This window comes from Sminthopsis crassicaudata, chromosome 1, assembly GCF_048593235.1.
Source record: "Sminthopsis crassicaudata isolate SCR6 chromosome 1, ASM4859323v1, whole genome shotgun sequence".
Classification (NCBI taxonomy): Eukaryota; Metazoa; Chordata; class Mammalia; order Dasyuromorphia; family Dasyuridae; genus Sminthopsis; species Sminthopsis crassicaudata.
The window spans coordinates 1,550,260-1,622,348 of record NC_133617.1 but is presented as its reverse complement, the minus strand read 5'-3'; the positions used below and the strand labels follow the sequence as shown (position 1 = coordinate 1,622,348).

The following is a 72,089-nucleotide window of genomic DNA, read 5'->3' as shown; positions in this document are numbered from 1 at the left end:
AATCTGGAATTATGCCCCAAAAGTTATCAAACTGTGCATACCCTTTGATCCAGCAGTGCTACTACTGTGCTTATATCCCAAGGAAATGCTAAAGAGGGGAAAGGGACCTGTATGTGCCAAAATGTTTGTGGCAGCCCTTTTTGTAGTGGCTAGAAACTAGAAAATGAATGCATGCCCATCAGTTGGAGAATGGCTGAATAAGTTATGTTATATGAATGTTGTGGAATATTATTGTTTTGTAAGAAATGACCAACAGGATGAGTACAGAGAGGCTTGGAGAGACTTATAGGAACTGATACTGAGTGAAATGAGCAGAACTAGGAGATCATCATACACTTCAACAACCATACTATATGAGGATGTATTCTGATGGAAGTGGATATCTTCAACAAAGAGAAGAGCTAATCCAATTCCAATTGATCAATGATGGACAGAATCAGCTACACCCAGAGAAGGAACACTGGGAAATGAGTGTAAATTGTTAGCATCTTTTGTTTTTCTCCCGGGGTTATTTTTACCTTTGAAATCCAATTCTTCCTTTGCAACAACAACAACAACAACAACAACAACAACAACAACAAAATTTGGTTCTGCACATATATATTGTACCTAGTATATATTATAACATATTTAATATGTATGTGAATGCCTGCCATGTAGGGGAGGGGGGGGAGGGAAGGAGGGAAAAGGGATAATGATGTAAAAAATTACCTATACATATATACTGTCAAAAATGTTATAATTATCAAATTATAAAATTAATCTTTTAAAATTAATTAAAAAAAGAAAAGAAAGGATTATAACATCCATCTGTTAGAAATGAAAGGAATCTCAAAGGTTCTTTAGTCCAGGATTTTGATGACAGATTTCTACTCTTCAACAACTAGAACAAAGACACCTGTAGGCCCATATTCCCCACTTGAGAAAGTTGAAATCACAGGATCTACAGATACACCTTTGCATTTTGGGCGATGGGAGCAAAGAGTTCTGAAGTCCCAGAGACATTTGGAGGAAATCTTTCATGAAATCTTTACTTTATAGATGAGAAATGATTCCCAGGAGATTAGGACTTGTCTGCCTTTACACAATATGGAGCAGAACAATCCTGAGGTTTTACCCAAAAGCTAATTCTCTTCCTACTCCCAACCACTGCCCTTAGAGACATTCACAGGTGGAGTTCTTGCAGTCAGAAAGCCTTTGGAGCAGAGCTTATGGATCCATCCTTCAGCCTCCAGTGTGAGGGACAGGCCCCCAAGTGGATGAGATGGGGCCACTTTACTCAGTAATTCCAGTTCAAGACATCAGTTTAGTCCTGGGAGAGGGGATTCTGTTCCTGGCAGTGAAAACCAGTCAGAGTTGGGGATGAAAAATGAACAGAATCAAATGCAAAATACTTTGGTATATCTGCTTTTTCCTACTTGATCCCAGGCCATCTTTTCAACCTGATTACCTATGACAAGATAAAGCATCAATAGCCAGAACTAGCAGGGACCTCAGAGACCTTGTGATTCTACTTTGGTCCCTTCCTTCTTTAGATCTAGAAAATGGGCCAGGCAAGGTTCAGTCAACTTAGTCAGATCTGATCCTCAATGACTCCATTTTGAGGTTTTCCTAGAGGGGTTTGCCACTTCCCATCCAATGCCTTTGATTGATGAAGTAACTGAAGCAAATAAGGTGAAGGATTTGCCTAGGGTCACAAAGTTTTCCCGTAAGTGCCTGAGGCCAGATTTGAACTTGCCTCCTGTGAGGGATAGAAAATCCTATCCAAAAATGACTACTCAGAGATCACTCACAGAAATTCAGAATTATTTATTAGAATCTCAAGAAGCGGACCCCATCCTGGTCTGTGAGCCAGATTCACAGCAGGAGAGAGCCACTCCTTGAAGATGCTCACCACTTTTATACATTTCCGACAAAGAACCTTCAAAATCCCACCCTCCATAGGTTGTGATTGGTCATATTTGGTTAGTGGAATGTAGCTGGAAATATGATTTATAGCTTCTTTGGCCATGTATAGCTTAATCCCTATCTGGGCAAAGGAATGCAGCCTGGGCCTTCACGTGACTGCGGCCTATAGGCCTGATTTTACATTAGCTAGCAGTCTCTGATCAATATGTGCTTAATCTGTAAGTTCTTCCCCATACCTTACTCAACACAGCTCCCCACTCCTAATATGTAAGTGATTTTTATCACATGCTCTGTGAAGAACTTTCACATTGCTCAGAATCAGTTAACAAGCTTAAAGGTGTTTATCAAGTTCACTATCAGAATTATCGCCAACTTCACCAACAATGCATCAGTGTCCCAGTTTTCCCCCAGCCCCTCCAACATTCATCGTTATTGGTTCCTGTCATCTCAGCCAATCTGACAGGTGTGTAATGATACCTCAGAGTTGTCTTAATTTGCATTTCTCTGATCAATAGTGATTTGGAACACTCTTTCATATGAGTGGAAATAGTTTTAATTTCATCATCTGAAAATTGTCTGTTCATATCCTTTGACCATTTATCAATTGGAGAATGGCTTGATTTCTTACAAATTAAAGTCCATTCTCTGTATATTTTGGAGATGAGGCCTTTATCAGAACCTTTAACTGTAAAAATGTTTTCCCAATTTGTTATTTCCCTTCTAATCTTGTTTGCATTAGTTTTGTTTGTGCAGAAACTTTTTAATTTGGTGTAATCAAAATGTTCTATTTTGTGATCAATAATGGTCTCTAGTTCTCCCTTGGACACAAACTCCTTCCTCCTCCACAAGTCTGAGAGGTAAACCATCCCATGTTCCTCCAATTTATTTATGATTTTGTTCTCTATGCCTAAATCTTGGACCCATTTTGATCTTATCTTAGAATGTGGTATTAAATGTGGGTCCATGCCTAGTTTATGCCATACTAATTTCCAGTTTTACTAGCAGTTTTTGTCAAATAATGAATTCTTATCCCAAAATTTGGGATCTTTGGGTTTATCAAACACTAGATTGCTATTTTTATTCCCTATCTTGCCCTGTGAACCTAACCTATGCCACTGATCAACTACTCTATTTCTTAGCCAATACCAAATGGTTTTGGTGACTGTTGCTTTATAATACAGTTCTAGATCAGGTACAGCTAGACCACCTTCATTTAATTTTCTTTTCATTACTTCCCTTGAAATTCTTGAACTTTTGTTGTTCCATATGAATTTTGTTGTTATTTTTTCTAGGTCATTAAAATAGTTTCTTGGGAGTCTGATTGGTATAGCACTACATAAATAGATTAGTTTGGGGAGTATTGTCATCTTAATTATATTCGCTCGGCCTAAACAGTTATGAAAAGATTATGAAAAGCTTGTGATTTTAGGAGATCACTGAACTTTTAAAAACTGTGCAGGTCATATGTCCTTGTTTTTCTCTGGAAAAAGAATTGGATCTAGAGGAATGGGAATTAGTAGGGAGAGGAATTAAGTGAACACTACAATTCCAAACCAAACTTAATTTCCAAAGATACATTTCATACCTACAATTTAATCCAAGTGGCTTTAGTAATGTTAGATGAAAGAAAAAGAAGATGAGACTATTGTAGGATTTTAAAACTTGCAGGAATTTATTGGATTTCTGGCACATGAACTAATGGACACTGGGCTTATGGACATGTATAAATTCTCAATTTATGATTATTTCATCATGTTATTTGTTACATCACTTCTAGCATGTGTTATAATACTATGACTTCATGTAATTTCTGTAATTATATGTAATAAATACCTCCCATATTGATGGATTTAGGTTTCAAAGTCATGACCACCCTATGTTCTAAATCAAAAGAAAAGGGGAGATGTTAGGTCCTTAGTAGGTGCTAAGTTGGTCCTTAACAATTCTCTAGCTCAGGGTTCACATCTTTAGTTCACACCTTGAAAAGGAGTTTACACCTTTAAAAGGAGCAAGCTCATTGGTTGTAGGAGTTCCCACAGGCCCCTGGGAGTACCCACAATCCCATTCTCTGGGAGGATAAAAGGAGAAGGCAGTCTAGAAGGAAGCAGTCTGGAGTGGGTTAAAGACAAGACTTCCCAGGAGAACTTTAGGGAAGCTCGAGGAGATTCAGAGCCAGGCTTGAGGAAGAAGAGGATTCAAGATTCTACCTCCCCTCTGGCTGGAGGCTCCAGAAGAAGCCTGCTCATGCAGAAAAGGATTTCAAGAAAAGAAATCTCCTCCCAGAGAAGGATTTTAATTGACAGACAAGAGAACACTACAGACCGGCCCTAAGGAGGACTTGGCCAGTCCAGAAGCGCCACTCGCTCCCGCAGCCCCTCTAGGCCCTCAGGGGGCCATGCCCTTGGCCAAGAAGGCCCCAGGCCCCAGTGCCTCCATGTAGGACCGCCCCTCCCGGGGGCCCCACAGGGAAGGAGTCAGAGCTGAGAACCAGCCCCCGATGGGCTGTGCTCCTGACGCCCCGCAGGGCGCGGATCCCGGCCCTTCTCCTGTCTCTGCCCATCCCTCCGCACCGAACCAGCCCTCGGCGGCGGGGCACCAGCAGCCTCCACTGGAGAACTGCAGCGCCGCTTGCTCCAGAACGCTCCAGGTCGTCCTCTGCAACCATTCCCTGTGGCTCACGTTCCATGGGCAGCAGAAAGAAATGCGCCTCAGCAGGCCGGGCCGGGCCATGTTCCCCTTCCTGGCTTACCACATCCGGGGCATGGACCCCCGGGCCCGCTACCGCGTCTTTGTGGACATGGTGCGCGTCGACCAGCATCACTGGCGCTATGAGGAGGCCGGGTGGGCTCCGGGTGGAGCCAAAGAGAGCCACGTGACCGGCGGCCAGGTGTATGCGCACCCAGACTCCCCCAACACGGGCGCCCACTGGATGGGGCGCGAGGTCCCCTTTAAAATGCTCAAGCTCAGCAACGGGGAGCCCGCTGGCCAGAGCCCGCGGCGCGCCCTCCGGCTCCGGTCTCAGCACCGGTACCGGCCCCGGCTCCACGTGGAAGAACTCTCCTGCAGAGACCAGGAAGCGCCGGGCGCCCCCTCCCGGAGCCACGTCTTCAGCTTCCCCGAGACCGAGTTCATTGCCGTGACTGCTTATGGCAATCCGGAGCTCATTCGCCTCAAAATCGAGCACAATCCCTATGCCAGGGCCTTCCGCACAGACGCGCCCTCGGCCGGAGCCTTGAGCGTCAGGCAGCCGCCGGGACCAGCCGCCTCTGCCCCCTCCTCTGAAGAGGCTCCGGACCCCGCCGGCCAACGGCCATTGCCCCAAGAGCGCCAGCACTGGGACCGGGAAATCTGGCCTCCCGGCACCCTGACGGACTCGGAAGCTGCAGCCGGGGGGAAAGGGCCCCCAAGAAGAGGCGTCTGTCTCCTGGGCCTTCAGGCAGCCCCGCCATGTCCTCAGCGAGGCCCCAGCGAGCAGCCCAGGCCCAGCGGCTGCCGGCTCCAGAAGCCAGCGCCAAAGCCTCCCCAGCAGCAGCTGCTGAGCGCCCTGGCGGCCTGCTGGGAACAGAAGAGGCCGCTGTGCAGGGGGGGAACAGCGCGATCCCCGCGGCCTGCTGGGCCATGCAGCATCCCTAGCAACCCCTGGACTGGGTCTTGGACTGCACTCCCAGCAGCCTGCAGACCTCCACTGCTCCACTTGCCGCGTCTTATGGCTTCGGTCTAGAGGGTCTGCTCGACCTCCTGCAGGAGCCCACATTGCCGGCAGAACCCTCCCAGGACACCGGTGGGGACAGCCACCCATCTCTACCAATGCACCCTGTCCCTGGAGCCCATGGAGAGCCAAGTGTTGAAGAGCAAATCTGGGTCTTTCTGAGCCAAACAGAGCTGGAAGAGGCAGCCCTGGCTGAGGGAGCTCCCAAGAGGAGACGTTTATCTCCTGCTCCTTCAGGCAGCCAGGCAATGGGTTCAGGGAGGTCCGATGGAGAAGCCCAGGACCCGCTTCTTACAGCTGCACCATGCAGCCCCTACACCTTCTCAGAAGCAGCTTCTGAGAGCCCTGGTCACCTGCTGGATGTGCAAGAGGCTCCTATCCTGGAAAACAGGAGCGGGATCCCTGTCCTCTGGAGTACCCCCCAGCAGCCCCAGCCATCCTTGCATTCTTTCTTTTACTCCCCTCCCAGCAGCAACAACAGAAGGAGTCTGCCAAACTTGGAAGATGTGGCCATGGGGCCCTCCGCTTCTCCACTTGCCATGCCTCATGAGCCCAGTCCCGAGGAGGCTCCCTTCTCCCTACTGGAGGCATCCCGCTGCCTCTTAGAAAACTCCCAGGGGACCAGTAGTGACTGTCTCCCCTCTGGGCCCTCCCAGCCAATGCATCCTGCCCCTGGAGCCCAAGAAGCCCAAAGTCTGCAACAGGAAATCTGGACGTCTCTCACAGAGACAGTCTCAGAAGATTCGCCCCAGGATCCAAGAACTTTGGAGAAGACACTTTTGTCTCCCAAGAATGACAGTGGCCAGGACCCCTCTTTCCTCATCCCAGACTTTTCCTGGGATTCCCTCTTCTTAGAATGAGCAGCCCCTTGGAGACCTAGAACATTGAGAAGCTCACAGAAGCACACACAGACACATACTGCCATGCAGCCATGCTCAGATGCACACCCACTCACAGACACAAGGAGACACTCACACATGTCAACTGGCAGACAACAAAGAAGCATTCCTTTGGACTCCAGCTGCAGGGGATGAGGGAGAGTGAGGAGGGCTTACCCAGTGCAATGCACAGTAGAGCAGATGGACAAGTTTGGACTCAATCCGCCTTGCCTAATAATGTTCTGCCCAGAGGAGAGGACCATCTAGGGGAAAAAGAATCTCTTTTCTCTTATTGCTCCTGCCTATCAATTTTATGCTTTGGTCTGGTGTATAGGAGGCCCACAATGCCTCTGTGCACAGACAATTTTGCCATATGAACCCTTGCAAAACCTTGTGTTTCAATTTCTTCCCTTTCCCCTCACTCCCTCCACATATGACCAGTTAGGTAATATATATGAAACATATTGTTAAATGGATGTTAAATCCAAGATATGCACACATATGGATTAAATCATCTCACTGCCCAAGAAAAATCAAATCAAAACCAACCAAACTGAGAAAGAAAATAAAATGCCAGCAACCAACCACAAAAAGAATGAAAATGCTATGCTGTGATCCACGATCATTTCTTACAGAATGGCAATATCATATAATAATAAGTTATAAGATATATTATATGATATTATACAATAATTTATATAACATAATATATCATATATCATAGAATTACTTATACAATGATGATATAACATATAATAAAATAGAATAATAGAATATAAAATAAAACAAAATAATGTCATGTAATATAATGTAACATAATATAAGATAACTTATAACATAACAGTATAATATAATATAATCCAATATAATATAACATGTCATAGGATGATAATATATCACATTCATATTTCCTACCTCAGATACCTCAAAATATATTAATCAAAAATAACTGATACATACGGAAATAAAAAAAAATTCTAATGCAGGAAAAAATATTACAGGCAAATTAAGAAAAGTGTAAATTTAGCTTGCACAGATGTATATGCAAATCAATGAAACAATCCAACAACAATAAAGTGTGAATAAGAGGGGGAAAAAACCTAATTTTGTCTACAAGAAACATACTGAAATAGCAAAGACATGAACAAAATAGAATTGAGAGACGAGAAGAAAAATTGACCACAGATCAGATGATTTCCCAAAGTTGGAATTGAAAGTTAGCTATCAGACCGATCAAAAAATAAATATTCACAACATAAGGAGAAATAAACAACTGCACTGTGCATAAAGGGAATAATATACAACAAATAGATATCAATATAAAACATATACACTCAATTTAAAAAGAAAAATAGCTAAATTAAAACATGTAGATAGTAACACAACATTATTGGTCCCTTTCTAAGTTCCAGATAAAATCAATACAAAATCAAGCAAAAGCAAAAAAGATCATTGAAAACATTGCTGGAGAAAGTAGAACTAAAAGACTTTTTGACATCCTAACAGCTTATACTGCCACAAAATATACCAACTCCTCACAACCACGGGCAACTTTTATAAAAATTGGCAATGCATAAGAGCCTAAGGTATGTTGCAAATAAAGGAAATAAATGCAAGAGTAGTAAACATTTCTTTTACTGCCAATAATGCAGTAAAAATAGTAATCATTGTACAGAGCATAAATAAAAGCTGTAGACTGAAATAATGATTTACAATAAAATCCAAAAGAAAGACTGTCTCAAAGAAATAAAGAAATAAAACAATAGCATTTTAAAGTAATATGAAATTTATGGAATGCAACTAAAGCAATCTACAGGAAGCAAAAAAAAAAAAGCACACATTATAACACACACATAAGGAAAGAGTAATAAAGCAGATATGAATTTCCTAAAAATTAGAAAAATACAAACCAAGCTAAAATAAGAATGACATGGGAGATGTTTTAAAATAGACGAGAAATAGATAAACTGAAAAACAAAAAAATTTGGAAAAGATACAAATCTAAGATGTCTCAAAAGATTAACAAAATAAATAAACATTTAGCCAAACTGGTAAAAGAGGACAGGAGAGAGGGGGGTGGAGCCAAGATGGCGGAGAAGATACACGCAACTGTGTAAGCTCCTTTCTTCCCTCACAACCAACTAGACTTACTCAGCCTCAGAAATAGCGCTGGACTGATAGAATCCACAAGGACTGGAAGCACGACTTACCAGCTGAAGAGAATCTGGAGTTTCAACAGGAAAGGTCAGCTCCCAGGGGAGGAAGAAGACAGGCCAGCACAGACAGTGGGGTAGTGGCACGCTGCGCCAGTCACGCTGGGGAGGGCTCTGGGATCAGAGAAGCCACTGAGATAAAAGAATCTGGCATAGGCTGTTAGCTCTTCTCTGCTTATAAAACAGCAGTTCAGAAGAGAAATATAAGCAACTTTAAAATTTAAAACCAGATTGGATCTTCCCGGATCCCGGGGGTGACTCAGCAGATCTCGGCACTGGGGGTGTGGCCGACATAGGCAATCCAGGATTTGATCTGGGGGTAGTTAAGAGATTGAAAAGTGGGCGGGGTGGTAACTCATAGTGCCTAGCTCAGCTGGAGGCTGTGGAACTGAAGTCCCAGAGAGGCTGAACCTTTGAACTAGGGACAGCGGTTATAGGGCAGACACTTCCATTTTGAGCACAGGGGCTTTTCACGTCACCTGCTGCTGACATCCACTCCCCACCGGAACGTATAGGCTGGGCTTTGAGTCGCCTTTACTGTTCAGTCTCAACCTCAGGAAAGCTGCTAAAACACAGCGCCCTCAAAGCACAGCAGTGCTGATCACCTCTGAGGCACTTCCAGGAATGGGGTGGGGAACTCTCTCCAAGAGCTCTCTCTTAGCTCAGGTGCAGGAGCCGCGGCATTCATCTGGTCTGGGAGGAAGCTGGTAAAGAAATAAATAAATAATTTCCTACCCCAGGGACAGACCCCAAAAGAGTTTTTAAGTATGACTAAAAAGCCAAAAAAACCTATAGATTCCTTCTACACAGAGAAAGAGCGTGTATCCAACCCCGAGAAAGTTAACAGCAGAGAGTCGGCATATAACAACCTAAAGGGGAATGATTCCAGCCCCCCATCACATAACTCTCTCCATGAAGAGACTATTAAAAAGTGAAAAGAGTTTGAAGAAAAATGGGGAAAGGAAAGAGAAGCTATGATAGAGAATAACAACGTTCTGAAATTGGAGTTAGAAAAAATAAAGAATTCACAGGAGATGCAGGGAAACAAAATTAGTGAATTAGAAAAGGTAAAAAAATCACAGGAAAGTAGAATTTCTGAATAGGAGAAGATAAAAAAAGTCCCAAGAAAATAGGATTTCTGAATTGGAAAAAGAAAATAATTCTCAAAAAAAAATTAGGGAAATGTAAAAAAATTCTATAGAGCAAAATAACTCATTTAAAAATGAAATTGGGCATTTACAAAAAGAACTAAAAACTGTGAATGAAGACAATAACTGCTTAAAATTCAGGATGGAACAAATAGAAATGAATAATTCATTGAGAACCGAAGAATCAGTCAAACAAAAAAATAAAATGAAAAGCTGGAGAATAACGTCAAATACTTACTGGGAAAATCTATACACCTGGAAAATAGATCTAGGAGAGATAATCTGCAGATCATTGGACTTCCTGAAAACTATGACCAAAAAATGAGCCTAGATTCTATTTTACAGGAAATTATCAAAGAGAACTGTCCAGAGATAATAGAAACAGAGGGGAAAGTAGATGTTGAAAGAATTCATCGAACTCCTTCTGAAATAGACCCTAAAAAAAGAACGCCACACAATATTGTGGCTAAGCTGCAGAATTACCACACAAAGGAGAAAATCCTACAAGCAGCTAGAAAAAAACAATTTAAATACCAAGGTGCCACAATAAGGGTCACTCAAGATCTGGCTGCCTCCACATTAAAGATAGAAGGGCCTGGAACCACATATTCCATAAGGCAAAAGATCAAGGACTGCAACCAAGAATGAACTACCCACCTAAGTTTAGCATCTTTTTCCATGGAAGAAGATGGTCATTCAATGAAATAGAGGAATTCCATATGTTTCTAAGAAAAAAACCAGACTTAAACAAAAAATTTGATCTACATCCACAAGACTGAAGAGAAACAGAAAAAGGTACACAGAACCCTTGGGAACTATATCTCTGTTTTGGGTATATAGAATGTACGAATGGATAATTTGATTTTACTGATATAAAAGAAAAAAAAAGGAGGAGGTGTAGTAAAGGGAAGGGGGTAGTATCAGAAAAAGGGGAGGGAGTGATAAAAAGAGGGAAACTACATCCCAGGAAGAGGCATAGAAAATACACCATATCTGAGGGAATTTAGAGAGGGGGAGAATCATTGTGTAAATCTTACTCTCATCAGAGGAGGCTCAAAGAGTAAATAATTGTCATATTTGTTTTTCAGAGAATTCTCTATCACCTCATTAAAAGGGGGGAGAGGAAAAGGGAAAAGGAAAAGGAGAATAAGGGAAGGGACGTGGAGGGAGGGGGGAGGAATACTAAAAAAAAAGGAGGGCTGCACGTCACAAGGGGAGTCTATAAATTAAATATTGGGGAAGGTGTTCAGGGGGGTCAAGGGAAAAAGGATAATCTGGGGATAATATGATGGCAGGAAATACAGAATTAGTAATTTTAACTGTAAATGTGAATGGGATGAACGCTCCCATCAAACAGAGACGGATAGCAGACTGGATCAAAAATCAGAACCCTACAATATGTTGTTTACAGGAAAAAGACTTAAAGCAGGGAGATACATATAGAGTAAAGGTAAAAGGTTGGAGCAAAATCTATTATGCTTCAGGTAAAGCCAAAAAAGCAGGGGTAGCTATTCTTATCTCAGATCAAGCAAAAGCAGAAGTTGATCTAATTAAAAGAGATAAGGAAGGAAGCTATATCCTGCTGAAAGGAAGCATAAATAATGAAGCCATATCAATACTAAACATATATGCACCAAGTGGTATAGCATCTAACATTCTAAAGGAAAAGTTAAGAGAATTGCAAGAAGAAATAGACAATAAAACTATAATAGTGGGAGATCTCAACCTTGCACTCTCAGATTTAGACAAATAAAACCACAAAACAAATACAAAAAGAAAAAGTAAATAGAACGTTAGAAAAACTAGGTATGATAGACCTTTGGAGAAAACTGAATGGTAATAGAAAGGAATATACTTTCTTGTCAGCAGTTCATGGATCCTATACAAAAATTGACCATATATTAGGACATAAAGATCTCAAAATTAAATGTAGGAAGGCAGAAATAATAAATGCCTTCTTCTCAGACCACAATGCAATAAAAGCTACATTCAGTAAGAAGTTAGGGGTAAATAGACCAAAAAGTAATTGGAAACTGAATAATCTCATCTTAAAGAATGATTGGGGGAAAGAGCAAATTATAGAAACAATTAATAATTTCACCCAAGATAATGACAATGATGAGACATCATACCAAAATCTTTGGGATGCAGCTAAAGCAGTAATAAGGGGAAATTTTATATCTTTAGAGGCTTAATTGAAGAAAATAGAGAAAGAGAAGATTAACGAATTGGGCTTGCAACTTAAAAGGCTAGAAAAAGACCAAATTATAAACCCCCAACCAAAAATTAAACTTGAAATACAAAAATTAAAAGGAGAAATCAATAATATTGAAAGTAAAACAACTATTGAATTAATAAATAAAACCAAGAGTTGGTTTTATGAAAAAGCCAATAAAATAGATAAACCTTTGGTAAATCTGATCAGAAAAAAGAAAGAGGAAAATCAAATTGTTAGTCTTACAAATGAAAAGGGGGATCTTTCCACCAATGAAGAGGAAATTAGAGAAATAATAAGGAGTTACTTTGCCCAATTTTATGCCAATAAATTTGATAACTTAAGTGAAATGGATGACTTCCTCCAAAAATATAGGCTCCCTAGATTAACAGAGGAGGAAATAAATTGCTTAAATAGTCCCATTTCAGAAAAAGAAATAGAACAAGCTATTCATCAACTCCCCAGGAAAAAATCCCCTGGACCAGATGGATTCACATGTGAATTCTACCAAACATTTAAAGAACAATTAGCCTCAATGCTATATAAACTATTTGAAAAAATAGGGATTGAAGGAGTCCTACCAAACTCCTTTTATGACACAGACATGGTACTGATACCTAAACCAGGTCAATCGAAAACTGAGAAAGAAAATTATAGACCAATCTCCTTAATGAATATTGATGCTAAAATCTTAAATAAGATATTAGCAAAAAGACTTCAGAAAATCATCCCCAGGATAAGACATTATGATCAAGTAGGATTCATACCAGGAATGCAGGGCTGGTTTAATATTAGGAAAACTATTAGTATAATTGACCATATTAATAATCAAATTAATAAAAACCATATGATCATCTCAATAGATGCAGAAAAAGCATTTGACAAAATCCAACATCCATTCCTACTAAAAACTCTTGAGAGTATAGGAATAAATGGACTACTCCTTAGAATAATCAGGAGCATATATTTAAGATTGTCAGTAAGCATAATATGCAATAGAAATAAACTGCAACCTTTCCCAGTAAGATCAGGAGTGAAACAAGGTTGCCCACTATCACCATTACTATTCAATATAGTACAAGAAATGCTAGCCTAGGCAATAAGAGCCGAGAAAGAGATTCAAGGAATTAGAGTCGGAAATGAAGAAATCAAACTATCACTCTTTGCAGATGACATGATGGTATTCTTAGAAAACCCCAAAGACTCTGCTAAAACAATATTAGAAATAATTCAGAATTTTAGCAAAGTGGCAGGATACAAAATAAATCCACATAAATCCTCAGTATTCTTATATATCACCAACAAAATGCAACAGCAAGAGATACAAAGAGAAATTCCATTCCAAACAAATGTTGAGGGTATAAAGTATTTGGGAATCCATCTACCAAAGAATAGTCAGGAATTATATGAGAAAAATTACAAAACACTTGCCACAAAAATAAAGTCAGATTTAAATAATTGGAAAGAAATTCAGTGCTCTTGGATAGGCCTAGCGAATATAATAAAGATGACAATACTCCCCAAACTAATCTATTTATTTAGTGCTATACCAATCAGAAAAAATAACAACAAAATTCATAAGGAAGAATAAAAGGTCGAGAATTGCAAGGGAACTAATGAAAAAAAAGTCAGAGGAAGGTGGTCTAAGTGTACCTGATCTAAAGCTATATTATATAGCAGCAGTCACCAAAACCATTTGGTACTGGCTAAGAAAAAGACCGGTCGATCAGTGGAACAGATTAGATACAAAGGACAAAAAAGGATACATCTATAGCAATCTAGTCTTTGACAAACCCAAAGATACCAACATTAGGGACAAAAATTCATTATTTGGAAAAAACTGTTGGGAAAACTGGAAATTAGTATGGCAGAAATTACATATGGATCCACAGTTAACACCATATACCAAGATAAAATCAAAATGGGTCCATGATTTAGGCATAAAGAATGAGATCATAAATAGATTAGAGGAACAGAGAATAGTCTACCTCTCAGACCTGTGGAGGAGGAAGGAATTTATGTTCAGAGGAGAACTAGAGATCATTATTGATCACAAAATAGAAGATTTTGATTACATCAAAGGAAAAAGTTTCTGTACAAACAATACTAATGCAAACAAGATTAGAAGGGAAGTAACAAATTGGGAAAATATTTTTAAAAACAAAGGTTCTGACAAAGGTCTCATTTCCAAAATATGTAGAGAACTGAACCTGATTTATAGGAAACCAAACCATTCTCCAATTGATAAATGGTCAAGGGATATGAACAGACAATTCTCAGATGATGAAATTGAAACTATTTCCACTCATATGAAAGAGTGTTCCAAATCACTACTGATCAGAGAAATGCAAATTAAGACAACTCTGAGATACCACTACACACCTGTCAGATTGGCTAAGATGACAGGAACAAATAATGATGAATGTTGGAGGGGATGTGGGAAAACTGGGACACTGATACATTGTTGGTGGAGTTCTGAAAGAATCCAGCCATTCTGGAGAGCAATTTGGAACTATGCCCCAAAAGTTATCAAAATGTGCATACCTTTTGACCCAGCATTGCTGTTATGGGGCTTATATCCCAAAGAAATACTAAGGAGTGGAAAGGGACCTGTATGTGCCAAGATGTTTGTAGCAGCCCTTTTCATAGTGGCTAGAAACTGGAAGTTGAATGGATGTCCATCAATTGGAGAATGGTTGGGTAAATTGTGGTATATGAAGGTTATGGAATATTATTGTTCTTTAAGAAATGACCAGCAGGAGGAATACAGAGAGGCTTGGAGAGACTTAAATCAACTGTTGCTGAGTGAAATGAGCAGAACCAGAAGATTGCTGTACACTTCAACAACAATAATGTGTGAGGATGTATTCTGCTGGAAGTGGAAATCTTCAACATAAAGAAGATCCAACTCACTTCCAGTTGATCAATGATGGACAGAAATAACTACACCCAGAGAAGGAACACTGGGAAATGAATGTAAATTGTTAGCACTACTGTGTATCTACCCAGGTTACTTATACCTTCGGAAGCTAATAATTAATGTGCAACTAGAAAATGGTATTTACACACATATATTGTATCTAGGTTATATTGTAACACATGTAAAATGTATGGGATTACCTGTCATCGGGGGGAGGGAGTGGAGGGAGGGAGGGGATAATTTGGAAAAATGAATAAAAAAAAAAAGAAGAAAAAAGAGAGCATATATAGGGAGGAGCTGACAAGCTCATTAGAGGAAAATCCTGCTCTTGGAGTTCAGGGAGATTCACAAGACAGAGACTTCACAAGCCCACTCTCTGGGAGGAGGAGTCAAAATTCATTCCAACTTCCACCTTTTGTGTTGACTTTAGACATTTGGAAAGAGCTCTTGGAACCAAGGAGAAAGACAGGCTTCTACTAAAGCTAACTGGGTGCCAGGAACAGTGAAAAGACTTTGAAGAGACAATAAAGGATTTGGACTTTAACTCCTGGCTGAACTTGAGGTGATTATTGAAACTGAACTGAAACAAAGGCTGTTCCCAGAAGCCCCTCAAGAAATCTGCTCCTAGAGAACACAACATTTTAGAGAACATTACATGGCACTTTGGGAGCATTTCGACTAAAGACATTTTAGTTTGCCCGTAGATAATATATATTTACAATCTGCTATCTCCCCATCAGTGATAGAATACAATTTGAACTATTGGACCCATAAATGGAAGCAGCTGATTTAACACTTTCAGTAATTAGACGTCTATAGCTTGATATTCTCTCCTATTTTGTCCTGAATTGCTAGGATCGGGGTTTTCAATAACTGTCAAAGCTAACTGAATTTCTAAAAGGATGTCTTCTCCCCTTTTTTTGGCTCTTTTAACTGCCTCTGGAACTAGTCTGTTTGATTCCTTTCTATAAGAATTTAGTTTTCCTTCAGATCTGTATTGAGGAGAAGCCTCTAAATAGGGATCTGTCAGTTCTATGAATTGTTCATTCTTGTTAACATTTAAGCATTCTATAGCTTGGGCCATGTCTTCTTCCTCCACAGTACCAGCAGACAGATCTACTTTAAGCATTCTAATAATTAAAAGAACTCCTTCTAGAGGCAGAAAAGAGATTTTTCAAAATATTTCCAAATAGAAAATATAGTAACTCGAAAAACTCCTGGCCTTGTTTCTCTAAAATATTCACTCACTGATTTTTCCCTCTGTCTTCCATTTCTCCATATGGCTTGTTCCTTCTTGTGACAATAAAGGACAGCATTTTTCTACAAAGTCAGAAAATTCCTGTAACTGTCTTTTATTAATTACCAATTCTCTTTCCTTCACTGGCTTCTTTAAGAATTTCAGATAACATTCTCAGTCCCTGGCACCTGATTGCTTTTGCCCCATTCTGATCAATATGTGCACTACATTGACCTCAAATTTACAAAACTCAAATTTACTGATAAGAAAATCTTGTTTTAGCCTGGAAGTAAACTAATTTCACCTTTTACCTTAATCCTGGAGCTCACCATGAGGTCCCTCTCTTCTGCAATGGCATTCAGGTCCCTGTCTAGTTGAGTCCCAGTTTAGATGTCCACTCCCCCAAATAGGATGAATGTGGAAACAAAAGTACAAGAGCCAGCCATGTACCATCTAAGCATTCCATTTATTGATCTGAAAGCCAGGGTCTGTATTTTCTCTAAGCTAATATTGCATAAACACTAGAGTCTGCAGGTTACTTAGTGAATGTTTCAAGATTACAGATACACATCCTGCTCTTCCTTGTAGCTTGACAGGAATATTAAACAGTGTTTAGGAGTAAGTCTGCTTATTGTAACAATCATAAATTGTAGCACTTGGTGGTAACATTCTACTTATTGTAACAGAGTCAAAAACTGTGTACTTCATGATGACCTTGCTCCTACTATATTATTCAAGGTGATTATCCCCAGAAATTCTGTTCTAATTATTGTTCTATGACAAATGACCAGCAGGGTGATTTCAGAGAGACCTGGAGTGTCTTACATGAACTGATGCAGAGTGAATAGAGCAGAACCAGGAGATCATTGTACATGCCAACAACAAGCTTATATAATGATCAGTTCTGCTGCACGTAGCAGTATTCAACAATGAGATGCTTCAGACCAGAACCAGTGGTTTAGCGCTAAAGAGATCCATCTACAACCAGAGAGAGGTCTGTGGGAACTAAGTGCACTCCACAAGAGAATATTTTCATTTTTTGTTGTTTGCTTACATTTTATTTTGCTTATAAGTTTTTTTTCTGGTGTCGTTTGATTTTTTGCACAGCAAGATTATTGTATAGATATGTGTGAACATGTAAAATTTAATCTATATTTTACCATGTTTAACATATCCTGGACTACTTGGCATCTGGGGAAGGGGTGAGGAAAGGGGGGATATTAGAACACAAGATTTTTTTATTATTTAATTTTTATTTTATTTTATAATAATAACTTTTTTTGACAGTACATATACAACATTATCCCTTGCATTTACTTCTGTTCAGATTTTTTCCCTTCCTCCCCGAACCCCCTCCCCCAGATGGCAGGCAGTCTTATACATGTTAAATATATTACAGTATATTCTAGATACAATATATGTGTGTAGAAACGAATTTCTTGTTGCACAGGAAGAATTGGATTCAGAAGGTAAAAATAACAGTTTACCCTTATTCCCAGTGTTCCTTTTCTGGATGTAGCTGATTCTGTCCATCATTAATCAATTGGAATTGGATTAGCTCTTCTCTATGTTGAAGATATCCACTTCCATCAGAATACATCCTCATACAATATCATTGTTGAAGTGTATAATGATCTTCTGGTTCTGCTCGTTTCACTTAGCATCAGTTGATGTAAGTATCTCCAAGCCTCTCTGTATTTCTCCTGTTGGTCATTTCTTACAGAACAATAATATAACATAACATTCATATACCATAATTTACCCAACCATTCTCCAATTGATGGACATCCATTCATCTTCCAGCTTCTAGCCACTATGAAAAGGGCTGCCACAAACATTTTGGCACATACAGGTCCCTTTCCCTTCTTTAGTATTTCCTTGGGATATAAGCCCAGTAGTAGTATGGCTGGGTCAAAGGGTATGCACATTTTGATAACTTTTGGGGCATAATTCCAGATTGCTCTCCAGAATGGTTGGATTCTTTCACAACTCCAGCAACAATGCATTAGTGTCCCAGTTTTCCCACAGCCCCTCCAACATTCATTGTTCCTGTCATCTTAGCCAATCTGACAGGTGTGTAATGATATCTCAGAGTTGTCTTAATTTGCATTTCTCTGATCAATAGTGATTTGGAACACTCTTTCATATGAGGGGAAATAGTTTTAATTTCATCATCTGAAAATTATCTGTTCATATCCTTTGACCATTTATCAATTGGAGAATGGCTTGATTTCTTATAAATTAAAGTCAATTCTCTGTATATTTTGGAGATGAAGCCTTTATCAGAACCTTTAACTGTAAAAATGTTTTCCCAATTTGTTACTTCCCTTCTAATCTTGTTTGTATTAGTTTTGTTTGTGCAGAAACTTTTTAATTTAGTGTAATCAAAATTTTCTATTTTGTGATCAATAATGGTCTCTAGTTCTCCCTTGGACACAAACTCCTTCCTCCTCCACAAGTCTGAGAGGTAAACCATCCCATGTTCCTCCAACTTATTTAGGATTTTGTAGAACACAAGATTTTGCAAGAGTCAGTGTTGAAGAATCGGCGATGCACTTTTTTGTTTGTTTTTTTGTTTTTTTAAATAAAGTTTAATAAAAAAAAAGAAAAATGGAAAAGAAAAGAAAGAAAGAAAAAGAAACACCATTCTATGCTCCCAATATCATCTTGCAAACAGAGCTCAGAAGGCCAAATAAAGAATAAATTCACTTCAGGTTTCACAGCAAATGCTCCAAATTTCTTTAAAACAATGACAAATACATTTTAGAGTGCTGTTACTTAGAAAAAGATGAACTAGAACATTTTTCTAACCTAAGACAACTTCCCATCAAGAAAGGTCTATTGTGAAGTAGGACCTCAGGAGTGTTTTAGATCAAGCCAGCAAAGTCCCAGCCTTAGCTTGATGTCCCAAACAAGGAGTAATGACTCTGAATCTGCTGCTGTCTTGGTAAAAAATATAAGGTATAATTGGTCAAATGGAAGCTAAGGCCTGAATGAGAAATCCAGGTAAAATCAATCTAAATATTCATAATGAAAAATTAGAAAACAATGTGATACATCTCATCGGAATAATAATTGTCCAGGAGAGACTTCCTAGACACCTTGTGCTAATATATTATGGAGAAAAAGTATTGGTATTCTAGAGGATAAAAGAGAAGTGGAATGAATACACTGATGACCAGCTGTAGAATTTAAAAATGAAATGTACAGAAACAGGGTAGTCAAATTACAGAACTTTTCAGTAAACGGGAAAATATTGCAAATATCTAGAAAGAAACAATTCAAGTATAGTGAAAAGATAGTTAATACACAAGATTATTTTCACTTTTTCTTTAAAGTATCAGAGTATTTAGAATATAAAATTCTATTCAGGAAAGGAGCTAGGAATGTAACCAGGAATCACCTGCCCGGTAAAACTGTTGATAAACCTTCAGGAAAAAGGGAGGAACTCAGTAAAATAGAGGAATTCCAAGTATTTATGGTGAAAAGACCAGAGCTGAACAGAAAATTTCACTTCCAAATAAAGAACTCAGGAGATGCACAAGTCATTAATCAGGAAATGGAAATAATAAAGCATTTAACTTGATTTATCTGCTTACATTTGTACATGGGAGGATGATGCTTACAATTCATGAGAAATTTCCCATTATTAGGGAAGTTAGAAGGAGTTTATATAAATAGAGTGCATAAGTGTGAATTGAATAGGAATATGAAATAATACTTTATGAAAGAAATTACATTAAATTAAAAAGTGGTTGGAATGTATTGGGAGAAAGGGAAAGGGAAAAGTAGAATGGCATAAATTATCTTCTATTAAAAAGGCAACATAAAGCATTTAGTAGACAGAAGGGAGGTGAGGAGGGAGAGTGAGTGAATATTACATTCATTTGAATTGGCTCTAAGAGGAAATAACATACTCATTCAACCTAAATATAGAAATCAATATTGTTTTGCAAGATAGTAAGAGGATAAAGGAATATGAGCAGGGACGAGGGTGAGAAAGGAGGGAATATTGTGAAATGTATGATGAAAAGTAAAAGCCTTTTATGAGGGATCAATTGAAAAATAAATAAAATAGAATAAAAGGGGAAAATGCCTGTAGTAATAGTCATTGTGAAAACAATTTTGAAGCAACTTCCTTTGTTGCAGCCAGCTCTTTTCAAATGTATAGATAAAGGAATGAAATATATTAAAATATGAGGTAGTTCTCAACTGATAATGATTAAAATATATGATATATGTTGAAGAGCCCACAAAATTATGCAAATTCTTCCATCAAAAACTAACACTACATGGCTTGAAACCTAAAAGGGATTAAGAAAAAAAGGAAAAGGAAATATATGTACAAAAATATTGATATCACCCGTATTCTTGGGGAAATAATTTTAAAGTGAGGGAATTCTCATCAAATACAGAATGGCTGAAAAAATTTTGGTATGGAATTATAATGGAATACTTTGATGATTCTGTAAATATGATGATCAGAAAAATCTGGAAACATGTTCACTATGTGTGTACATAGTGAAGAGGTTTAGAATTGGGGGTACCTAAATTAAATTAGGGTTTAATGGAGGTCTAGTGACAGGTTCTGGGTACAGAGAGTCCAATGGAGCTCCCCTGCAACCCTTTTGGATTCCACGCAAGGATACGGAGTTAAATGAGGTCTAAAGGTGGTGCAAGAGTCCCCTGTATAGGAATTTACAGACCCAAAAACCTAGATTGATAAAAGAGATTTATTTTGGTATTTGGAAGTAAAGTTAAAGTCTCATTAGTAAAAGATAAAGGTAGAGTTAAAAGGGCACCAGAAACAGAGTTATAGTGGGCAGAGAATCTTTGGTGCCAGGCATGGTGCTGGCATGTTTAGACCCTGTGCAAAGAGAGAGCTCCAGTCTGCATCTTTTATGATAGGGTCATTGGCTACAAGGTGAAGGGAGCTTGTGGGTAAAGTCCCAGGCTGTTTCCTGGCTGGATTTCAGCCAGGGTTATAATTATAATTGAATTCAATGGATTTAAGGACTGAGCCATCCCCACCTAGATAACACAGAAGAAACTGTTTGTGCTGGGAGTGCAGTCCCCTCACTGATGCAGAATCAAAGGAAGTTTTCCCCTTTAAGGATTTTTTGGAGTTTTGGGGTTTCCTCTTCAATATGAAAACTGAAAGGTAATTTTTACAAAGACCAGCAATAGAGTGTAGAGGTCACCTGCAAATAACTTTATTGTTTCAATAACACAATGATCCAAAACAACTCTGAAGGTCTTTATGATGAAGCTGTTGGTGTTACACAGTGTGTAAAAATTATTTTTAAGGGGCCTTTTCTTAAGCCGAGGAAAAACGCATGTATATTTGTCAACAAGATATTTATATAAATATTTTGTGTAACTACACGTGTGGCCTCTTAATGGTTCTGAAGTTAAAAAAGAAGGGAGAGAATGTGGAAGTCAAACATTTAAAAAAACATTAAAAATAGTGTTTTACATGGAATGGGGGCAAATAAAGATATCAAATTTTAGAAAAAAGAAAACTTCTTGCTCCTGGAACTCCTTTGATTCTTGTTCTGTTTTATGGTATTTTCCCAATATATCAGGAGAATCACAAGACATTTGGGAATAAAAATGCAGCCCAGTAACCCAGAGCTAGAGGCCAAGATGGAAAAGATCTCCACAATCATCATGGCTTTCCCTTTGGAGCTCTGATATGAGGGGAGGAAAGAGATCCAGACACTGCAAAACACCAGCATGCTGAAAGTGATGAACTTGGCTTCATTGAAGGCATCAGGCAGGTTCCTGGCCAGGAAGGCTATGGTGAAGCTGCCCAGGGCCAGAAACCCCATGTAGCCCAGGACACAGTAAAATGCAAAGGCGGAGCCCTCGTTACATGTGAGGATGATGTACCTGGATTCAGAGTGTGTGTCTGCTTCTGGAAAGGGGGGAGAGGTCCCCAACCAGATGGCACAGAAAAGGCCTTGAATTCCAGAGCAGATGAGAACAACACAGTAGGGCACTCTAGGATGAAGGAATATCCTCATCCTGCTCCCTGGCCCTGTAAGCCTGAAAGCCAGAACCACTAAGATGGTTTTGGCCAAAATGGAGGAAACAGCCACTGTGAACACAACTGCAAATACTGTTTGCCGGAAAAGACAGGAAGCAGTGGTGGGACGGCCCACAAAGAGCAAGGAGCAGAGGAAGCAGAAGGAAAGGGAGATGAGGAGCAGGTAGCTGAGGTTCCGATTATTTGCTTGGACTATGGGAGTATCTTGGAATTTCACAAAGACCCACAGAACCAGGGCTGTGAGCAATGAGAGTGAAAGAGCTACAGCTGTCACTGCATTCCCCCAAGGTTCATTCACATCCAGGAAGGTCACAGTCTTGGGGAGGCAGTGATCTCTCTGCTCATTGGGATATTCATCCTCTGGGCACTTCTGACACTGCTCAGCATCTGCAGGAGGCAAACAAAGACTTAAAATTTAGATTAAATCATTTCTCTACATTCCCACCACAGGAAATAGTCAGGAGAGCTGCAGCAAGTCCTTCTGCTTCCATAGGACTCAAAATCCCATTCTCTCTTTACTGTATGACACAGTCACTGGTAAGTTCCTTGGTATACTTGTCAGATCAAAACTATTCTTTTCCTTGATCCCTGGTTGGCTTTTGTTCAAGTTCTCTTTATTTCTTTTACATAAGTGATGTTACTTTTTTTCTTAACACAATCACTAAGGACAGTAAGGTTAGACAGTGAAACCCTTCAGTATCAAATATCCTGGTTGCTTCTGTGTTGTGTTGGGCAACAACTCAAGTTGAAGAGCTGTTTGTATCTATACTTCCTCATTCTTTTCAGCTCCCAGGTTACACCTTTCCACAGTTAATATTGTTGAATTTATATGAACTTTTTAAACATTTTCTTGGTAGACACAGACAGTGTGTGTATTCTTGTCTCCTCTGTTGGAATAGAATCTCCCTGAATGAAGGATTCACCTCCTTTTTATCACTCTGTCCCATTATTTATGACCAAGTTCTTCTCCTATTAAATGACTATTGATTGACTGATTGATTAATAAGCTATTAAATAACTGGCAAGTTTCTGATAGAAAACTTTTTTTTCTTATTTTGGAATTGTTCCTTTTATTAATCCCAAGGGAAATGAAGCCTTTTCAGGATATATTAAACAATGAAAAGGTAACCCTTTAATACTTTCATTCCATCAATTAATTAAAAGGAAAATTGTCTTTGGATACTCCATTGGATTTTTTCACTAGTATTTGGAATATTGGATTGACCTTATTTTCACCCTCGCTTTCAGATCCATGAGACCTGAAATTAGCAGCTAGAATGCTTCAGTGACACACTAGATCCATACTTCAGCATTCTCTCATTTTCCTAAAATATATTTTTCTCCTCATTGTTTCTCCCTCTTTTTTGTGATGTTCACTTTTTTTATTGCCCTGTCACATACACAGTGAAGAGCCAAAGAGACATGCTAGTACTGCCTCAAATTACCAAGAAGTAGGGTTCCTTTCAGTAACTCACCCCTATGACTGGAGATTTCTCCTTCTGAGCATGGGGAGCAGCTGAAGCAACAAGGAGGCTTCCCCTCCAAAGGCAACTTCCTGAATCCAGCAGGACAACTGGCAGTACATACCGCAGAGGGAACCTAAGATAGTGACAGGAGACTGGAATAAACATTTTTAACTGATAGCTATTTATGTATGCAAAGAAAAACGCAGCTGTTTTTGCCATTCTGGTTTTGTGAACCACCTCCTCAGGTACATAATTAGAAGTGTATATGAAGATGACATGGTCCAACTTACTTTTTTTCATTTGTCACCTCCTCTTCTGCAACGCTCAGTGACAAACCTTCTCTTTCTGAACCATTCACAAAAATGTATTTCACACCCTGATCATTTAAAAACAGTCCATATATTGGCCAATTACATAGAAGATGCCTTCCCCAGTCTCAGTCATAGATGTGGGACAGATCTCAACAAGATCCTGAAGTTTCTTCTTGGGCATGGCCATTATACTGCAAGTGCTGTTCCCAAAATAATGTGAATGTTAATTGCCTAAATGTATTTCTAATATGGACATGGTTAAACAAGGATAGCCATTAACACCATTATTATTCAATATTGTACTGGAAATGTTTTCTTCAATAATAAGTGATGAAAGAGAAGGTGAAACAATTGGTGAAGGAGTGATGTACACTTTTGGCAGAACAAGTGCCCGATTGTATTTTGGAGTGACAGAAGCCAGAAACATTTGGAATGTAATTTTTCAGCTTAAGACATCTTGCAATGGCTTCAGGACAGGCCTTTGTGGACAGCACAGGGTGCATCATGGCCCAGCAGAGGTGGGCTATATCTAGGACAACCTGGAGAAATCCAGCATTGGGAATTTAATATGAGGCTCTTAGCCAAAGTACAACAACAGTGCTTACTGTATCCTCATCCAGAAAGCCAGTGCATCAGCAGTTCTGATGTGAGACATCGAGGGCAAACATAGAAGAGACACTGAGACTCAGTGAACCTCCCCACCATTGGCCCACACAGTCAGTGAGAGACCCCTCTTCTTCTGCAAAAGAAGCTTGAGACACTCTCTTGTGTGTCTAAGGATCAGAGCTCAAATATTACAAGTGAGAAGAGCAGGATAAAAAACGATCTGACCATGAAGATGTATCAGTCAGGAAATATCATAATAGAAGGCTGGAAGAGTAAAATGCCTTTGAATAAAATCTCAGGGGGGAATGTGAACTCTTGTGAAGCTCAAAACCCTCTCCTGAAAAAACTCAAAAAAAAATCTTAAAAAAGAAATGAGAGCTAAAATGTGTAGGAATATAAATTATGAAGGAAAATTATGACAATTTGAAAATAAAAATCTAAGTGTAGAAAAGGAGATATGGAAATATCTATAAGAAACAACTCTTTAAAAAACAAATTTGGAAAAAATGGGAAAGATACAGATATTAATTATTTTTAAAATCTATTTGGTTGGGGGTAGTTATAAGATAGTGGCAAGAACACATGCATCTTCCTAAGCTGTCCTTTACCCTCAATCAATTTCAACAAAATTCAGTCTCACAATTAGTGCTTGACTGTCAGAATCCACGGATATTGAGAATACAACACATAGCCAACTGAAAATATCCTCGAAATTCGCCAGAAAAAGGTCTGTTTTGCTGGTGGATAGGGATAAACTGGGGTTAGGCCAGACACAGACCTAAGACAGACAGTGAGACCACAGGAAACAGCTCACGCTGAGCAGACTGGAGGGGGTGGGGTCTGCTGGTGGAAAATCTGGGGGGAGCACTTTAGCACAGTGTCAGCTACTCTACTCTTGCAGCACACAGTAGATCAGCAGAGAAGCTATAAACACAGGGGTAAAGGCTATAACCCCAAAAGGATAAAGTATTTCAGGACCTGGCCAAATACAACCAACAGCCAGAGTGTCTCAGTGTAATCCATGTGCAGTCCACTGCTGCTCCCAATCACTGCTCCCAGTGTAGATACTGCCTTCCCTCTGCTACTGATTTCAGCACAATGGCTAATCTCTAGGCAGCTTCTGGATGCTGTCCCCACTGCTGCTTCACTGATACTTCCTATTGTCTATAGAGGCAGCTTGGAAATACCAACCTGTCTCTCATAAGCAGACCATAGCTTTTTTTTTTTTTTAAGTGAGTAAAAAGGCAATGCATGCTCTAATTGTTGGGAGCTTCTATAGGAAAGAGAGCAGACTTCAGACCCTGAGGAGGCTAAAATCAGATTGGCTCTAGATCTAAAGGTGGATCTGATCTGGTCCCTACCACATAGGTAAATGCAATCTGACAGGAAAAAACTAAAATGCAAGGAAACAATAACAGAAAGAGAGGAAATGATATGTTGTGGTGCATATTAATTTCCCAGTGTTCTTTCTCTGGATATAGCTGCTTCTGTTCATTGGAAGAGATTTGAATCTTCTCATTGTTGAAGAGATTAATGTCTATCAGAATTCATCAAAATGTAGTATTGTTGTTGGTTCTGCTCATTTCACTTATCATCAGTTCCTGTAAGTCTCTCCAGGCTTCTCTGAAATCATCCTGCTAGTCATTTCTTAAAGAAGAATAATATTCCATAGCATGATTTTCTTCATTCACATTTTTATTTCTTTTTGTATTTGTCCAATTGAGTTTTTTAATTTAATGAGTTGTTTTGTTCTATGGAATGTTTTCCCATTTTCCCAAGTTTTTAAAAAAGAAGTATTTTCTTTTTCCAATTCACAAATTATGTTTTCTTTGCAATCGTTTAACTTTTCCAATTCACATATTCTGTTTGCGTGGGAATGTTTATCTTTTCCATTTCACAAATTCTGTTTTTAAGGGAGATGATTTCCTGAACCTCTTGCAAAGCTTTCCTTTACTTTCCCCATTTTTTCCTAGCTCTTTTTAAAGAACCTTATATGTTTACATATATTGTATATGTTAAATACATATACTTTAATATATTTGACATGTATTGGTCTACCTGCCATATAAAGGAGAGGGTAGGGGAAAGGAGGGGAAAAATTGGATTAGAAGGTTTTGCAAGGATCAGTGTTGAAAAATGACCCATGCATATGTGTTGTGTATAAAAAGCTATAATTTAAAAAATGTAAAGAAATGAAAATATGATTGAGAAAATTTAAAAAATAAAATAACTCCTTAAACATAAACTTGGATAAATTTTTTAAAAAGCCATGGAATAAAAGTTCCATGTCCATGACCATGGCCAATTTGTATAATTGGCCAAATACAAAAGGAGGTGAAAGACTGACAGAAAAAAAAAGTAGTTTACTAAAACTTAGAATCTGACAAATGGAACTGAATGACTCAAGTAGACATAAAATCAATGAAATTAAAGTAAAAATTAAGTGAAAATTTTGAAGGAAATATAAAATATTTCATTGGAGAACCTAATGATATAGAAAATAGAACCAGGAGTGACAAAATAGTAATTACAAAGTAGTAAGTACTAGATAAATCCAACCACAAAGTAAACAAGAAAGCAGTTTAGGAGGTGAATAGAATTTTAGAAATTTAGGTAAGACAGATCTCTGAAGACAATTGAATGGGGATAGAGAGGAATAGACCTTTTTTTTCTCAGTGGACCATATAGCACTTCTAGAAAAACTGGCCACTTCTTAGAGCATAAGATCCTCTGAATCAAAAATAGAAAAACAGATGTGCAAATGCTTGCTTTTCAAAATGTGATGCAATAAAAATTACTTCTAATAAATGACTAAGGAAAAATAGACCCAACCTTAATTAGAAAGTAAATAATTGAATTATAAATAATGAGTAAGTCTAACAACAGATGATTGATGGCATGCCAGTAATTATGCATTGAAGCAAAACAGTAAATGGTGAAAATTTATGTCTCTAATTGTTCATGGGTATAACATTGAGGAGATCAATGAACTGGTATTCAAGTAAAAAAGCTAGAAATAGAAGAAGTTAAAATTTCCAATTAAATTGTAAAACTTCTGAAAATTATATTAGAGATGGATACAATAGAAAGGGAGAAGACTTGAAATAATAATAAAATTGATATTTGAATTTTATGAAAAAAACACAACAAAATTGATAAAATTTTGATTAATTTGATTAGAAAAAGGAAAGAAGAAAACCAAGTTATCAGAATCAAACATGAATAGCATGAACTTATCATGAATGAAGTAGAAATTTAATCAAAAATTAGTAACAATTTTCCCCAATTTATGCTAATAAAGATAACATGAATCTAAATGAAATCAATGAATCCTTAGAAAACTATACCTTGTCCCGAAAAACAGAAAAGGAAATAACATAATTAAACAGGTTCATTTTAGAAAAGGGTAATAGGAAAATAAGTTAACTCAATCCCCTCAAAAAAAAATTCCTGGACCAGTGAATTCTCTTCATCATTTAAAAAACAATAAATTCTAATACTATTTAAACTATTTGGAAAAATGATTTAAGAAAGAATCCTACCAAATTTCTTTTCTGATATAGAAATTGTATTGATACGTAAACCAAAAAAGGCCAAAATACAAAGAGAAAATTATAAACCAATTTCCCTAATGAATATTGATACAAAAAAATTAAAAGTATGGGAAAAGAGATTCTAGTAGCTTATCACCAGACATAATGCATTATACCCAAGTGGGATTTATATCTGAAATGCAAGGCTGGCTCTGTATAAGCAAAACTATCAACATAATCTTCTATGTCGAAAACCAAAGTATCATATGTCATACAATTATCTCAATCCATGCAGAGAAATGATTTGGGAAAATGCAACATCTATTTTTTATTAAAAACTCTAGAGAGCAGAGGGATAAATGGAGTTCCTTTAAATATTATAAATACCTTATCATTAAACCTTTCAGCAAATATTATATGTTTATGAGGATAAGCTCAACACATCTACAATAAGATAGGGTTGCCCATTCTCATTACTATTATTCAGCAATGTTAATTTAACCAAATAAAACAGAAGAAAATTTTGAATGAATCTGGTAATTTGTGCAGGAAAACATATCACTCTTTGTAGGTAACATGACGTTATACATATAAAATTTGAGCTACTAGAAACAATTAACAACATTAACAGTTCCACAGAATGTAAAATAAACACAAATATATTATCAGTATTTCTTTATGTTAACACAAAACTTAGCAGTAAGGTATGGAAAGGAAAAAACATTTACAATAATGGTAGACATATAAAATATTTGGGAGTTTATCTGTTAAGACAAGCCATGAAATATAGGAATAGAATTACAAAACACTTTTCATACAAATAAAGTGAGATCTAAACAATCAGAAATATATCAACTGCTCATGTATAGGCCAAGGTAATCTCATCAAATGTTAATTGTAATTAACCTACTTAGTGAGTGTCATTCTAATCCTCCTGCCAAGACCTTGCTTTTTAGAATCAGAAAAATAATTTTAAAAGTTCACCTGAAATAACAAAATTTAAGAATTAATAAAATAATGAAAAATGCAAACAAATAAAGTCTAGAACTTATAGAAATAAAACTATTATTACAGTACCCTTCAAAGGTATTTGCTAGTGCAACAAACATAGTGGATCAGTGGAATAAGTTGGATGCACAATGCAGAATTGTCAACAATTATAGGAATGTAGTGTTTGATAAAATGAAAGACTGAATGTTCTGGGAGAAGAATTCACTCATTGACTAAAAGTGCTGGGAAACCTGAAATATAATACAACAGAAACTAGACACTAATCAATATTTAATGTATTATATTAAAATAAGAAAAAAATGATTCGTGATTTAGGCATAAATAGTGATACTATAAGCAAATTATGGGAATAAAGGCTGGTCTATCCCTTGGATATTTGGAGAAGAGAGGATTTTATGACCAAAGAAGAAATGGAGAACATTAAAAATGCAAAATGGATAATTTTGAGTAAATCAAATGGAAAACATTCTTCAAAAAAAAACTCAAGATAGCCAAGATTTGAACAGAACTAGTAAGATTGGGGATTTTTTTTTTCCTTTTACTGCACTCTCTCTTTTGAAGATCTCATTTCTCAAATAAATAAATACCTATATTAATGTATGTATGTACACACACAATACATACACACACACATATATATATACATATAATATATATATATATATGTTATGTATGTATATGAGTCAATTTTATAAAAATATAAGCCATTCCCTAATTGATAAATGGTCAAAAGAATGAACCAACTATTTTTAGATGAAGAAATTGAAGCCATTTCTCATCATATTAAAATATGTTCTATATCAGTAGTTCTCAAACTATGACCCGGGGGCAGATGGGGCCTTTATTCAGCCCACCAAGTTATGGCAAATGGGCTGAGGGGCGGAGACAGAATGTGAGCTTTTATTTTTACTATAGTCCAGCACTCCAACAGTCTGAGGGACAGTGAGCTGGCCCCCTATTTAAAAAGTATGAAGACTACTGTTCTAAATCAATATTGACTATGAAAATCAAAATAAAGGACACTTTCTCTGAATAAAATAACAGGAAAATATAATAATTAATGTTGGTGGAGATATGGAAAAATTTGGACGCTAATGAAATGCATTATGGTGGAGTTCTGGAATTACTCAACCACTCTCAAGAATTTTCAAAGGACTAAGACAATGTGCACATCTTCTTATCCAGCAGTGTGTCTACTGAGTGTCTATCTCAAAGAGATCTTAAAAGAGGGCAAAGAACACATAGATGAAAAAATGTTGTGAGCAGCTCTTTTTATAGGGACAAGGAACTTGAAATTGAGTGGATTCCCATCAGTTGGGGAAGGGCTGAATAAATTATAGCATAGGAATTTCATGGAATAGTATTGTTCTGTAAGAAAAGACGACCAGGATGATTTGAGAAAATCTTAGAAAAACTTAATTAAAATGAGGCTGAGTGAAATGAACAGAACCCTGACAACATTTTACTGAGTACTAAGATTATATGATAATCAGCTCTGATGGACTTGGTTCATTTCAACAATGAGATGATAAAAGATAATTCTAAGAGACTTTGGTCTTACTTAGTTGTGAGTGAATGTATGTATGAGTTTGTGTGTATGTGTGAGTGTGTTTGGGTGGGTTAGGGGGGTGCATGGGTGTATGTGTGAATTGGGATTAAGTGACTTGGTCAGGGTCAAACATCTAGGCAGTGTTCAGTGTCTCAGATTGGATGGAAACTCAGGTCCCTCTGGCCCCAGAGTCAGTGCTGTATCCACTGTGACTAAACAAGATTTGATGTACATAATAATAGAATAGTGGTGTGCTATTAGACATGATAACCTGGTTTATTTTAGGAAAAGAGGAAAAAAGTTGCATGAAATAATAAAAAAATAAAATGAGCCCAACTAAAAAAGTATTGGGCACAGTAGCAGCAATAGTTTTCTAAAAATACTTTTGAAGACTAAGATATTTTGTGTGCAATAACTTCTAAAACAAAGGACAGATGCAAGTATAAACAATTTACCTCCAAAGAGAGATAGAACATGGTTACTTTTGTTTTGCACACACACACACACACACACACACACACACACACACACACACAAATAGATAGAGACACAGATACATCTTTTAAAAAAAAATTAAGTAATATGTAAAGGAAAGTCATGGTTATATATTGACTCCTCTATGTTCTGCTGTGTACAAATTAAAGGCTTTTTCCTTCTTTGCTATATAAGTTGAAAAAATACAATTAAATATATTTATATCTGCTTTGGAAATGGCAAAAAAATATGAATATGAAATGGTACCCATAAATTGAAGATTTGTTGAACTACATATTATATTTATAGATCTGTGTGAATACATAGATAAAAATTACATATATGTATATATATATGAAACAATTGCTCTGTGTGTTTAACAATATACTTATGTAGATGTGCATAAATATAATAAAGTGTTATAGTGACGTAAGAAATATTAAAGAGGATTGCTACAGAGAAAAGAGGGGACAAATGTATGAACTTATGACAAGTGAAAGAGAACGAGGTCTTACATTCTAGCCATTTTCCCACCCTGCTGCACCTATCAATAATGGAGAGTACATCACATAGGTCAAGGTTTCTTCCTGTTTAGGAGCATAAATTAACAATAATTTCTCTGACCTTTGAACTCCACAGGTCCCACACTATGACATTTGCACAAATTGTAAAATCTTGTCCAGGCTTAGCTTCTGGGATAAAATCCCCCACGTACAGAATATAATCATTATAAAAATCAAAGTATACATAGTTCATAATGGCATACTGGGCCTCTATACGTCTGTTCTCATCCACAAACACCTGCTCACCAACAATGTTCTTAAACTGGGTGTTCTTCAGGTAGGAGTGTAGCTGAAAGAGAAGAGAGATGCTCATTAGTGAGCGGTACCTCCGGGAGAGGTACATGAAAATTTATGGATTCCTGTGGTCTTATTTTCAGGTGTGAACAAACATGAGTTTCTCCTGTGACACAGAAAGGACCCTCTGACACCCACAGGTTGCCTGCATCTCCCAGGTTTGTAGTTTGAGTTTCACACTCAAATCCTCATGATTTCTCACCCCCATTATATAATTTATTTCCAAGGTCTGCTTGCAATATCTCTCTAATATGTTGCCCTCTTGTTCTCTGCTACTGGAACATCCTCATGACTTCACACCTGGATTATTGCAATAGGCTCCTGGTGGGCGCCTCTGACTAAGCCTCTCTTATACTACCCTCCATCCTGCCTTGGAAGGGATTATTGTGAAGCACAGGCCAGACTGTGTCACTCCCATCCTTGATAATCTCCAGTGCTTTTCTCCCATCTCCAGCATAAACTATCAAACCATTTGTGTGACATTCAAAGCCAACCAGGAGCTCAATACAGTAGCCACTGATTACACAACACCTGAGGTTACTGCAGAAGTGGCAGTCATTGCAGCAGTTATTGTACCACAGATGTTAAGAGGGCTGAAGAGCTTGTCAGAAGGGTATCACAGGGGTCTCTTTTAAAGCCCTGGGACAGGACTCGGTTGCTTTGCCAGTACCCAGATCGAGCACACCTGCCTGGCTCACAGTTTGAGGGGGAGAAAGAAAACTAGCACATAAAAACATTTAGGCACAGCACAAGATGGATCTTCACACAGCTCCAGGGCAGGAAAAAGTGCTTGTGGTAATTGAAAGTACAGAATAGAGGCCAAGACAGTAATAAACAGATTTCTTCCAATATCAGACCACCTTGGGAGAATTGAAAATTCTAGCAACCTAGAAGAATCCCTGAAAATAGCTGCACCAAATTCCTGAAGCTTGGAACTTTGGCCCCTTTATCCTGGAAACAGGGCACTACTCTAATGCACAGGAAAGTCAAATAATAATAGGCTGGGAAAACTGGCAAAGAACCAAAAATGGTCCTAATCATAGAAAATTACTGTGATGAACAGGAAGAGGAAAAGTCTATACTAAGAAGAAAATAAAGTGAAAGCTCTTATATCCAAAGTCCATAACAAAAGAAAGAATAGGTCTAAAGCCACAGAAGACTTCTAAATGAATTTGCAAAATGAAGTCAGAGAGGTAGAGAAAAAAGAATGAATAAAAATGAGAGAGATGTAAAAGGAAGCAGAAAAAGACTTAGAAGAGAAAAAAGTCTTAAAAATCAGAATTCAAATTGAACAGGAAATATAGAGGCCATTGAGGAGAATATTTCTTTAAAAATTAGAATTAAGAAGGCAGAAGATAATTATTTTTTGAAAATTGAATACAAAACCAAAAGGAAAAAGAATGAAAAATAGTAAACAGTATCACAATGGGAAATGCTGACCTGGAAAACAGAAAGAAGGCAGATCATTTATGCGAGACTTACATTATGAGAATACACGAGTTCTACAATCAAAAAGAACATGGATTCTATGTTTCGAGAAAGTATCAAGTAAATTTCTCCTGCCTTCCAGAATATGAAGGGAAAAGAGAGTATGAAATAACTACAGATCATGTACTGAAAAAGATCCTCAAAGGACGTCACCAGGATATTATAGCCCAATTCTGGACCTCCAAGGTGAAGGAAAAAAAATAATGCAAGGATGCAGAAAGAAACACTTCTATACATTGGAGCCACATTGAGGATGAAAAAAGAATCCTCTCCTGCTTAATTGAAAGATCAGAGTGCATAGAATAGCCTAATTTGGGGAAAAAATAGGATCTGGCTTGCAAATAAAAATCACCTATCCAGAAAACCTGAGTCCATTCCTTCAGGAAAAAAATTGGGTTCCTAATGAAATAAAGCGCCTTCAAATATTTTTGATAAAAGAAGTCCAGAGCTGAATAGGAAATATGAAACCTAACATTATTTACAACTCTAACACTCTAGGAATGAAATTTCATAGTAACTGTATATGCTTTTTGACAAATATTGGAAACCAACAAAAAAAAAACTTTCAGGAATACACAATAAGAATAGTTTTAGAAATTGAAAAGGCTTCAATGTCTCATGTGTACCCCTTCTTACTAAAATACATACTCAAAAAATCATAGCTAAAAAGGCATCATTCTTTCCGTATTACCTGCCATGGATGAGGCAATACAGAATCTTCTTTTCCCAAGGATGTTTTCTTGGATTTTTTCATCACTATTTCATGGAGAGCCCAAGCCACAGCATATAAAGCATTGTAGATGTTGTAACTCAAGGGGGATGTGGGCCTGTCCATAAGGTAAAAAGGTAAATGTTTCAGGGAGCCATTTGGCAAATATAAATCTTGCTCTGGGATATCTTCTTGATCTGAGCATTTCAAAGGTGATGGCCTATGTGCTTCAATAAAATTGTATCTCCAGGTTAAAGGAGGAATAATCTCCTTTATAAAACTGTCAAACCCAGGTACTGGAGTAGTCAAGTGTGACAAAAAGAGATTAGCATAGAAAATGAAACCATAATGGTACAGGGCTCTTATTGTAGTGTCTGAATGAGATGTGGCAATCCACACCTTCTTGATTGGAGATAATAATCCTGTTGGCCTTCCCATAACTGTTAATGAGTCTGTGTCAGTATGAATGACAATGACTTTGACTTCTGAAATTAGGATCCTGAACTTGAAGGCTTCAGCTGTCTCCCTATTTTTTCGGTCACTGAGAGGGATCTTCTCTGTGAAGGACACACAAACACTTTTCTTTTTCATTTCCTCTCTCATTTCCTTGAGGAATTCCTCACCTCTCATATCATCAAAGACAATCAGACCTATCCAGTTCCATTGAAAATATGCCAATAAGCGGACAATTCCTCGGTGAAGAGAAGAGGATTTGTGGGCCATCTGATAGAGAGAAGGAAATTGGACTTTGTCAGTAAGACTGGAATCAAATGGACCATAAGTAACCTGGATGAGAAAAAAAAATATGGATGAGCCGGTGTATGCTGCTGCTGAAAGAACGAAAGTAAAATACATTACTCAAATGGGCATATTTTTTGTTAGAAGAAAGTTTTAGATTTTATTGTAAAGTTTTTCACAAATGACAATATCTCTCTGAAAGTCTATCTCTCTCTCAGCTCTCAAAAAGACAATGACTTATTGAAGGCATTCAAGCAATGAATCTTCCTTAAGATTCCCAAAAGAACCAGAATATATAAATTATTTCTTCATTTGATCTTTGTCCAACAACAAATTTCTAGAGTAAACCAGCTCTATATGATTGAGGCTGAAGACAAGGTTTTCTTTGGTGAATGAAAGAAAACCACATGATCAGCACTGGGTACTTTTTTGATTTGGAACAAAATAATATTCACCTGTAGATGTCATTACTGGTTTTAATTGTGGTATTTTCAACAAGAAAATCTAACTGGTTTCCAATAGGCCCCGAATATGTATTTCTGGTTTTATGAAATCAGAAAACTGAGATTCCTAAAATAACTTAGTGAGATCTAAATGAGTGGTAAAGGAAAAACACCCCCAGTACAATGTAGCTGAGTAGCTGACATCCTCCCAATCACTAAGGATGTGCAAGAATATGACTTTTCAAGCATAATGACAGCTCATTCTTCTTCATGTATCATTGGTATTAATAGAACAAACACGAAACAAAAAATTGTTTTTGCAACATTGGAGAAATGCAATTCAAAACAAGTTGGATGTAGCAAAGGACACCTATCAGATATGCAAATACTCCAAAAACATAAAAGGAAAGCAGAAAACATGGAAAATTTTTGTACGAAGTATCTCTGGTAAAATTCAGCAGCAAACTGGGCAAGGGAATTGCAATGTGTATTGTAGATTGACTTCATTTGTCAAATATTAAAGTTATCTCTAAGCATATGAAAAAATTCTAAGTCACTATTTTTAGAGGTGTGCACAGTGAAACAACTATGAAGTACCACATCCCACTTGTTAGATTGATTAACATAATGAATAGAGAATCATAAAAAATCCTGTAAGGCATATTGTAAACTGGGGAAATACGACACTGTTGCTGGAATTGTGATTTGATACAATTATTATGGGAAAAAATTTGAAAAGATGATTAAAAGGCTTTGAAACTGTTCATATACCTCCATCCAGCCATACCTTTGATAAATCCATATACCAATATTATTACGAAAGTGACAAAGAACCAATTTGAACTAAATTCATTAAGCAGTTGTTTTTGCTAAGTCTAAAGATTGGAAGTCAAATGCACATATTTCAATTGTAAAGTGGTTACACTAGCTACAGTGTATGATGATGAGGAAGTGTAAATAGGCTGATATAAATCAGAAGCAAAAGAAAATCGCTGGAAAGTTCTAGGTATAAAGATGTAAAGTGTAGTGAGCATAAGCTGGAGAGCATGCTACACTCGAATAGCACTATTGTGAATGATTTAGAAATTCTCATCGATGAATCAAGAAATTTTGAGAGAACTATTGAAGAAATAGAGGTTTCATCAATAGAGAAAGAACTGATATTGTCTGAATCCTGAATGAAGCATAGCATATTTCATTTTCTTTCTTTTGAGTTCTCTTTTTAAAATGACTAAAATGGAAATGGTTTTCATGATTGTACATGTATAACTGATATCTGAATGAATACCAGTTTATGTAGGGGGCACCATAAAGGAAGAAAGAGAAAGAGAATGGGGATCTCAGAACATTAAAAAATTGTTTTTGACATGCTATTATTGGAAGCAATGAAATAAAATATAGTAACAATGTGCTTGTAAACATTTAAGAACAAAAATAAATACAATTGTAAAATAATTGAAAACAGCTAAAACATGTCCTAAACTGCACATAAGTGGCCTAATACTTCTGTAAAGTTCTTATACACATGAAAACTATGGAAAAAAGAGCACGATTTAACACCCCATCAAACATTATACCTAACATTACTCTGCTCTATATATGAGCCCACATTACCTATCATGAGACAAAATTTTAAATGTATTTTTATTCTCTATGACACATCATAAGGCTTGTCCCAAAATTTGATAATCATTACCACAATCTTTGGCAAGAATATTTGTCCTATTGACAAATACAGATATTTGTGGATTGCATAAGAGGGCTGATAAAACCTCAAATCCACTATAACAAATAGTGTTTCAGATCTGAGGGTCACATATTTACACACACATCACAGTGGGAATCTGCCCTTTTGGTGAAGGAGACATTCAACTTATCCTGCCATGTTCTACTACAGTCCTCACAGGGTTCTCTTTTCAGTTTTGACAAGATGAGGTGCTTTCTGAAATGTCACTCCTTGCACCAAATATTTTTGCTCTCCTTCTGTGCCCATTAATAAAGTTAGGATCCTCTCTGAGAAGAGTGTCAGGAATGTTCTCAAACTCTTGTCCATTTGTAAATGTAAATATGAAGTTCTTGAAACAGCTCTGTGCATAAGCTTCCTAGTGCTGCCTAAAACAAGCACAGTATACATCAGGGCTCATGCTCAGTATCCTTTTATAAATAATTCTCATCTCAATAAATTCTGGACTAATTGTGAAGAACTAAGGGATTATGAAGAATGAGGAACATAGAATGAGGTATAAAATACTGAAAGTTCATTCAACTTAAAGTCAAGAATGGTATGATTTAATAAGTTCTCTTCTGTCTGTAAAATGTGTAGTGTGGAGTAAACACATTAACTTCTGCAATCATTACTGAACTTATCTGTATAATGGGCAAATATAACCGGTTTTGCTTTCAGATCCTTTCTTGGGTTGAAGGCTAAATGCCTTCTTGGCTCACAATATGGTTCCTTTTATAGGAGTTCATTTTCCCTGATGATGAGGACAATGGATTTGTTCAGTCACTAGAGAGTTAAACTGATGGAAGAAAATCCAAATTAATTAGTATCCCAGTTGATCATTAGCTGCATGATAACAATCTAACTTTTCTCAGTCACAGTACTCTCCATTGTAAATGGGATTTATAAAAATATCTTCATTATGAATTTGTTGTGAAGAACAAAAGAAATACATTTGTAAAACATTTTTTATTTTTTTAAAGATATACATAAATGCATCTTATTTTACTGCTTCTGCTCCTGTTACTTTTACTACTAATACTACTGCTGTGACTACTAGATTGTACAGAAGAACAAAGAATGTATTAGGTTCAATCTCATTCACCTGGGGTAAACGGTAGAGGTCAAGCAAGGTCCCCATCTGAACAGAGAGAGCTGATGTGGCTCCTCCAATGGCAGCCACAACCTTTCCTCCCTCTCTGCAGTTGTAATTAGGGAGGGGCTGGTGTGTTCCAGACAGCAACCTCAGGTAGTTCTCCAAGGTCCTTGCTTCACTGGAATAGGAGTTGTATATACTGTATCCCAAGGAAATGTTGGGCAACAGATTGGGATTCCTGACAATCTCGCTCAGGGTGAAGCCAGGCATGTAGACTTGCTGGTAATTTTTTTCAATATATCTGGTGAATTAATGGTAAATGTTATAGAACATTAATGCAAAACACACAGAATTCATTTCAGAAAGCGGACTTCGACAACATTTATAACCTCTCTCCATACACTTTGTTCCAGTATACTTTTTTTGGTAATTTCTTAAAGGGTGAGGACTACTGGCTTTACGTCCCAGTGAAACTGTTTGCTTGAGTCATTCACTGATTCCACAAGAAGACATGGATAATTGGTGACTCTAGAAGCCTTAGAGTATAATGGGAGGGAGAAATAAGGTACTGTGAGGCACGGTGAGAAAAGAATAATTAGATTGATTACAGTCACTAATATATATGGAAACTTTACAGTGAGACCATATTTCCCTGAAGAAATTAGGATAGATTTCATGGAGATCATCATTGTCTATGAAAACTGAGGAAATTTTGATATCTGGGTATTGGCAAAGAGGTCCTTTTAAAAGGAGGAAATTACACAACTAAATTCTAATAAGTGTGAGAATAGAATGTGCCACAGATCGAGACAAGCAATATTTTACTCAGATCCTATCTAATATCTCCTATAAAATGATTTCCTGGTTCGGCTTTTCTCTCTCCTCACTTTTTCCTTTTCTCTCAGGATCTGAGAAGAAAAGTCAGTTCCAAGATTTTGATTTAGTAGCAGATCTTCAACCAGGAGCCCAATAGCAAAAAACCTATAAATTTATTATTCTAGCCCATGTTTAAAAATTGACAAAACCTTGTAAAATATTCTTAATAGTGACTATCTCTCAGACACTCTGGAGTTATTTTAATGGATGTAAAAGGTTAGCGTTACATTATGCTCACTTATATTCAATTTCCATCAAATTATCATTGACGCTGACAATATAGAGGCCTTGCCTTCCCCATGGGGTGCAGTTCTCAAGGAAAAAATCAAATAATTCATAAAACATAAAAGGACATTTGTTTTAGAGCAGGATTGTGATTTAATGTTTCACCAGTGGGTGGTGACACTTGCCCTCTAGGTCAAACTTCCCACTTTTCCTTCCTAGATGCTGAACAGCAAATGGAACAAAAAAAAAAGCATATTAAAGCAGTAAAAGAGTAACCAATAATTAATATCGTTTAATAGCCTTGTTTCTTAGCCAAAAATATACACAACTCTAATGAAATGTTTATAATTAATTAATATTGATTTTTAGAGAATTTTCATTTATAAGTACAAAGAAAAGTACACATGAAAAAAGAATCCAGAGGAAATAAATAATGACATAAGACTACAGAAGGTTCAGAAAAGAACTTTTATCTGCCAAGGAACCATTCAGGGAAACTCATGGTCTGTCTTCAATGAGCAGAAGACAAAGTAAAAAGCTGATGAACTTTTCCTCTGATGTGACAGAGGGAAATGATCCATAAATAGATGCAACAGTCTGAATTTTTTGCTACAGTGTAGACTTACAAGTGGTTATATTTGAGTGTTGCATGACTATATACTGAGATCCTGCTATGGAAAGGAGGGATTTACAAACAGAGTTGATGGTGATAATGCATAAAACTAAGAGCTATGCAAGCAGCACGAAGGTCAGGATGTTTGTCAAAATCCCAGAAAGTAAATAAACACCATCTGTCCCGGGTTAAGGAAGAGTTAGCTTGAGAAATTAAAAAAAAACCCTCTCACACCACCTTGAGAAAACAGAATTCTCCAGACATCCCTGAGAGGGAACAGGCATTTCATAAAGCCATTTGCAAGGCTGAGAACTTGCCAGAGCTCCATCCTGCAGAATTTTGTCTTTTCCAAATAAAGTCAAATTTCCCAGCCCTCAGTTTCAGGCTCCATCAGTCCTAATGCACTCAGTACCTTTGAGATTCCCTAAGCTAGGACACACTGACTTTCGGGACAACATTACTTAGTCCAAAAAGAATAGAAAACAATGATAAATTCACTTACCACAGGAAGAAGTAAACCTAAGATCATGTTTCCAAATCGTAAGTGAGGTGGGAAGAGTAGAATTATCCCTAACCCTAAATTTCCTGAAGAAAGGTCCCATGACTTTCTAACAAGGGGTGCACTCCTGTCAGATAGGCAGATCCAGAGAGGAGACACACCTTCCCTTCCTGTGAAAGGGGCAGATTTCCACTTACTCAGGATATGGACACTCAGCAAGGATTCTGTCCTAGGATAGAAAGGCAACAGGGCCCAAGTACTTCTGCTGCTTCAGGCCATTAACCCTTCACTATTTCCATGAAGTCAGGATGGCCTGGAAGGGAGACAAAAGCCTGAGCCTGATAGGGACAGAGAAACCTGGGGATGACCTGTTTGATGGGGAAGGGGAAGGGGAAAGAAGGGGAGAGGGCTTTCCTTTCTTCAACTCTGAAGGTAAGGAAACACAATGAAAGCTGCCAAGAAGATAAAACATGAAGAGACAGGGAGAGGAGAGAGACTCATACTGAACAATGGGGACCTTTCTTGCATCCTCTCAGTGGAAATGAACACAGACAGATAGAGACACTTACTTAAAAGCCCTACAAGCCTTGTCAGGAGGCCTCTGGAACCGCTCTGCTCCTGTTTCATTGCTCACTTCAGGTGACTGTAGGGGGAGAAAGAAGCCAATCTCCACATCTGCTGGGAAGTAATGCATGGGTTGATCATCATAGCACTTTTGCAGAGACCCTGGAAGCTGCAGTAGCATAGACACAGCAAGGGATGAAATGAGGTGGGAAATGCTTCTCACAATATGGGGCCACATCTCCTTGGACATTAATCAAAGTTTTAACTCTGAGGCAATGGAACAACTGCTCATGCTCCAGGCAAGTCAGCTGCTTGAGTCAGGAACTGAGGAGGGACTATCTATCTACAGAAGCCTGGCTCTGATCTGCAGGTCACACTGGAGGAAACAGAGGGACATGAGTCAGGTCCATGTGCAAGACAAGGACAATGGTGCAAGATGAGTGACCATTATATACTTTCTCTCTGTCTACGGGTATATTTATTTTTAGATAATTATTGGGTCCATTCCTCTTATTTTATTTTCCATAGAAAAGTTTCAATCTCAGAAGAATTCCGGGGACCAGCCTGCCTGGGGCATCTCCAGCTGAGTCCCTGCATCCAGGGAAATCATAAGTGCAAAATTATATTTTGACCTCTCTGTCCCTTGCTCCAAGTCAGGCTCCATCCCAGACGTGCCTTTTGTTGGAAAATAGTTTTGTGACCTGATGTTAGCCAATAATCAGTGATGAAGAAACCTTATGAAATATTCTATTATGTCACAAGATTTATTAAATCCTTCAGAGATGACAATTTCCCTAAAAGACTATAAAATTTTAGCCTTCATGCTCATGCTGTTCCCTGTATCAATGTCCACGTGAGCCAGGTCCCATGCCCAGGGTAACATGGATTCATTTAGAAGAATCATTATAGAAAGTCTAGTGCTCATAGTTTTCCTCTCCTAGTGGGTCTCACTCTTTATGTAGGATTATAACATCCTCCATTTGGTATTGGCTAAGAAATGGACCAGTTGATCAGTGGAATAGGTTAGGTTCTCAGGGCAAGATAGTGAATACAAATAGCAATCTAGTGTTTGACAAACCCAAAGATCCCAACTTTTGGCATAAGCATTCATTATTTGACAAAAGCTGCTGGGAAAACTGGAAATTAGTATGACAGAAACTAGGCATGGACCCACACTTAACACCACATAGTAAGATAAGATCAAAATGGGTCCATGATTTAGGCATAAAGACCAAGATCATAAATAAATTAGAGGAACATCGGATAGTTTACCTCTCAGACTTGTGGAGGAGGAAGGAATTTGTGACCAAAGGAGAACTAGAGATCATTACTGATCACAAAATAGAAGATTTTGATTACATCAAATTAAAAAGCTTTTGTACAAACAAAACCAAAGCAAACAAAATTAGAAAGGAAGTAAAAATTGGGAAAACAGTTTTACAATTAAAGGTTCTGATAAAGGCTTCCTCTCAAAATATATAGAGAATTGACTCTAATTTATAAGAAATCAAGCCATTCTCCAATTGATAAATGGTCAAAGGATATGAACAAACAATTTCCAGATGATGAAATTGGAACTATTTCCACTCATATGAAAGTGTTCCAAATCACTATTGATCAGAGAAATGCAAATTAATACAACTCTGAGATATCACTACACACCTGTCAGATTGGCTAAGGAACAAATAATGATGAATGCGGGAGGGGATATGGGAAACCTGGAACATTGATGCATTATTGGTTGAGTTGTGAAAGAATCCAATCATTTTGGAGAGCAATCTGGAATTATACCAAAAAAGTATTCAAACTGTGCATACCCTTTGATCCAGCAGTGCTACTACTGGGCTTATATCCCAAGGAAATGCTAAAGAAGGGAAAGGGACCTGTATGTGCCACAATGTTTGTGGCAGCCCTTTTTGTAGGGGATAGAAACTAGAATATGAATGCATGCCAATCAGTGGAGAATGGCTGAATAAGTTATGTTACATGAATGTTGTGGAATATTATTGTTCTGTAAGAAATGACCAACAGGATGAGTACAGAGACACTTGGAGAGACTTACAGGAACTGATGCTGAGTGAAATGATCAGAACTCGGAGATCATTATACACTTCAACAACCATACTATATGAGGATGTATTCTGATGGAAGTGGATAGCTTCAACAAAGAGAAGAGCTAATCCAATTCCAATTGATCAATGATGGACAGAATCAGCTACACCCAGAGAAGGAACACAGGGAAATGAGTGTAAACTGTTAGCATTTTTTGGTTTTCTCACCAGGTTGTTTTTACCTGCTGAATTCAATTCTTCCTTTGCAGCAACAACAACAACAACAACAACAACAACAACAACAACAACAATAACAACAAAAATGTGAGTTTTTATTTTTACTTTAGTCCACCACTCCAACAATCTGAGTGACAGTGAACTGGCTCCCTATTTAAAAAGTTTGAAGACTAATGCTCTAAATCAATATTGACTATGAAAATCCAAATAAAAGACACTTTCTCTGATTAAATAAAATAACAGAAAAAGATAATGATTAATGTTGGTTAATTAAGTAATTAATTAATTGACCAACATGAATTAATTAATAAAATAAAAAGAAAATAATTAATATAGAAAAAATTTGGACTCTAATGCATTATGGTGGAGTTCTGGAATGACTCAACCATTCTCAAGAATTTTCAAAGGACTAAGAAAATGTGCATATCCTCTTATCCAGCAGTGTCTCTACTGAGTGTCTATCTCAAAGACATCTTAAAAGAGAGCAAAGAACACATAAATGAAAAAGTGTTTTGAGCAGCTCTTTTTATAGGAACAAGGAACTGGAAACTGAGTGGATTCCCATCAGTTGGGGAAGGGCTGAATAAATTATAGCATAGGAATTTCATGGAATAGTATTGTTCTGTAAGAAAGGATGACCAGGATGATTTGAGAAAAACTTAATTAAACTGAGGCTGATTGAAATGAACAGAACCCTGAGAACATTTTACAGAGTACTAAGATTATATGATGATCAGCTCTGATGGACTTGATTCATTTCAACAATGAGATGATAAAAGATAATTCTAAGAGATTTTGGTCTTACTTGGTTGTGAGTGAATGTATGTGTGAGTGTGTGTGTTTGTGAGTGTGTGTGGGTCGGTAAGGGGGGTGCATGGGTGTATGTGTGAATTGGGATTAAGTGACTTGGTCAGGGTCAAACATCTAGGCAGTGTTCAGTGTCTCAGACTGGATGTAAACTCAGGTCCCTCTGGCTCCAGAGTCAATGCTGTATCCCTTGTGACTAAACAAGATTTGATGTACATAATGATAATAGAATAGTGGTGTGCTATTAGACATGATAACCTGGCTGATTTTAGGAAAAGAGGGAAAGAATTGCATGAAATGATAAAAAATAAAATGAGTTCAACTAAGAAAATATTGTGCACAGTAACAGCAATGGTTTTCTAATAATACTTTTGAAGGCTAAGACATTTTGTGTGCTATAACTTCTAAAACAAAGGAGAGATGCAAGTATAAACAATTTACCTCCAAAGAGAGATAGAACATGGTTACATTTGTTTTGCACACACCAAGAACACACACATACACACACACACACACACACACACACACACACACAAATACACAAAGGACCCTCTGACACCCGCAGGTTGCCTGCATCTCCCAGGTTTGTAGTTTGAGTTTCACACTCAAATCCTCATTATTTCTCATCCCTATTATATAGTGTATTTCCAAGGTCTGCTTGCAACATCTCTCTAATATGTTCCCCTCTTGTTCGCTGCTACTGGAGCATCCTCATGACTTCACACCTGGATTATTGCAATAGGCTTCTGGTGGGTGCCTCTGACTAAACCTCTCTTATACTACCCTCCATCCTGCCTTGGAAAGGATTATTGTGAAGCGCAGGCCAGACTGTGTCACTCCCATCCTTGATAATCTCCAGTGGTTTTCTCCCATCTCCAGGATAAACTATATAACCATTTGTGTGACATTCAAAGCCAACCAGGAGCTCAATACAGTAGCCACTGAATACACAACACCTGAGGAGACTGCAGAAGTGGCAGTCATTGCAGCAGTTCTTGTACCACAGATGTTAAGAGGGCTGAAGAGCTTGTCAGAAGGGTATCACAGAGGTCTCTTTTAAAGCCCTGGGACAGGACTCGGTTGCTTTACCAGTACCCAGATTAAGCACACCTGCCTGGCTCAGTTTGAGATTGAGAAAGAAAACTAGCACACAAGAACATTTAGGCACAGCACAAGATGGATCTTCTCACAGCTCCAGGGCAGGAAAAAGTGCTTGTGGTAATTCAAAGTACAGAATAGAGGCCAAGACATTAATAAACAGATTTCTTCCAAGATCAGACCACCTTGGGAGAATTGAAAATTCTAGAAACCTAGAAGAATACCTCAAAATAGCTGCACCAAATTTCTGAAGCTTGGAACTTTGGCCCCTTTACCCTGGAAACCGGACACAATTCTAATACAGAGATAAAGTCAAATAATAAGCTGGGAAAATTGGCAAACAACCAAAAATGGTCCTAATCATAGAAAATTACTGTGATGAACAGGAAGATGAAAAATGTATACTAAGAAGAAAATAAAGTCAAAGCTCCTATATCCAAAGTCCTCAACAAAAGTAAGAATTGGTCTAAAGCCACAGAAGACTTCTAAATGAATTTTCAAAATGAAGTTAGAGAGGTAGAGAAAAAAAGAATGAATAAAAATGAGAGAGAGGTAAAAGGAAGCAGAAAAAGACTTAGAAGAGAAAAAAGTCTTAAAAACCAGAATTCAACAAATTGAACAGGAAATATAGAAGCCATTGAGGAGAATATTTCTTTAAAAATTAGAACTAAGAAGGCAGAAGATAATGATTTTTTGAAAATTGAATACAAAGCCAAAAGGAAAAAGAATGAAAAATAGTAAGCAATATCACAATGGAAAATGCTGACCTGGAAAACAGAAAGAAGGCAGATCATTTATGCAGGACTTACATTATGAGAATACACGAGTTCTACAATCAAGAAGAACATGGATTCTATCTTTCAAGAAAGTATCAAGTAAATTTCTCCTGCGTTCCCGAATATGAAGAGAAAATAGAGCATGAAAGGACTAGAGATCATCTACTGAAAAAGATCCCCTAAGGATGTCACCAGGATATTATAGCCCAATTCTGGACCTCCACGGTGAAGGAAAAAAATCATGCATGGATGCAGAAAGAAAAACATCTATACATTGGAGACACATTGAGGATGAAAAAAGAATCCTCACTTTCTTAATTGAAAGATCAGAATGCAGAGAATAGCATAATTTGGAAATAAAAAAACAGGATTTGGCTTGCAAATAAAAATCACCTACCCAGAAAACCTGAGTCCAGTCCTGCAGGAAAAAAAAATTGGGTTCCTAATTAAATAAAGGGCTTTCAAATATTTCTGATAAAAGAAGTCCAGAGCTGAATAGGAAATATGAAACCTAACGTTATTTACAACTATAACACTCTAGGAAGGAAATTTGATAGTAACTTTATATGCTATTTGACAAATATTGGAAACCAACAATAAAAACTTTGAGGAATACACAATAAGAATAGTTTTAGAAATTGAAAAGGCTTCAATGTCTCATGTGTACCCCTTCTTACTAAAATACATACTCAAAAAATCATAGCTAAAAAGGCACCATTCTTTCCATATTACCTGCCATGGATGAGGCAATACAGAATCTTCATTTCCTAAGGATCTTTTCTCGGATTTTTTTATCAGTATTTCATGGAGAACCCAAGCACAGCATATATAGCATTGTAGATGTTGTAACTCGAGGGGGATGTGGGCATGTCCATAAGGTAAAAAGGTAAATGTTTCACGGAGCCATTTGGTAAATATAAATCTTGCTCTGGGATATCTTCTTGATCTGAGCATTTCAAAGGTGATGGCCTATGTGTTTCAATAAAATTGGATCTCCAGGTTAAAGGAGGAATAATCTCCTTTATAAAACTGTCAAACCCAGGTACTGGAGTAGTCAAGTGTGACAAAAAGAGATTAGCATAGAAAATGAAACCATAATGGTACAGGGCTCTTATTGTAGTGTCTGAATGAGATGTGGCAATCCACACCTTCTTGATTGAAGAGAATAATCCTGTTGGCTTTCCCATAATTGTTAATGAGTCTGTGTCAGTATGAATGACAATGACTTTGACTTCTGAAATTAGGATCCTGGACTTGAAGGCCTCAGAGGTCTCCCTATTTTTTCGGTCACTGAGAGGGATCTTCTCTGTGAAGGACACACAAACACTTTTCTTTTTCATTTCTTCTCTCATGTCCCTGAGGAATTCCTCACCTCTCATATCATCAAAGACAATCAAACCTATCCAGTTCCATTGAAAATATGCCAATAAGCGGACAATTCCTTGCTGAAGAGAAGAGAATTTGTGGGCCATCTGATAGAGGGAAGGAAACTGGACTTTGTCAGTAAGACTGGAATCAAATGGACCATAACTAATCTGGATGAGAAAAAAAAATTGTGGATGAGCAGGTGCATGCTGCTCCTGAAAGAACTAAAGTAAAATACACTTACTCAAATGGGCATATTTTTTGTTAGAAGAAAGTTTTAGATTTTATTGTAAAGTTTATCACAAATGATAATTTCTCTCTGAAAATCTATCTTTCTCTTAGCTCTCAAAAAGACAATGACTTATTGAAGGCATTCAAGCAATGAATCTTCCTTAAGCTTCCCAAAAAAACAGAATATATAAATTATTTCTTCATTTGATCTTTGTCCAACAACAAATTTCTAGAGTAAACCAGCTCTATATGATTGAGGCTGAAGACAAGGTTTTCTTTGGTGAAGGAAAGAAAACCAAATGATCAGAACTGGGTACTCTTTTGATTTGGGACAAAATAATATTCACCTGTAGATGTCATTACTCGTTTTAATTGTGTTACTTTCAACAAGAATATCTAACTAGTTTCCAATAGACTCCGAATATGTATTTCTGGTTTTATGAAATCAGAAAACTGAGATTCCTAAAGTAACTTAGTGAGATCTAAATGAGTGGTACAGGAAAGACACCCCCAGTACAATGTAGCAGATTAGCTGATATCCTCCCAATCACTAAAGATGTCCAAGAATATGACTTTTCAAGCATAATGACAGCTCATTCTTCTTCATGTATCATTGCTATAAATAGAACAAACAGGAAACAAAAAAATGTTTTTTCAACATTGGAGAAATGCAATTCAAAACAAGTTAGATATAGCAAAGGACACCTATCAGATTTACAAATATCCCAAAAATATAAAAGGAAAGCAAAAAATGTGGAAAATTTTTGTACAAAGGATCTCTGGTAAAATTCAGCAGCAAACTGGGCAAGGGAATTGCAATGTGTATGGTAGATTGACTTCATTTCTCAAATATTAAAGTTATCTCTAGCATATGAAAACATTCTAAGTCACTATTTTAGAGGTGTGCACAGTGAAACAACTCTGAAGTACCACATCCCACTTGTTAGATTGATTAACATAATGAATAGATAACCATAAAAAATCCTGTAAAGCATATTGTAAACTGGGGACATAACACACTGTTGTTGGAATTGTGATCTGATCCAATTATTATGAGAAAAAATTTGAAAAGATGATCAAAAGGCTTTAAAACTGTTCATATCCTTCCATCCAATAATACCTTTGATAAATCTATATACCAATATTATTACGAAAGTGACAAAGAACCAATTTGAACTAAATTCGTTAAGCAGTTGTTTTTGCTAAGTCTAAAGATTGGAAGTCAAATGCACATATTTCAATTGCAAAATGGTTACACTAGCTACAGCTAATGGTGTATGAGAAATCCAGGTATAATCAATTGAAATATACATAATGAAAAAATAGAAAAAAATGTGATACATCTCATTGGAAAAAATAATGATCCAGCAGAGACTTCCTAGACATCTTGTGATAAGATATTATCAAGGAAAACTCTTGGTATTCTAGAGGGTAAAAGAGACGTGGAATTAACACACTGATCACCATCTAAAGATTTTAAAAAGGAAATGTCCAGAAATAGGGTAGTCAAATTCCAGAATTTTTCAGTAAATGGGAAAATATTGCAAATATCTAGAAAGAAACAATTTAAATATCATGAGAAGACAGTCAGGATACATGAGATTTTGTCACTTTTTATTTAAAGTGTCAGAATATTTAGAATATGAATTTCTGTACAGCAAAGGAGCTAGGAATGTAACCAGGAAATACCTGCCCAGTTAAACTGTAGCAAAACTTTCAGGAAAAATGTAGGAACTCAGTAAAATAGAGGAATTTATTTTTATGTTGAAAAGACCAGAGATGAACAGAAAAATTCACTTTCAAATAAAGAACTCAGGAGATGCACAAGGAGTTAATCAGGAAATGGAAATCACAAGGGATTTAAGCTGATTTATTTGTTTACATTTGTAAATGGAAGGATGATCCTAGTAATTCAAGAGAAATTTCCCATTGTTAGGGAAGTTAGGAGTTTATATAAACAGAGTGCATAGGTGTGAATTGAATATGTATATAAAAAATACTTAATGAAAGAAATTACATTAAATTAAAAAGTGGGTGGAATGTATTGGGAAAAAGGGAAAGGGAGTAGTAGAATGGCATAAAATACCTTCTATTAAAAAGGCAATATAAAGCATTTAGTAGACAGAAGGGAGGGAAGGAGGGAGAGTGAGTGAAAATTATATTCATTCCAATTGGCTCTAAGAGGACATAGCATACACACTCAACCTAGATATAGAAATTGATATTGTTTTGCAAGATAGTAAGAGGATAAATGAATATAACCAGGGACTAGAGTGAGAAACGAGGGAATATTGTGAAACGTATGATGAAAAGTAAAAGCCTTTCATGAGGGATAAATTGAAAAAAAAACAAAATAGAATAAAGGAGGAAAATGGAGTTAGCAATAGTCATTGTGAAAACAATTTTGAAGCAACTTTCTTTGTTGCAGCCAGCTCTTTTCACATGTATAGATAAAGGGATGAAATATATTAAAACATGAGCCAGTTCTCAACTGATAATGATTAAAATGTGTGATATATGTTGAAAATCCCACAAAATTATGCAAATTTTTCCATCTAAAATTAATACCACATGGCTTGAAACCTAAAAAGAATTAAGAAAAAAGGAAAAGGAAATATATGTACAAAAATATTGATGCCACCTGTATTCTTGGGGAAAGAATTTTAAGTTGAGGGAATTCTCATCAAATGCAGAATGGCTGAAGAAATTTTGGTATGGAATTGTGGTGGAATACTTTGATAATTCTGTAAATATGATGATCAGAAAAATCTGGAAAGATATTCACACACATAGTGATGAGGTTTAGAATTGGGGGTACCTAAATGAAATTAGGGTTTAATTGAGGTCTAGTGACAGGTTCCGGGTACAAGGAGTCCAATGGAGCTCCCCTGCAATCCCTTTGGATTTGAGGCAAGAATACGGAGTAAAATGAGGTCTAGTGGCAGCTCAAGAGTCCCCTGTAAAGGAATTTACAGACTCAAAAACTTAGATTGATAAAAGAGGTTTATTTTGGAGTTTGTAAGTAAAGCTAAAGTCTCATTAGTAAAAGGTGAAGACGGATTTAAAAGAGAACTGGAAACAGTGTTCTATTGGTGCCATGTTTAGACTCTATGCAAAGAGAGAGCTCTTGTATGCATCAATTATGATAGGGGGCTTTGGCTACAAGCTGAAGGGAGCTTGTGGGTGGAGTCCCAGGTTGTTTCCTGGCTGAATTTCAGCAGGGTTAGAATCTGAATTGAATTGCATGGATTTCAGGATTGAGCCATCTCCACCCAGATAACATAGAAGAAATTGTGCTTGGAGTTGGGTCCCCTCACTGAAGCAGAATCAAAGGAGGTTTCCTCCATTAAGGATTTTTTGGAGTTTTGTTAGGATTAGTAGGTGAGAACTCAGGTTGTCTGGACAATTACAAGGTGAGAACTCAGGTTGACTTGACAGTTCTCTGGCTCAGACCTGTAAAGGGAGTTTACACCTTAGGAATCCTAGAAGGAGCAAGCTCATTGGTTGAAGTGGTTCTTCCCAGAAGCCCTTGCATTATCCCACGCCCATTCTCTGGGAGGATAAAAAGAGGCAACATTGAGCTTGGAAAGCATTCTGGACTGGGGAAGGACAAGGGCTGGAGGACAGCACTCCAGGAAGAGGGGAAGTCTCTGCATTACATCAGGCCTGACAGGGCTCTCTGCAGGAAGGGAAGTCACTTCTCTGGACAAGAGTTAACAGCAAGTGCCTGGAGACAACGGTTCTCTACAGGAAGAAGAATCTGTCTGAGAGATTTGAGTAGACACAGCAGATCTCTTCCCAGAGAGTGATCTAGCAGCTTTTAGAGACAACAGCTCATTACATTTGGCACCCAATGTGGGGCAAGGACTTTTGCTTATCCTGACAAGAGGAGCTAGAGCAGACCTTTGCAATTTGGCGCCCGAACAGGGCTCCGATCCAGATCTCAGTTTCTCTGACCCAGAACCGTGAGTAATGAGGAAACTTTGTTAAAGATTAAGTGAGCATGCTAATAGATAAATAAGAAACTTAACTTGTTAAGGGCTAAACCAGAAATCTCTTATAGCTGAAATGGAGCAGATGTTAGCTAAATACACTCCCTGGACCTCAGCTGACTCAGCCCCAGCCCCAGAGGCAACCTCAGCTCTACCCCCATTCAGGAGTGGTACTATAGAGAGTATAATCAAGATAATTGAGGAGCAGAGTTTACTTGTAACCTGGGTACAGATTGCTAAACTCTTGGCTGCATTAAGACGCACATCCCCTTGGTTCTTAGAGGAAGAAAAGATAGATGTAGATAAATGGAAGCTAGTGGGATTTGAAATAAAAGAATTTCATTCAAAAAATAGGCCTCGTTCAATCTCTGCAGAAGTATTTTATATCTACAACATAGTTCAATTAGCATTAAACTATCAAGCAAGTTGTAGGAGAAGGAAAAGTTTTAAAAATGAACAAAGGAGGAAGTGTGAAGAGAAAAGGAGAGATCACTATCTTGCCCTAGAGCAAGAGGATTTAAACGAGGAATTAGGGTATGATTCTCTTGAAGAAGCTTCAACCCTGCCTAGAGAGCAGATTATTGACAGGCCCAAATCACATCCACCTTCAGAGGTGGAGGAAGAAGGAGGAGGGGAAGAGGCAGAAACACAAACAGAATTGCCTGTGAAGCAGCCTAAGCCTATGACAAGATTAGAAAAAGCATTGGTTAAAGCTAAGAGAGAAGGACAGGATATAAGTGATTTTATACATGCATATCCTGTGATTGAAGATATTGACTCTGTAGGTCAAAAAAGGAGAAGATATGCACCTTTAGATTTGAATAAAATTAAGGATTTGAAAAAAGGTTGTACCCTTTATGGAGCTACATCAGCTTATGTTAAAATGTTACTAGATGGTTTGTCTTATGAAGTCGTAACCCCAAATGATTGGAAATCCATAACAAGGACATGCCTGAAACCTGGAGAAAATTTATTATGGCTTGTGGAGTTCCATGAATTATGTAAAATTCAAGTCAGATGCAATTTGGAAATAGGAGTTAACACACAATTCACTTTTGAGCACTTAGCTGGTGAAGGTTGGTATGGAGAGAATTCAGAACAGATTAATTATACCATGACAATATATGAACAAATTGCTAAGGCTGCAATAAAAGCTTGGGGTGTCCTCCCTGGACAGAAAGATCGCGGAGAGGCTTTCACTAAAATACAGCAAGGTCCCAATGAACCTTTTGCGGATTTTGTGGGACATTTGCAAACTGTTGTCAAAAGAACTATTGGAGAAAATGCAGCTACAGAAATAATGATCAGACATCTGGCTAAGGAAAATGCCAATAAGATTTGCAAAAGAATTATATGGGGATTAGACAAAGATGCTCCTTTAGAGGAGATGATAAGATGCTGTGCTACAGTGGGAACAAATGCTTTTTACACCCGGACAATGATGAATGTGGAAAAGCAGTGTCCCTCCTGGCAAGGGCCTTCTAGAGAAACTCGGTGATGTTTTCAATGTGGAAAAATTGGCCATCTAAGAGCTCAGTGTAGATATGCAGATACAGTGAGAAGACAGGGTGAAAGAAGACCTAAAACTCCATGTTCAAAATGTCACAAGGGCCTCCACTGGGCCTCCGAATGTAGATTGACCCAGGGAAATGAGAGGCAGGGCCCAGGTTCAGCCCCCCAAGTGGGGTATAATGGCAGCCGAGGTTACATCCAGAGAATTTTAAGACATGATCAATCAGCCAAAAGGCATTCAGATGGAAGAAAGGTATTGAAATTAGGAAAAATAGAATTGTGTGCAGTAGAGACTACTGAGATACTCCCTGGAGAAGTGAAATCTGTTCCTGTTGAACCTATGGATCCTTTGCCTCCAGGCACAGTAGGCTTGACCATTTCACCTTCTGAGAGTACCTACAAAACAGTGTGCATCCATACACTGATATGGGAAACTGGAGAATGTGTATCTAATATCCCAGTCACTAACACAGGCAGACAACGTGTGATTTATCAACCAGGAGAAGTAGTAGCATCAGGCTTCTTGTTACATACCCCTAATAAGCAACCTGGTGATAGTCGCCTAGATTCTGACTCCAATGAACAAAATCCAGGAATATATTGGACAGCAGCTGTGACAGCTGACCGACCTATGCTTACTATTTATATAAACGGAATACCATTTGAAGGATTGGTAGACACAGGTGAAGATCATACAGTTATTAGAGGTGCCAATTGGCTCAGTCACTGGCCAAAGATTAAAGTAGATACCTACATGTATGGGGTGGGAGGATCAATAGCAGCAGAAGTTAGTGCTAGGCCTTTGAGATGGATATCTGAAGGAGAAACAGGAGCTTTTACTCTTTTTGTGGTTGAAAAAATCCCCATCAAAATAAATTGCTTAAATAGTCCCATTTCAGAAAAAGAAATAGAACAAGCTATTAATCAACTCCCCAGGAAAAAATCCCCAGGACCAGATGGATTCACATGTGAATTCTACCAAAACATTTAAAGGACAATTATGCCCAATGCTATATAAACTATTTGAAAAAATAGGGAATGAAGGAGTCCAACCAAACACCTTTTATGACACAGACAAGGTACTGATACCTAAACCAGGTTGATCGAAAACTGAGAAAGAAAATTATAGACCAATTTCCTTAATGAATATTGATGCTAAAATCTTAAATAAGATATTAGTAAAAAGACTTCAGAAAATCATCCCCAGGAGAAGAAACTATGATCAAGTAGGATTTATACCAGGAATGCAGGGCTGGTTTAATATTAGGAAAACTATTAGCATAATTGACCATATTAATAATCAAATTAATAAAAACCATATGATCATCTCAATAGATGCAGAAAAAGCATTTGACAAAATCCAACATCCATGCCTACTAAAAACTCTTGAGAGTATAGGAATAAATGGATTATTCCTTAGAATAATCAGGAGCATATATTTCAGACCGTCAGTAAGCATAATATGCAATAGAAATAAACTGCAACCTTTCCCAGTAAGATCAAGAGTGAAACAAGGTTGCCCACTATCACCATTACTATTCAATATAGTACTAGAAATGCTAGCCTCGGCAATAAGAGCCGAGAAAGAGATTCAAGGAATTAGAGTCGGAAATGAGGAAATCAAACTATCACTCTTTGCAGATGACATGATGGTATACTTAGAGAACCCCAAAGACTCTGCTAAAAAATTTTAGCAAAGAATTTCAGCAAAGTGGCAGGATACAAAATAAATCCACATAAATCCTCAGCATTCTTATATATCACCAACAAAATGCAACAGCAAGAGATACAAAGAGAAATTCCATTCCAAACAAATGTTGAGAGTATAAAGTATTTGGGAATCCATCTACCAAAGAATAGTCAGGAATTATATGAGAAAAATTACAAAACACTTGCCACAAAAATAAAGTCAGATTTAAATAATTGGAAAGACATACGGTGCTCTTGGATAGGCTGAGCGAATATAATAAAGATGAGAATACTCCCTAAACTAATCTATTTATTTAGTGCTATACCAATCAGACTCCCAAGAAACTATTTTAATGACCTAGAAAAAATAACAACAAAATTCATAAGGAAGAATAAAAGGTCGAGAATTGCAAGGGAACTAATGAAAAAAAAGTCGGAGGAAGGTGGTCTAAGTGTACCTGATCTAAAGCTATATTATATAGCAGCAGTCACCAAAACCATTTGGTACTGGCTAAGAAATAGAATGGTAGATCAGTGGAACAGATTACATACAAAGGACAAAAAAGGGTACATCTATAGCAATCTAATCTTTGACAAACCCAAAGATACCAACATTAGGGACAAAAATTCATTATTTGGAAAAAACTGTTGGGAAAACTGGAAATTAGTATGGCAGAAATTAGATATGGATCCACACTTAACACCATATACCAAGATAAGATCAATATGGGTCCATGATTTAGGCATAAATAATGAGATCTTAAATAGATTAGAGGAACAGAAATTAGTCTACCTCTCAGACCTGTGGAAGAGGAAGGAATTTATGACCAGAGGAGAACTAGAGTTCATTGTTAATCACAAAATAGAAGATTTTGATTACATCAAACTAAAAAGTTTCTGTACAAACAATACTAATGCAAACAAGATTAGAAGGGAAGTAACAAATTGGGAAAATATCTTTAAAAGTAAAGGTTCTGACAAAGGTCTCATTTCCAAAATATGTAGAGAACTGACCCTGATTTATAGGAAACCAAACCATTCTCCAGTTGATAAATGGTCAAGAGATATGAACAGACAATTCTCATATGATGAAATTGAAACTATTTCCACTCATATGAAAGAGTGTTCCAAATCACTACTGATCAGAGAAATGCAAATTAAGACAACTCTGAGATACCACTACACACCTGTCAGATTGGCTAAGATGGCAGGAACAAATAATGATGAATGTTGGAGGGGATGTGGGAAAACTGGGACACTGATCCATTGTTGGTGGAGTTGCGAAAGAATCCAGCCATTCTGGAGAGCAATTTGGAACTATGCCCAAAAAGTTGTCAAACTGTGCATACCCTTTGACCCAGCATTGCTGTTATTGGGATTATATCCCAAAGAAATACTAAGGAGTGGAAAGGGACCTGTATGTGCCAAGATGTTTGTGGCAGCCCTTTTCATAGTGGCTAGAAACTGGAAGTTGAATGGATGTCCACCAATTGGAGAATGGTTGGGTAAATTGTGGTATATGAAGGTTATGGAATATTATTGCTCTGTAAGAAATGACCAGCAGGAGGAATACAGAGAGGCTTGGAGAGACTTAAATCAACTGTTGCTGAGTGAAATGAGCAGAACCAGAAGATCGCTGTACACTTCAACAACAATATTGTATGAGGATGTATTCTGATGGAAGTGGAAATCTTCAACATAAAGAAGATCCAACTCACTTCCAGTTGATCAATGATGGACAGAAATAACTACACCCAGAGAAGGAACACTGGGAAGCAAATGTAAATTGTTAGCACTACTGTCTATCTACCCAGGTTACTTATACCTTCAGAAGCTAATAATTAATGTGCAACAAGAAAATGGTATTTACACACATATATTGTATCTAGGTTATATTGTAACACATGTAAAATGTATGGGATTACCTGTCATCGGGGGGAGGGAGTGGAGGGAGGGAAGGGATAATTTGGAAAAATGAATAAAAAATATATATATATCCCCATCAATCTGTGGGGAGGAGACATTTTACAGCAGATAGGATTACAAATAAGCATTTCGGCTTTTTAGGCAGGGCTGCTGTTGAAGGCCTACCTGCACTTTCACCGGTTCCTATTCAGTGGAAGACTGATTCACCAGTGTGTGTAGAACAGTGGCCCTTAAGAAGTGATAAAATTCAGGCCTTATTAAATATAGTGCAAGAACAACTTGACCAGTGACACTTGCGGCCTTCTCTAAGTCCTTGGAATTCCCCAGTATTTGTGGTGAAAAAGAAATTTGGAAAATGGAGAATGTTAACTGATCTAAGAATAGTAAATGAACAGATGGAAACTATGGGAACTCTTCAGCCTGGACTTGCATCTTCTACTCAGTTGCCAAGAGAATGGCCTCTATGGGTTATAGACATTAAGGTTTCTATTCTATCCCTCTAGATAAGGAGGATATGAAAAGATTTGCTTTTTCATTACCTAGTGTTAATTTGGCTGAGCCTTATAAAAGATAAGAATGGACAGTTTTGCCACAGGGAATGAAAAACAGCCCTAGTATGTGCCAAATGTATTTTGCTGCTGCTCTTGCTCCAGTAAGAAAAGCCTTTCCAAAAGTAATATTTTTACATTATATGGATGATATTTTGGGATGTGCACCTGAGGAACAAATGTTAGAAGCATGTCTACAAAAGACCATGGAAACACTAAAGTACTACAAACTGCATATAGCTACAGAAAAAATTCAAAGACCTGCTCCTTTTCAATATTTAGGATATGAAATATATCCTAAGACACTCACAGTACAAAAGCGTTCTTTAAGAACAGAGAAGTTGAACACCTTAAATGACTTTCAAAAATTAATAGGAGATATCCAATGGATGCGTCCAGTGTTAGGCTTAACTACCAATCAACTACAACCTCTATATGACATTTTAAGGGAAGACAGTGCTTTAAATTCACCACGCCAGCTTACAAAAGAAGCACAAGAGGCTTTGAGAGAAGTTGAACTGGCTTTATCCAATGTGGTTGAAAGAGTCACTCAAAAACCCTTGGAAATATCAGTTTTTGCTACAAAAGAGGCACCCACAGCAGTCCTTCATCAAGGAGAGTGGTAATTGAGTGGGTGAACCTCCCAGCACAACCAGAACAAAGCCTTATTCCTTACCCAGTGCTTGTGGCTAGGATTTTATTAAAGGCTATTAAGAGAGAAACACAATTATCTGGAATAAGTCCTGAAAAAATATACACATTTTATACTAACACACAAATTAATGTATGCTGTGAGACCATCCCAGAATGGAAAATTTTATTGGCCACCGCTCCAAATTTTGCACATGGATCTCCATTAAAGATTACCCGGCTACTACATAATTGGCGATGGATTTTTGAAGAAAAGGTTTCTAAGGTTCCTCTTAAAGGACCAACAATCTTAACAGATGCCTCCAAAGAAAATATTTGTGCTGTATACTCTCATGATTTAACCATAAAGAGAGTAGTCAGGACTCCTTTTCAGTCCACTCAACAGAATGAATTATTTGCTATCATGCTAGCTCTTACTTATTACCCAAGAGACGTAAATATAATTACTGATTCAGCCTATTCAGTAGGTGTAGTACAAAGAATTGCCACAGCCCAAATAAAATTTGCAGTCTCTAATATTTATCAGCTCTTTAAGGAACTTCAAGAGCAAGTGAGAAAACATCCAGGCAAGATTTATATCTTGCATGTCCACTCACATAGTGGACTTCCAGGTCCTATTTTTGATGGAAATTCAAAGGCAGATAGCCTTCTAACTATGTTAGCCGGTAGTCCTTTATTTCAGGAAGCACAAGAATCTCATTCTAAATATCATCAGGCTGCTCGAGCTTTACGTTTACAATTTGGAATCACAAGAGAGGAAGCTAGGAGCATAGTAAAAAGCTGTACAGCTTGTCTTCTTTTCCACGCTCCTACACTCCCTCCAGGGAAGAATCCTCGTGGTTTGAGACCCAATGAAATCTGGCAAATGGATGTGACCCATTATAAATCTTTTGGTCGTCTATCTTTTATCCATGTCGTGGTAGACACCTTTTCAGGATTCACATTTGCAGTGCCAGCAGCAAAAGAGACAGCCTGAGTGGTCACTGAATTTCTTATACAAGCATTTGCAATTATGTGCCACAAGCAATAAAAACAGACAATGGACCTGCATATACGTCCAAACATTTTACACACTTTTGTGCACAGTATAAGATTTTACATACCACAGGCATACCCTTTAATCCTCAAGGGCAGGCAATAGTAGAGAGAAGAAACAGAGATATTAAGACACTCTTGCAAAAACAAAAGAAAGGGGGAGCCACAGGTAGCCCTAGGGAACTTCTAAATTTAGTTCTCTATACCATTAATTTTCTAATTTTTGACAAAGATGCACAGGCTCCGGCAGACAGGTTTTATAACCCACCAGAAGGGCAGTGTCCAGTGCGAGCAGCTCCACTGTCCTTAGATAATCGCCAGGTGATGAGGAGAGACCCAGAAAGTGGTGAATGGAAGGGACCAGATAGGTTAACTGCCTGAGGAAGAGGGTTTGCTTGTATTTCTTCAGCAGGAGAAGGAATCAGATGGGTGCCAAGGAGTCGTATTTGCCTTGTCCATCAGAGAGAGGCAGAAAAAGAGAAAGACCTCAAAATAAAGGAGAAGATCTAAGAAACATCTTACACCAAAAGAGCATGACTAATAAAAAGACTGTTAAAGAACTTTAAAACTAGCAGGAATCATTGGATTTCCTAACACAAGATGAGACTAACGGACAATAGACTTATGGACATTTATAAATTCTCAATTTATGATTATTTGATCATGTTATTTGTTATATACTTCGCATGTATTATGTTACTATGTTACTATGTGCTTATGTAATTTATGTAATTATATGTAATACCTCCCATATTAATGGCTTTATGTTTCAAGGTCATGACTATCCTATGTTCTAAATCAAAAGAAAACAGGAGATGTTAGGATTACTAGGTGAGAACTCAGGTTGTCTGGACAATTACAAGGTGAGAACTCAGGTTGACTTGACAGTTCTCTGGCTCAGACCAGTAAAGGGAGTTTACACCTTAGGAATCCTAGAAAGAGCAAGCTCATTGGTTGAAGAGGTTCTTCCCAGAAGCCCTTGCATTATCACACGCCCATTCTCTGGGAGGATAAAAAGAGGCAACATTGAGCTTGGAAAGCATTCTGGACTGGGGAAGGACAAGGGCTGGAGGACAGCACTCCAGGAAGAGGAGAAGTCTCTGCAATACATCAGGCCTGACAGGGCTCTCTGCAGGAAGGGAAGTCACTTCTCTGGACAAGAGTTAACAGCAAGTGCCTGGAGACAACGGTTCTCTACAGGAAGAAGAATCTGTCTGAGAGATTTGAGTAGACACAGCAGATCTCTTCCCAGAGAGTGATCCAGCAGCTTTTAGAGACAACAGCTCGTTACAGAGTTTTGGGTTTTCCTCTTCAATATGAAAACTGAAATGTAATGTTTACAAAGTCGAGCAATAGAGTTCAGAGGTCACCTGAAAACAACTTTGCTTTTTCAACAACTCAGTGATCCAAAATTACTCTGAAGGTTTTTATGATGAAACTGTTTGTGCTACACAGTAAAAAAATTATTTTAAGGGCTCTTTTTCTTTTTTTTTTAATTTTAATTTTATTTTAAAATTGTAACTTTTTTTTGACAGTACATATGCATGGGTAATTTTTTACAACATTATCCCTTGCACTTACTTCTATTCAGATTTTTTCCCTTCCTCCCCCAACCCCCTCCCCCAGATGGCAAGCAGTCTTATATATGTTAAATATATTACAGTATATTCTAGATACAATATATGTGTGTAGAACCAAATTTGTTGTTGCACAGGAAGAATTGGATTCAGAAGGTAAAAATAACAGTTTACACTCATTTCCCAGTGTTCCTTTTCTGGATGTAGCTGGTTCTGTCCATCATTAATCAATTGGAATTGGATTAGCTCTTCTCTATGTTGAAGAAATCCACTTCCATCAGCATACATTCTCGTACAGTATCATTGTTGAAGTGTATAATGATCTTCTGGTTCTGCTCGTTTCACTCAGCATCAGTTGATGTAAGTCTCTCCAAGCCTCTCTGTATTTCTCCTGTTGGTCATTTCTTTATATATATATATATATATATATATATATATATATATATATATATTTTATAATATTATCCCTTGTATTCATTTTTCCAAATTACCCCCCCTCCCTCTATTCCCTCCCCCCGACGACAGGCAATACCATACATTTTACATGTGTTACAATATAGTTTAGGTACAATACATGTGTGCGAATATCATTTTCTTGTTGCACAATAAACATTAGAATCCGAAGGTACATGCAACCAGGGCAGACAGATATTAGTGCTAACAATTTTCATTCCCCTCCCAGTGTTTCTTCTCTGGGTGTAGCTACCTCTGTCCATCATTGATCAGCTGGAAGTGAGTTGGATCTTCTTTATGTTGAAGATTTCCACTTCCATCAGAATACATCCTCATACAGTATTGTTGTTGAAGTGTACAGTGATCTTCTGGTTCTGCTCATTTCACTCAGCATCAGTTGATTTAAGTCTCTCCAGGCCTCTCTATATTCCTCCTGCTGGTCATTTCTTACCGAGCAATAATATTCCATAACCTTCATATAACACAATTTACCCAACCATTCTCCAACTGATGGACATCCATTCATCTTCCAATTTCTAGCTACAACAAAAAGAGCTGCCACAAACATTTTGGCACATATATGTCTCTTTCCGCTCTTTAGTATTTCTTTGGGATATAATCCCAGTAGTAGCGCTGCTGGGTCAAAGGGTATGCACAGTTTGATAACTTTTTGGGCATAATTCCAGATTGCTCTCCAGAATGGCTGGATTCTTTCACAACTCCACCAGCAATGTATTAGTGTCCCAATTTCCCCACATCCCCTCCAACATTTGTCATTATTTGTTCCTATCATCTTAGCCAATCTGACAGGTGTGTAGTGGTATCTCAGAGTGGTCTTAATTTGCATTTCTCTGATCAGTAGTGATTTGGAACACTCTTTCATGTGAGTGGATATAGTTTCAATTTCTTCCTCTGAGAATTGTCTGTTCATATCCTTTGACCATTTATCAATTGGAGAATGGTTCGGTTTCTTATAAATTAGGGTCAGTTCTCTATATATTTTGGAAATGAGACCTTTGTCAGAACCTTTGTTTTTAAAAATATTTTCCCAATTTGTTACTTCCCTTCTAATCTTGTTTGCATTAGTATTATTTGTACAGAAACTTTTTAGTTTGATGTAATCAAAATCTTCTATTTTGTGATCAATAATGATCTCTAGTTCTCCTCTGGTCATAAATTCCTTCCTCCTCCACAAGTCTGAGAGATAGATTATCCTCTATTCCTCTAATCTATTCATTATCTCCCTCTTTATGCCTAAATCATGGACCCATTTTGATCTTATCTTGGTATATGGTGTTAAGTGTGGATCCATATCTAATTTCTGCCATACTAATTTCCAGTTTTCCCAACAGTTTATTCCGAATAATGAATTTTTATCCCTAATGTTGGTATCTTTGGGTTTGTCAAAGATTAGGTTGCTATAGATGTACCCTTTTTTGTCCTTTGTATCTAATCTGTTCCACTGATCTACCGGGCTATTTCTTAGCCAATACCAAATGGTTTTGGTGACTGCTGCTATATAATATAGCTTTAGATCAGGTACACTTAGACCACCTTCCTCTGAGTTTTTTTTCATTAGTTCCCTTGCAATTCTTGACCTTTTATTCTTCCATATGAATTTTGTTGTTATTTTTTATAGGTCATTAAGATAGTTTCTTGGGAGTCTGATTGGTATAGCACTAAATAAATAGATTAGTTTGGGGAGTATTGTCATCTTTATTATATTCGCTCGGCCTATCCAAGAGCACTGAATGTCTTTCCAATTATTTAAATCTGATTTTATTTTTGTGGCAAGTGTTTTGTAATTTTTCTCATATAATTCCTGACTTTTCTTTGGTAGATGGATTCCCAAATATTTTATACTCTCAACATTTGTTTGGAATGGAATTTCTCTTTGTATCTCTTGCTGTTGCATTTTGTTAGTGATATATAAAAATGCCGAGGATTTATGTGGATTTATTTTGTATCCTGCCACTTTGCTGAAATTTTGAATTATTTCTAGTATCTTTTTAACAGAGTCTTTGGGGTTCTCTAAGTATACCATCATGTCATCTGCAAAAAGTGATAGTTTAATTTCCTCATTTCCTACTCTAATTCCTTGAATCTCTTTCTCGGCTCTTATTGCCGAGGCTAGCGTTTCTAGTACTATATTGAATAGTAATGGTGATAGTGGGCAACCTTGTTTCACTCCTGATCTTACTGGGAAAGGTTGCAGTTTATTTCTATTGCATATTATGCTTATTGACGGTCTTAAATATATGCTCCTGATTATTCTAAGGAATAATCCATTTATTCCTATACTCTCAAGAGTTTTTAGTAGGCATGGATTTTGGATTTTGTCAAATGCTTTTTCTGCATCTATTGAGATGATCATATGGTTCTTATTAATTTGATTATTAATATGGTCAATTATATTAATAGTTTTCCTAATATTAAACCAGCCCTGCATTCCTGGAATAAATCCTACTTGATCATAGTGTATTATCTTGGAGATGATTTTCTGAAGTCTTTTTGCTAATATCTTATTTAAGATTTTAGCATCAATATTCATTAAGGAGATTGGTCTATAATTTTCTTTCTCAGTTTTCGATCTACCAGGTTTAGGTATCAGTACCATGTCTGTGTCATAAAAGGAGTTTGGTAGGACTCCTTCATCCCCTATTTTTTCAAATAATTTATATAACATTGGGGCTAATTGTTCTTTAAATGTTTGGTAGAATTCACATGTGAATCCATCTGGCCCTGGGGATTTTTTCCTGGGGAGTTGATTAATAGCTTGTTCTATTTCTTTTTCTGAAATGGGACTATTTAAGCAATTTATCTCCTCCTCTGTTAATCTAGGGAGCCTATATTTTTGGAGAAAGTGATCCATTTCACTTAAGTTATCAAATTTATTGGCATAAAGTTGGGCAAAGTAACTCCTTATTATTTCTCTAATTTCCTCTTCATTGGTGGAAAGATCCCCCTTTTCATTTGTAAGACTATCAATTTGATTTTCCTCTTTCTTTTTTTTGATCAAATTTACCAAAGGTTTATCTATTTTATTGGCTTTTTCATAAAACCAACTCTTGGTTTTATTTATTAATTCATTAGTTTTTTTACTTTCAATTTTTTTGATTTCTCCTTTTAATTTTTGTATTTCGAGTTTAATTTTTGGTTGGGGGTTTATAATTTGGTCTTTTTCTAGCCTTTTAAGTTGTAAGCCCAATTCGTTAATCTTCTCTTTCTCAATTTTCTTCAAATAAGCCTCTAAAGATATAAAATTTCCCCTTATTACTGCTTTAGCTGCATCCCAAAGATTTTGATATGATGTCTCATCATTATCATTATCTTGGGTGAAATTGTTAATTGTTTCTATAATTTGCTCTTTCACCCAGTCATTCTTTAAGATGAGATTATTCAGTTTCCAATTACTTTTTGGTCTATTTACCCCTAACTTTTTACTGAATGTAGCTTTTATTGCATTGTGATCTGAGAAGAAGGCATTTATTTTTTCTGCCTTCCTACATTTAATTTTGAGATCTTTATGTCCTAATATATGGTCAATTTTTGTATAGGATCCATGAACTGCTGAGAAGAAAGTATATTCCTTCCTATTGCCATTCAGTTTTCTCCAAAGGTCTATCATACCTAGTTTTTCTAATGTTCTATTTACTTTTTTAATTTCTTTCTTGTTTGTTTTGTGGTTTGATTTGTCTAAATCTGAGAGTGCAAGGTTGAGATCTCCCACTATTATAGTTTTACTGTCTATTTCTTCTTGCAGTTCTCTTAACTTTTCCTTTAGAAAGTTAGATGCTATACCACTTGGTGCATATATGTTTAGTATTGATATGGCTTCATTATTTATGCTACCTTTCAGCAGGATATAGTTTCCTTCCTTATCTTTTTTAACGAGATCTACTTCTGCTTTTGCTTGATCTGAGATAAGGATAGCTACCCCTGCTTTTTTGGCTTTACCTGAAGCATAATAGGCTCTGTTCCAACCTTTTACCTTTACTCTGTATGTATCTCCCTGCTTTAAGTGTGTTTCCTGTAGGCAACATATTGTAGGGTTCTGCTTTTTGATCCAATCTGCTATCCGTCTCCGTTTGATGGGATCGTTCATCCCATTTACATTTACAGTTAAAATTACTAATTCTGTATTTCCTGCCATCATATTATCCCCAGATTATACTTTTTTCCCTTGACCCCCCTGATCCCCCTCCCCGATATTTAATTTACAGACCCCCCTTGTGACGCGCAACCCTCCCTCTTTTTTTTTTTTTTTTTTAGGATCCTTCCCCCCTCCCTCCAAGTCCCTTCACTTATTCTCCTTTTCCTTTCCCCTTTTCCTCTCCCCCCTTTTAATGAGGTGAGAGAAAATTCTCTGAAAAACAAATATGTTAATTATTTACTCTTTGAGCCTCTTCTGATGAGAGTAAGATTCACACAATGATTCTCCCCCTCACTAAGTTCCCTCAGATATGGTGTATTTTCTATGTCTCTTCCTGGGATGTAGTTTCCCTCTTTTTATCACTCCTTCCCCTTTTTCTGAACCGACCTCCTTCCCTTTACTACACCCCCCTTTTTTTTCTTTTATATCAGTAAAATCAAATTATCCTTGAGTATTTTTTATATACCCACAACAGAGTTACAGTTCTCAAGGGTTCTGTGTACCTTTTTCTGTTTCTCTTCAGTCTTGTGGATGTAGATCAAATTTTTTGTTTAAGTCTGGTTTTTTTCTTAGAAACATATAGAATTCCTCTGTTTCATTGAATGACCATCTTCTTCCATGGAAAAAGATGCTAAACTTAGCTGGGTAGTTCATTCGTGGTTGCAGTCCTTGATCTTTTGCCTTTCAGAATATCAGGTTCCAGGCCCTTCTCTCTTTTAATGTGGAGGCAGCCAGATCTTGGGTGACCCTTATTGTGGCACCTTGGTATTTAAATTGTTTTTTTCTAGCTGCTTGCAGGATTTTCTCCTTTGTGTGGTAATTCTGCAGCTTAGCCACAATATTCCGTGGTGTTCTTTTTTTAGGGTCTATTTCAGAAGGAGTTCGATGAATTCTTTCCACATCTACTTTCCCTTCTGTTTCTATTATCTCTGGACAGTTCTCTTTGATAATTTCCTGTAAAATAGAATCTAGGCTCTTTTTTTGGTCATAGTTTTCTGGAAGTCCAATAATCCGCAGATTATCTCTCCTAGATCTATTTTCCAGGTCTATAGATTTTCCCAGTAAGTATTTGACGTTGTTCTCCAGCTTCTCATTTTTTTTGTTTTGTTTGACTGATTTTTGGGTTCTCTGTGAATCATTCATTTCTATTTGTTCCATCCTGACTTTTAAGGAGTTATTTTCTTCTTTCACAGTTTTTAGTTCTTTTTGTAAATGCCCAATTTCGTTTTTAAATGAATTATTTTGCTCTATTGAATTTTTTTCCATTTCCCTAATTTTTTTTTTGAGAATTATTTTCTTTTTCCAATTCAGAAATTCTATTTTCTTGAGACTTTTTTATCTTTTCCAATTCAGAAATCCTACTTTCCTGCGTTTTTTTAACCTTTTCTAATTCACTAATTTTGTTTCCCTGCATCTCCTGTGAATTCTTTATTTTTTCCAACTCCAATTTCAGGACGTTGTTATTCTCTATCATAACTTCCCTTTCCTTTCCCCATTTTTCTTCGATCTCCCTCAATTTTTTAAGAGCTTCTTCTAGGAGAGAGTTATGTGATGGGGGGCAGGAATCGTTCCCCTTTAGGTTGTTGTCTGCTGATTCTCTGCTGTCAACTTCCTCGGGGTTGGGTACCCGCTCTTTCTCTGTATAGAAGGAATCTATGGTTTTTCTAGCCTTTTTGCTCATACTTAAAAAAAATCTTTTGGGGTCTGTCCCTGGGGTAGGAAATTATTTACTTCTTTACCAGCTTCCTCCCAGACCGGATGGATGCAGCGGCTCCTGAGCCTGAGCTAAGAGAGAGCTCTGGGAGAGAGTTCCCCACCCCCTCCCTGGAAGTGCCTCAGAGGTGATTAGCACTACTGTGCTTCGAGGGCGTAGAATAGTGAAGACAGCACGAAGCCCAGCCTATGTGTCCGGGTGTGGAGTGGATGTCTGCAGCAGGTGACGTGAGAAGCCCCTGCGCTCAAACTGGAAGTGTCTGCCAGAAACCGCGGTCCCTAGTTCAAAGGTTCCGCTTCTCTGGGACTTCCTGGAGCTGAGTTCCACTCCCTCCAGCTAAGCTAGGCAGTGTGTGTTGCCTTGGGCCGTATCCACCCACTTGTCAGTCTCTTAACTATTCTCAGGAGGTAGCTGAGGCCACACCCCCTGGTGCCGAGTCTGCCGAGTCACCCCCAGGATCGGGGAAAATCTAATTTGAGTTTTAAAATATTTTGGCTATCTCTTCTGAACTGCTAAATAATTAGCAGAGAAGAGCTAACAGCCTGTGCCAGATTCCTTTACCTCAGTGGCTTCTCTGATCCCAGAGCCCTTCCCAGCGCAATGGGCGCAGTGTGCCACTACCCCACCATCTGTGCTGGTCTTTCTTATTCCTCCCCTGAGAACTGACCTTTCCTGTTGAAACTCCAGATTCTCTTCAGCTGGTAAGTAGTGCTTCCAGTCCTTGTGGTATCTATCAGTCCTGAGCTAATTTTGAGACTTAATTTATCTAATTGGTTATGAGGGAGTGAGGACTTTCACTGAGTCCTGTGTTTCTTCTCCGCCATCTTGGCTCCGCCCCCACTGTTGGTCATTTCTTACAGAACAATAATATTCCATAACATTCATATACCATAGTTTACCCAACCATTCTCCAATTGATGGACATCCATTCATCTTCCAGCTTCTAGCCACTATGAAAAGGGCTGCCACAAACATTTTGGCACATACAGGACCCTTTCCCTTCTTTAGTAGTTCCTTGGGGTATAAGCCCAGTAGTAGTATGGCTGGGTCAAAGGGTATGCACATTTTGATAACTTTTTGGGCATAATTCCAGATTGCTCTCCAGAATGGTTGGATTCTTTCACAACTCCACCAACAATGCATCAGTGTCCCAGTTTTCCCACAGCCTCTCCAACATTCATCGTTATTTGTTCCTGTCATCTTAGCCAATCTGACAGCTGTGTAATGATACCTCAGAGTTGTCTTAATTTGCATTTCTCTGATCAATAGTGATTTGGAACACTCTTTCATATGAGTGGAAATAGTTTCAATTTCATCATCTGAAAATTGTCTGTTCATAGCCTTTGACCATTTTTCTATTGGAGAATGGCTTGATTTCTTATAAATTAAAGTCAATTCTCTGTATATTTTGGAGATGAAGCCTTTATCAGAACCTTTAACTGTAAAAAAATTTTCCCAATTTGTTACTTCCCTTCTAATCTTGTTTGCATTAGTTTTGTTTGTGCAGAAACTTTTTAATATGGTGTAATCAAAATGTTCTATTTTGTGATCAATAATGGTCTCTAGTTCTCCCTTAGACACAAACTCCTTCCTCCTGCACAAGTCTGAGAGGTAAACCATCCCATGTTCCTCCAATTTATTTATGATTTTGTTCTTTATGCCTAAATCTTGGACCCATTTTGATCTAATCTTAGTATGTGGTGTTAAATGTGGGTCCATGCCTAGTTTCTGCCATACTAATTTCCAGTTTTCCCAGCAGTTTTTGTCAAATAATGAATTCTTATCCCAAAATTTGGGATCTTTGGGTTTGTCAAAGATTAGATTGCTATTTTTATTCACTATCTTGCCCTGTGAACCTAACCTATGCCACTGGTCAACTAGTCTATTTCTTACCCAATACCAAATGGTTTTGGTGACTGTTCCTTTATAATATAGCTTTAAATCAGGTACACTTAGACCACCTTCCTCTGACTTTTTTTTCATTAGTTCCCTTGAAATTCTCGACTTTTATTCTTCCATATGAATTTTGTTGTTATTTTTTCTAGGTCATTAAAATTGTTTCTTGGGAGTCTGATTGGTATAGCACTAAATAAATAGATTAGTTTGGGGAGTATTGTCATTTTTATTATATTCGCTCGGCCTATCCAAGAACACTGAATGTGTTTCCAATTATTTAAATCTGACTTTATTTTTGTGGCAAGTGTTTTGTAATTATGCTCATATAATTCCTGACTCTCTTTTGGTAGATATATTCTCAAATATTTTATACTACCGACTGTTATTTTGAATGGAATTTATCTTTGTATCTCTTGCTGTTGGATTGTGTTGGTAATGTATAAAAATCCTGAGGATTTATGTGGATTTATTTTGTATCCTGTGACTTTGCTAAAATACTGAATTATTTCTAATAGCTTTTTAGCAGAGTCTTTGGGGTTCTCTAAGTATACCATCATGTCATCTGCGAAAAGTGATAGTTTGATTTCCTCATTTCCTACTCTAATAACTTGAATCTCTTTCTCGGCTCTTATTGCCGAGGCTAGAGTTTCTAGTACTATATTGAATAGTAATGGTGATAGTGGGCAACCTTGTTTCACTCCTGATCTTACAGGGAAAGGTTCTAGTTTATCACCATTACATATGATGTTTACTGAAGGTTTTAAATATATGCTCCTTATTATTTTAAGGAATAGTCCATTTATTCCTATACTCTCAAGCGTTTTTAGTAGGAATGGATGTTGGATTTTATCAAATGCTTTTTCTGCATCTATTGAGATGATCATATGGTTTTTATTAATTTGATTATTAATATGGTCAATTATACTAATAGTTTTCCTAATATTAAACCAGCCCTGCATTCCTGGTTTAAATCCTACTTGGTCATAGTGTCTTATCCTGGGGATGATTTTCTGAAGTCTTTTTGCTAATATCTTATTTAAGATTTTAGCATCAATATTCATTAAGGAAATTGGTCTATAGTTTTCTTTCTCAGTTTTTGATCTTCCTGGTTTAGGTATCAGTACCATGTCTGTGTCATAGAAGGAATTTGGTAGGATCCTTCAATCCCTATTTTTTCAAATAGTTTACATAGCATTGGAGTTAGTTGTTCTTTAAATGTTTGGTAGAATTCACCTGTAAATCCATCTGGTCCTGGGGACTTTTTCTTAGGAAGTGGGTTAATAGCTTGGTCTATTTCTTTTTCTGAGATGGGACTATTTAGACTACTTACTTCTTCCTCTGTTAATCTGGGCAAGCTATATTTTTGAAGGTATTCTTCCATTTCATTTAAGTTATCGAATTTATCGGCATAAAGTTGAGCAAAGTAGCTCCTAACTATTGTTCTAATTTCCTCTTCATTAGTGGTGAGTTCACCCTTTTCATTTTCAAGACTATCAATTTGCTTTTTCTCTTTCCTTTTTTTAATCAGGTTTACTAAGTGTTTGTCTATTTTGTTAGTTTTTTCATAAAACCAACTCTTAGTTTTATTAATTAATTCAATAGTTTTTTTTACTTTCAATTTTATTAATCTCACCTTTTATTTTTTGAATTTCAAGTTTTGTGTTTGTCTGGGGGTTTTTAATTTGTTCCTTTTCTAGCAATTTTAGTTGTAAGGCCAATTCATTGGCCCTCTCTTTCTCTATTTTATGCAAGTAGGCCTGTAGAGATATAAAACTTCCCCTTATTACTGCTGTGGCTGTATCCCACACATTTTGGTATGATGTCTCATTATTGTCATTTTCTTGGGTGAAGTTATTAATTATGTCTATGATTTGCTGTTTTACCCAATCATTCTTTAGTATAAGATTATTTAGTTTCCAATTATTTTTTGGTCTATTTTCCCCTGGCTTTTTATTAAATGTTATTTTGATTGCATTATGGTCTGAAAAGGATGCATTTACTATTTCTGCCTTACTGCATTTCATTTTGAGGTTTTTATGCCCTCGTATATGATCAATTTTTGTATAGGTTCCATGAACTGCAAAGAAGAGAGTATATTCCTTTCTGTCTCCATTTAGCTTTCGCCAAAGATCTATCATATCAAACTTTTCTAGTATTCTATTTACCTCTTTGACTTCTTTCTTATTTATTTTGTGGTTTGATTTATCTAATTCTGAGAGTGCAAGGTTGAGATCTCCAGCTATTATAGTTTTGCTATCTATTTCCTCTTGCAGCTCTCTTAATTTCTCTTTTAAGAATTTAGATGCTGCACCACTTGGTGCATATATGTTTAATATTGATACTGCTTCATTATTGATGCTGCCCTTTAGCAGGATATAATGCCCTTCCTTATCTTTTTTAATTAGATCAATTTTTGTTTTTGCTTGATCTGAGATGAGGATGGCTACTCCTGCTTTTTTGGTTTTGCCTGAAGCATAATAGATTCTGCTCCACCCTTTTACTTTTAGTTTGAATGTCTCACCCTGTTTCAGGTGTGTTTCCTGTAAACAACATATAGTAGGATTCTGACTTTTAATCCAGTCTGCTAACTGCTTCCTCTTTATGAGGCAGTTTGCCCCATTCACATTTATGGTTAGAAGGACTAATTCTATATTGCTTGCCATCCTATTAACCCCTGCTTATGCTTTTCCCCTTTCCTTCCCTTTTACCCTCCTATTAAACTTGTGAACACCACTTGCTTTTCACAGCCCTCTCTTTTTAGGATCCCTCCCCCACCTTAAAGATCCTCCCCTTATTTTACCCCTTTTCCTCGAAATTTCTGTATTCCCTTCCCCTTAGCTTACTCCTTCCCTTTCACTTTTCAATGAAGTGGAAGAGGTTTCACCATAAATCGAATATGTCTATTGATACACGCTATGTTCATCTCCCTCCTTTCTTTCTCTCAGATATAATAGGTTACCTTTGCCTCTTCATGAGATGTAGTACCACCACTTTACACTTTTTTATGACATAATTTCCTTTCCACCTCTAGCTTCTAAGACAAATTGTACTTATGTTCTTTACATATTTTTTGACAGAAGTATAGTTCTCAAGATTACTTTTTACCTTTTTAGAAATCTCTTGAGTTCTGTATTTGAAGATCAAACCTTTTATGTAGGTCTGGTTTTTTCATCAAAAATAGATGGAATTCATTTATTTCGTTAAATGTCCATCTTCTTCCCTGGAAAATGATGCTCATTCTTGCTGGATAAGTTATTCTTGGCTGCATACCAAGTTCCTTAGCCTTTCGGAATATCATGTTCCAGGCCCTGCGTTCTTTT

The 72,089-nt window shown here is 37.3% G+C and overlaps 1 protein-coding gene across 1 annotated transcript; it reads right to left on the bottom strand.

Moving 5' to 3' along the window:
* Positions 1–21,735: 21,735 nt before the first annotated feature.
* LOC141550666 (vomeronasal type-2 receptor 26-like) lies at positions 21,736–41,188 on the bottom strand. Its single transcript, XM_074281951.1, has 6 exons — positions 41,064–41,188; positions 38,291–38,582; positions 34,264–35,004; positions 31,852–32,079; positions 23,753–23,876; positions 21,736–22,664 (listed from the first exon to the last, which is right to left on the bottom strand). The coding sequence occupies exons 1-6, from the start codon at positions 41,186–41,188 to the stop codon at positions 21,736–21,738; spliced, it is 2,439 nt and encodes an 812-aa protein (XP_074138052.1).
* Between the last annotated feature and the right edge of the window lie 30,901 nt (positions 41,189–72,089).

Coding starts and splice junctions, on each gene's coding strand:
- LOC141550666 (XM_074281951.1), bottom strand. CDS start 41,188: ATGCATTACTTCCCAGCAGATGTGGAGATTGGCTTCTTTCTCCCCCTA. Junction 38,583..41,063: donor AAGGCTTGTAGGGCTTTTAA/GTAAGTGTCTCT, acceptor TTAATTCACCAG/ATATATTGAAAAAAATTACC. Junction 35,005..38,290: donor ACCTCTACCGTTTACCCCAG/GTGAATGAGATT, acceptor TCTCTCTATCAG/ATGGCCCACAAATCCTCTTC.